General features: G+C 42.4%; 1 protein-coding gene across 4 annotated transcripts; it reads right to left on the bottom strand.

Annotated features, from left to right (window-relative positions):
* Positions 1–22,757: 22,757 nt before the first annotated feature.
* Positions 22,758–38,408, bottom strand: SERTM1 (serine rich and transmembrane domain containing 1). Of its 4 annotated transcripts, XR_008820282.1 has the most exons (4): positions 38,290–38,392; positions 37,916–38,121; positions 31,186–31,277; positions 22,758–23,927 (listed from the first exon to the last, which is right to left on the bottom strand). XR_008820282.1 is itself a non-coding variant. In XM_056329192.1 (3 exons), exon 3 carries the CDS (start codon positions 23,741–23,743, stop codon positions 23,420–23,422), a length of 324 nt encoding a protein of 107 aa, XP_056185167.1. In that variant the 5' UTR covers positions 23,744–23,927; positions 31,186–31,277; positions 38,337–38,408; the 3' UTR covers positions 23,288–23,419. The 4 variants fall into 4 exon arrangements, 2 of the variants coding, with proteins under 2 accessions (XP_056185167.1, XP_056185166.1); XR_008820283.1 differs by lacking the exon at positions 37,916–38,121 and having other exon boundaries at positions 38,290–38,398; XM_056329192.1 differs by lacking the exon at positions 37,916–38,121 and having other exon boundaries at positions 23,288–23,927; positions 38,337–38,408.
* Between the last annotated feature and the right edge of the window lie 33,681 nt (positions 38,409–72,089).

The following is a 72,089-nucleotide window of genomic DNA, read 5'->3' as shown; positions in this document are numbered from 1 at the left end:
TGGATACAATTTCCTCTAATATTCTCTCAAGTGCCTACCATTTTCAGGTCACAGGCCTCCTGAGCCAGATATTGTTTGTATTTATTTAGAAACTTTAAACATATAAACTTTCAGCATCCACATTTTTTGTCACCTACCCTTTGCGTGAGGGACCAGCTTCTCTACTTGTCTTTTGCCTGGCTCCTACTGGCTTCATTTGCTGCTCCCTCATCCTTGCATTGCAAAAAAAGAATTAACAATTTATCCTCATCCATTCTCTCCATGAACAAATAATTATATGCACTGTCTTTCATCCTAGAGAGTCTTACCTGCTTCGTATAAATGCCACTGCATACCTTTGAATGTCATACTGTCTTCTTCCTGCCCTGCTAAAACCTTTCAGTGGTGAGGGGAGCAGAGCTGCACACAGTTTGCATGATACAGGTAAACTGTGGGTTTATACGGTGGCATGAAGATGTCCACTGCTTTTTCCTGATTTCCTTGTTTGCTTGACAACAGCTGACAGCTGTGATGGGACTGTTGTTTTCATGGGACTAGCTATTATAACCCCAGGAGTTTACTCCTGAATGAAGATGAGCAGCTGAACACCCATCAATTCAAATGTCAGGTTTGGATAGATAATTTTTTTAAGTGCATCCCAGCAAATTTCATCTGTTATTATACCCTGCCCAGTCACTCATGCTTGTAGGATGTCTGTCTTCACTGTTGACTTCATCCTTACGGCCCTGAGTACCTTAGTTTCATCAGAAATATCACAAGAGCCTGTTACCAGCTCCCTCTTCCAGCTCATTCACAGATTATGTCAAATAGCAAAAAGATCCTACACAGATCCCTCCAGCCTGAAAAGTGAACAATTGCTCCTCAGCTTTGTTTCCTATCTCTTTATCATTTCTTTATCCACAAAAACACTGTTCTGCTTGCTCCATGGCTGCTCAGTTTCCTAAATGGTCTTTGGCAATGGACTTTCCAAAAGTCTTTTGGAAATCCAAGTAGACAGGATGATCTTGATCCCCTCTGTCCATATTCTTGTTCATAAGACAGGTTCTCTCTTCACAAAAGCCTTGCTGATTCTTCTCAAATAGACTGTTTTTATCCTAGTGTCCACTAATTCTAATCTTCATTATACTTTCAATTAATTTGCCTGGTAGAGGCATCAAGATTACAGACCTAGAGTTCCTCAGCACTCCCCCAGAGTCATTTTCACAGCATCACCAATTTGCCACCCTCCAGTTTTCTGGTATCAAGACAATCCAGGACAACTGGTTCCCAGACTACTGTGATTTATTTATTCACAGAAATATAACAAGCAGAGAGAGCAAGATTAAAACAAGCAGAGTCTTTATCCTATCCCTTCCTTGCCAGGCTATTTGATTAATTTTTTTCTAAATAATTTTTTCTAAAATTTAGGTTCCTCCAAGACTCGCCCAAGCAAAGCATCATATAACTTATTTTTTCAGTATCTCTTTTGGTCTTCCTGCAAGCAGTTGCTGGCAAGTCACATCTTTCTCTGTCTTCAGGAAAGTCTGTTCAGCTCTTTAGTGCTCTTGGATAGTAAGTTTTCAGTCTTGGTAACACCACTGTTGGGAGCTTTGATATTCCCATTTTGCAGATAATAGCTGACTGTTTTCTCTCAGTTTCTTCCACCCTCCTTGGGCTGTTTCTCATCTAGACTGCTGCTCTTCCTACTTACAATAGCTTGTTACCAAAACAAGCCAGTATTTGATCCCCTGTGCTATAGCTGTACTTTGTAAATAGCTAGGCAAAATATTCATAATACTGCCAGTGTGCTCTCCTTGGCCTCAGCCCTGTCCCAAGCTGAAGCTTTGCAAAGGAACTTCAGGTGTCTTGAGGAGTCAGCTTCCCCAGCATGAGCCATGACACCAATGGGGGAGGTCTGAGCAGCGGGCATGGGTGGGAAGCCAGCCAGCATAGAGCAAAAGCATCCATGAGATTTTGTTAGCTCCTGTAGTGGTACAAAGGAGCTCAAAACCAGGCTTAGGGCATCAGAAGATCAAGAGGTGGCAGAGTACAAGATTCCCATGATGCAGGCTAGTTCTGGTGTCCCATGTTCTTAATAGGAGGTATGACACACAAGTTTATTGAGGCCAGGTGCAGCTGCTCTTTCCCCTGAAGACAGAGCAGATCTCTCCACTACTATAAATGACCATTCAATCTGCTGACAAGGTTTACAGTAGGGTTTGACAGCCTGCACTGGCTTTGTGTTTAATGTACCATGGTACATCAACAGCAAGGGCAAGCATGGAAGCAAAGGATTCCTCAGCTTCCCACTCTTTGCTCAGTCTGCTAGGCTGCAGTGAAGCTGGTGGGTGATAGCATGGCCTTTGTACTGTATGTCTTACCAACAGTTTGTGCTGGGCATGGCCACAGTTGTTTTTCCTTGTATTTCCTTATCAGAAGCTACAATATGCAACCTTGAATGCAGTGGCAGTGCCACTAATTTTGCTCAAATGAGAAACAAGTGTGTAGGTGAGCGCATAGTTTCAAGCATCCACAAAGATACCAAACTAAGCCATAAACAACATTTAATAACAAAAACCGACAACCCACCACAAACAACCGGGGAAGAGATGAATATTCACAACACTTTTAAAAATAACTGTGGAGGTGTTCACACAGCCTACCCTTGGCAAATGGCCTGAATAACAACACCTGGTAACACAAGAGTGTGAGGTAAATAGCGTCTGTGTGTGTACTGAATACACAGAGCTGTCTGGAGGACATTTGCCCATGTTAACTGACCACGTTAAAGATGAAGGTGACCGTCACCCACCAGCTGATGGTGTTAAAGGGGAAAAGAGACCATCAATGCATTAAACAGTAGCCAGGGAACTTCAAAGAGAGCTTTGAAATGAAGGAGGAGTCAGGCTGAAAAGAAGTATGAAAGAAACGTGAAAATTGGTAGTGGGGGGAGACACCTTGAAGGGTAACCAGCAATAGCCAAACCTGATTTGACACTGCCAGAAGCTGCCCTGCCAGCATTGCAATTCCCACCAACATCAAACAGAGCATCATCTGTGTGGGATGCCCCATGGAGCCTGTGCTCAGCAGGTGGCATGACAGTATGGGGTGCAGCAAGTGGGGACCCACCATAAGTGGGCTTATGGAGAGACCTTCCTTCACCTGCAGGAGACGTGGTTTATCTGTATTATGGATACTGATCCCGAATGTACTGCAGGTGAGTTATGTGTCATTAACAAGTCAATAAACTGCTTCAGTCCTTATTTGGCTTAAATTATGAGAACTGAATTGTTTCCCCTTGCTACATTATTTGGTCAGTAACACAAGAGGAATGTTTCCATTGCAGAACACTGCTTTGTTGAAGAGGCTTGCTATTTTCACCTATCTAGTGGCTAAGTTTCAGTTTGTATTAAGTGAATGGAATTTGAGACATTAATGAAGAAGCTGTAGAGCGAATGGTTTTGAAAAAACAAACCTCAAACTTTGCCTGCACTAGTTTTCAGCTATTGTGCAAAAAGGCAAGTCTTTTATCCCTGTTTGGTGGGGCTTGGTATGTCCAGAAACAGGAGATGCAAGGCCAATGCATTACAGCTGGTCTGTGATAGTTTTGCAGGCAAGGCCTTCAGGGGGCAGAGGTGTGAGGCTCATCTGCCCCAGGGTAAACCTCTGCAGTGGCAACACCTGAGCTGGCTAGTCTAGACTCCCTCAGTGTCCAAAAAACAGTTCTAAATTATGAAACACCATATCAGGAAAGAGTTAACTGAAACAAGTCAGCTGCTTTGCATCTTGGAAATTTTTATTCCGTTAACCCTGTTTCCCTCCGTTAATTGTCTAGGTAGTCTGGGGTAGCTGCCTCAGGAGTGGATAACTACTTTGTATAAGATATGATTGTATAAATATACATATACAAAACATAAGATTGTATGCGTGTATATATATATATAAGATGGGATTCAGTTTGTAGGCAATGTATGTGTAAGTATGTGAAAATCATTTCAATGCCTTGGCACCCATTCTAGCTGATCAAAATCTGGTCAATACCATTGACGAAGCCTGTAGAGTTACTTAGCTGACCATATGCAAGAGCGATTAATGTTTAGATGAATAGGTCCCCTGTGTGTATTTACCTGTATGTCTATCCCCTCTGGTTTAGCTAGCAGTTAGCAACAACAAAAAAACCCTCAAAACCAAATGCAAAACCCAACCACAAAAAAAACCCCACCCTGAGATAGTGAAAAGTGAAATACTTCGAAGTCACTTGGATAGCGCAGAAGGACAACTTGAGCCTCTTTTATCACTGTAAGTATTGTCATGTTTTATCAGCTCGTGTAAAAGAGGTAGCCGCTTTGCAGTGAGCGAATGTAGATTTGTTTGCTGGGTTAGACAGAGGGCTGAGAGGCACAAAGCATGCCTGCTCTCTAACAGAGCATTCAAAGAAGGAGAGCGCCTTCCCAGTGAGACCCTGGCCAAGGATTCAAGATACTGACATCCAATTCCCAGATTTGCCACATGCCTCTAATATGACTTTGGAAAAGGCGTTTAACGCCGCACTTGAAAGACCTAATCAGGAGAATAATAGCTGGGGGTTTCCCCCCCTCATTGTGTTCAGACTGGGCATACTTTAGGGCAAGGATTGCCCTGTGCACTATTGAAATTTCATTTGGGGCTGCAAGTACAATAAGCTAAGTCTGAAAGTTTCAAGAGTAGTGCTGGTGTACAAAAAACAGAGGCAAGTATGTCTCCATTGAAACACATTGCAAATATGTCCTGGTCTACGGCGTTTTGTGGCCGGTCTGACTGTGACTCCATTGATTCCCATTGCCTAACACAGTGACTCAGCAGATGGTAAGTGATGGCTGCACAGCCTGACCGCGACAGGACGGACCTTCAACACTATGAAAAACTGTTACTTTCTGAAACAAATGAGCAGGCAAACAGAGACTGCACAAACAATGCTTTGGCAAAGCCTTTCGGTTCATGCTGTACACCCAATACTTTTCCAAGTTCAATGACCCTTCCGCATTTCTTTTTCAGTTATGTCAATATATTCATGCCTCAGATCCACACTGAAACCCAGGCAGGATTGTGGAATATTCCAGAATTCCTTTCAAGATTTTTGTTTTATTACTGTTTCATAGAATTTGCTTCAACTAAAAATTACCTGTTTCTTCTAAGAAATAGCTTTGCAAGTCATCAGAGAAGATACTACAGTTGACTACCGAGACTAAGAAGTGATGAGCCACATATTTGAAAATACAGCTTTGAGTCCTTTAAAATAAAACTGGGGCTTTCCTCCTGCCCCCAAATAATGCAGTCAGGCTTGAAGTGTAGTATCTGATGCCCTGTTAACTTTTCCTTTCGTGAGACTCAGACACTCCCTATTTTAGGTAGTCTTCTGTCAAAATCTTCATGCTTAAAACAAAGTAAACCGCAATACTGCTGTACTCAGCTACCTCACAGGGCATTGCATCTTGTGGTATGGCAATGCCTTTGAGATCACAAAATACTTGAGATATTTATTTTCTCTGACAATTTTGGAAGGACAGAATTTACTGTAGCAAGTCAGTCTAACATCTTGGAAGTGATGAGATCAGTTGAGTCCACGATTCTGCAGCAAACAAAGAAAGCAAAGTGATTTTCACACCTTTTCAGCCACTTAATAGCAATTTCAGCAAATACTCCCTCTGAATAAAAGCTGAGTTGTATTATGCTCTCATACTGTCATGCTCAGAGGTTGCATGCCACTAGCTGGCAAGCTAGGTGCTTTCAATGGCAAGGGGTAACATTATCTGTAGCACTGCTAAGCAATCCGTACCAGAAGGTGCTTCTCCTTCTATGAAGTGTTTAATTTTGTGCCTAAGGCTGAGATCTTGGGAATGCCTTCTGTTTTACTTCTTCCCCACCATCCTCATCTTCTCATCTAGACTAATGAGCCGCACAGAAAAACTGAGATTAAAGAAAATCTACGACAACAGAACAAAACAAAAAGAGGGAATTGGATAAGGCTTTTAAGGAAAAGGTATAAGTAGGAAAGCCAGTGGAAATGTAGTTGGAAGTGATCAAAAGCCAAGTGAAAAATATAACACATTTTCATATAGGCCACTTCCTGCCTGAAAAAGGCTGCCAGAAAGGAAAACTTCCAGGAATCAGTGAGGGAACTAAACTTGCACAAGAAGAGTTTTATCTGTCTCTTAAAGGGTTATGTCTGCCATGAGAAAAAAAAGAAGAGCATTTAGGAAGTAAAGGAGATCTAATAAAATTGCTGTTAATTGCTAAACCAGACATGGACTACCGGAAAATAGAAACATAAAAAAAGTCAGTGAATTCAGGTCATATGGGGACTGTGGTATTTATGCAGCAAATTTAGGTTTTAATTGGGAGCAGCCAGTTCCTGCAGAGCCTGAGATAGCTGAAATGGTACCTGGGAGAAGTCATCAATCCTGGGTAGCTTCAGTGATGCTCCTGGAGCTGGATTTGCTTCCCAGCCAAAGGCTGGCTGCTGCTGAGACAAGGCAGAGAAGGCACAGTTTGCAAGAGATTTTCAACAGGTGTTTAAAGTTTGAACCATGAAGAAGTAGATGAAGAGCAATGAAGCAAACTCTGTCACTCCATGTGTCCTGCTGGAAGGGGAAGTCTTTTACAGGGATTGTCAGCTGGTGGAGTTGACCTCAAGGAGCAGGGAGCTCCCTAGCAAGGCAGCTCATGCTCTAAGATGTATGTGAAAAAGAAGAGAAAATGGAATGTAGTCTCCTTTCTCTGGAGGAGAGGAATGATCCTGGCAGTCACATTTGGATGAGGATAAGCTCCCATCATTCATCATGCAATGGGGAAAATGCTGAGGGAGGAAAACCCCAGACAACTGTGAAAGGAAAGCAGGAGCCACAGAGGACAGTACTGTAGACTTTCCTCATCCAATGTAGCAGTCTGTCACTCTCCCAGCCGTATCTTCTCCACAGTATCTCATGGCTCGACGCATCCACTGCCCAAGCTCCCCTGTTGCTCCTAAGCCTTGGCTCGGCCTCAAACAGGCAAATTTGGGGGAAGAAAAGCAGGGAAGGTAACAACAGCAGATCTTCTACAGATGTAACATGCCTAATTCTGTTGATAGCTTGGACAATTTACACCAATATAATTACATTTTAGTAGTGTGCCGAAGAAGGTCCCCTGTGGAGAGTCGGCCAAGTCACGACAATCGCACCAATATGGCTACATGCCGTGCTCACTTTATTAAACAAACAGGTCATATTTATAACTTAAACTGACCTCTCACCCGACTTTACACACAGGTGATTGGATAAAAGTCTCTGGGCTACGTGGGGTCCGTGTTGCTGACTGGTGGGCATGCTGCAGGTGCCTTATCAGAGTGTGCTGATGAGAGTGTGTTGATTTCACGGCTCCCAGGGCTTGCTCTGCACCTGGCTTCTTGTTTGTGCATAGCTTGTTTTCTTTCTCCCACTGCTTGTTCCCAGGACAATTTAAAGCTGCTCTGCAGCTTCAGCTAACAGGCCTGGGTTGTCCAACCCAGACAATGGTAACATATGTCCTCGGTCCTTTAAAAATCCCTCTACGGTGTGCTAGATAGAGCCACTTACGAAATATCACTCTTGTAATTATCTTGATAGGTACTTTGATCGGGATGAAAACTCCCTGATATGTAAACAAAGGGTAATGGTCAACATTAATGTATCAAGTTGGCGCATGCAGACTTGTTTAATATCTTATTTAATGATCTGGTTGAAGAAGTAAACAGAGTATTAAAAGAAATCCTAAGGACAAACTAAACTGGGACAAGGTAAGCACATTGGAGGTGAAGAACTGATGAAGAGGTGCTAAGGGAAAGGATGGCTTTGGGGTTAATGGAGTGGACCAGGGTTCCGTTTCCTGACCATACCATGCACAGCTTTCCTCTGCCCAGGCTTCCAATGGTGCTATTTGATTTCAGACTCACCCAGATGCTTTGGAGGACAGGAGTGATGGTTTCCCTGTACCTCGTATATCCATGGGTTACACCACTGATAATTGCACTTATTCCTCCAATGCTATTTCATTTGAGAATCTTCAAATATTGAGTGTAACACAGGGGGGGTGCCCCAGGCAATATCTTTTGTGGCCTTACAGCACCACAGGCAAATAAATAACAATGATTTGTGAAAAACATGGGAAGAGCAAACCAAAATGAAGTTCGGACTGGAAAAAGGTAAGACACAGCATGTGGGGAAGCTCAGCTGAGGCAAAGATTCCTGGTAGGAGCATGAAACCAGGGCAACAGTATAACAAGGTTTAGTGTGATGAGGAGCAAAAAAAGATTAAATGTGAGCTTGCCACACTGTATGGCAAATTTGGGGTTGCTTGCATTATGCAGAGACATCTCCTTGCAAAGTGGGAATCCAGCAAATGCTCTCTGGGTCTGTGGGGTGACAGGAGCTACACTGTGTGGGATGCTGAGCATCTTCCCAGAAACAAGTGACAAATTCAGAGAAGAATGACAGAAACCACTGGGAGGATGGAGGAGTCTGGTGGCATACACATAAGCATACAAATATGTATATGTGTATATGAAAGTGAGAGAAAGTAAAACGAACTCATTTGGCACTGTCAACAAACATTTGGAGGATGTCAGACAAAGCTGTGTTTCATGCGTATGTTTTGAAAATCATGATTGGGAGGCTTCTTTTGGTCCATAGCTTTGAGAAATCATAGCCTTGACAAGCCCAAAAACATGCACTGAAAAAGTTTCTTCAATGTTTTCAATCCAGACTTTACTTCTGGATTTTGCAGGGGAGCAAAATAATCCCTAAATAATAAGGATGATTTGTTAATTAAAATATTGTAATTCAACCATCCAAAACCACAAATCTTTGGGGATTTCCAGAAAACCAGGATGCAGTGGTGCAGAGATCTAACTATTCAGATAGGGGTTTATGAAAACAAAATAGAAAGTATCTGAAGTAACTTAGAAAGTAATGTTTTCAGAATGCATATTATATTATAGAATGACACCAGTACTGTTTTAAGAGAAAGAAATAATGCTCCCTGAGGTGATCCTATCCCATAAAGCCTGGCTTCTAAGGATTCATTTGAATTATAAAGTGTGTTGAGGTGCATTCAAGAACATTTGACAATTATTTCAGAGAAGGAAAACCATACCATGAAACAAAATCCTTGCTACTGTATACTTATGACCTATTAAAATTCATGGACATCCTGTACTAAAGGAAATTGCTTTTGAAGTGATTACTTAAAGATTCTTTCATGGGACTTTAGCCCAGAGATATAAATCACTCAGAATTTTGCTTCCAGATTATGGACACAGATGTTTCATAGGAATCACTGACACAGTTTCTTTAGCTCTTGTATTACAACTGTGGCTGTAATACAAAAAAGAAAAGTCTCAAGAAATCTAATGCCCTCAATGAACCACAATGATTGCTTTCTGAAGTGTTAATTTATGTGTAATAATAAAGCATATTATATATATTTTAACTATGACCTGTTAATAATTTTATTGTAATGTAGTATATTAGGATTATGTTGTAAAACTTCTATGAAGATGCATATGATATAGCATCCCGTTATGGTTAACATAAGTAACAATGGTTTTCATTGCAAAATCATATTCACACTTACGGCTGTGTGGCCAGATTGTATTTCTTTAGGCTACGAGTTCCTTGCTAGGTGTCCAGTTGAGAAAAATTTTTTTCAGGGTTTCAGGAGGTAAAAAAATGAGAAGAGGAAAAAATACATTACTTTTTCTCAAGTTCCCTTCTCACTAAGATTTTTTTTTTTTTTGTGCCTTCATGTACTGAGCCATGAGTTTTGGATAGTCATTTTGAGATTGCCATGGAAATTTGTCCAGGTTTGGACAAGTTATATGGCCTAAACATTGAAATAGCACATCTGTTTTTATTGGACTTGCTAGAATTAGGCAAATTCACTCCTTGAAGTCTTTCTGTACTATGTAAGCCCCCATGTGCTGACATTAATGCCTATGGGGCATTCAGTAGAGCAACTCAGCACTCCACTGTGTGGCTAAAAGTGCTGAGCTATATTTGCCTGGAAGTTCCTTCTCCTGGCTGCCAGCTTTGCCATGACGCTGGACACCAGCCCTCATAGCACAACGAGCAACTTGTTGTCCTTTGAAAGAAAGGTTGGACCCGGTTTTGGTATCTAAGGGAAAAAGCCTCCAGATCTGAGCTCATAGGTGCCAACTGTGAGAGAAAGCAGCAGCATGCTTCCCTGCATGCTAGCACAGGTTGTCCAGCACTTAGGACAGGGATGGAAAGAATTCTCCATCCCCATTTCCTGGTCTAAGCAGTAATCTGAGAATCCCATCTTTAATCACACATCCTTCATGACGTCTGTATATAGGAAAAGGGCCCTGTATAAACTCAGGGTTGAGTATTTTTCTTTGCAGCAGCCACTCTGGGAAATCTATCTATATTTAATAATGATTACTATAGTATTGAAGAAATTAAGTAAACTGTTAAAAATCCAAAACCCAGAGTGCTGTACATTGATATCCAGATGAGAGGTATGTGGCTAAAAATACATCTTGTCAGCTGTGATTTTTGATATATGCCAGCTCTACTTAAAATTTGCTACAGACAGCTGGGATGAGCAGCATCTGCCTGCACCCCTACCCTTTTGATCTAAAGCAGATGTTACCTATTATCAGCAGAAGGCCTGTGCTGCATGCTAAACAAAGTTGGTAATATTCAGTAAGGGGCATTGGTAAATGTACACTTGAGAGGGGAGAGGCACATATTATTTACCACCGTTAATGTTATCCTGCTGTTTTGGTGGGAGGTGAAGGCACACCTAGTTACTGCACTGGAGGGTCTCAGATTGCTTAGCGTAAAGTGCCACATGCATAGGGCAAGCAGTACTTTCAGAAAAACTAAAGAAAACAGGAAAACCTAAAGAAAATAGGGAAGAAAGGGCTTTCTGAAGTACCTGCATACAAAGGGAGTCCACTAAAGTCATTGCCATGTTTCATCTGAAAAAAAACCCCAAAATAAAGTTCTTTGTGCCCGTGTTGATGATTTTGAGTCACTTCTTTTGCTGGTGTAGACTGAATTAATGAATAATGTGATTAGATCCATCCTGTGGACAACTCACAAATCACTGCCTTTAATGGAGATGATCTTCCTCCTTACAGCTCCAGAGGTCTCTGCACGATGATGCACATGGTTTAGTTATTAACACTCAGTTTCTCCAAACAGATGTTTTACACATTTTCAGGGATGTGGTTTTATGAATATAAATTAGTTGAAGTGGCAACAGAAATGGAAATTGGTGGTATTTGTAATTCTAATGAAAACATTCACATTTACCAATTGCTCTGTTTCTGGAGCTCTAATATAATATTAACCATTTTTCTTATCTGATTACATTCTCATTCCAGCGTACATTTCTTTTTCCTGTTAGAAGTCAGTAACTTGGGCTCTAAACAGCGGAAAAATTAAACACCAATTAAAGCAATTAGAAAAACACTAATTTTGTCTGCTGAGTCTGGTTCTGTGTTCCCTTCAGATGTATAACTTTCATGGAGGTCAACAAGAGGTTTATGTGCAAACATGCATTAGGATCAAGTCATGAAAGAAAATTAGATTAAGGTTTTATAAATAACTGATATTTTTAGGTTTTTTCTGGATGAATTAAATAATTGGAAAAATGAATCATGGGTCAATCTGAAATAATTTTTCTTCACAAAAATACGACCCTGTTTTTGAAAAAAAAAATTCTACTTTTAGGTCAAACAAAATTGTTTCATTTAATCTGTACAGACATACTTTGGATACTTCTTTTAAAAAATCAGACATAGCTGAATCACTTCTAAATAGAGTTCAAAGCAATATTTGAGAAGTGTGCTTGTTTCAAAAATGTCGTAATAAATGTTTCAGTTTATAATGTGCTTTATTTAATCCAAACACTTTTGACAGAAATGCATGAAGCTCATTACAGTAAACTGTAACCTGTATTTTTCAGTGAACAGAGAAGATGGAATAAGATAGGAAATATCTGTATAAGACTCTGCTGCAACTTTGGCTGCTTGCAGGTTAATTGCAGTAGAATCATTGCCCATTGCCTGCACATCATTTGTTTCAGAAGCATTACAAGTATCTAATTTTTTTCTGCTGGAACCAGTGCTTCTTGGCCTGCTTCCTGAGCTGCTGCATTATTTATAGCATAGAAATTTTAAGTTATCTTTAGCTGTGAGGGTGTAGTACAAGATAATAAGGTGAACAGTACTGAGTAATAACAGGACCTCCGATGGAAATAATGACTGAAAGGCACAGTGGCCATCGGTGGTTTTTAAATGGAGACATGAACATGACTTAAGTTAAAATCGTTTTGACCAAGGTAATGTGGAGATGGGCAGAGCCCATCACTGTGTTTCAGCATGCCCATCACAATGAGGCATCAGTCACCTTGAGTACTATTATAAGTTAAAAGGGATAATGAAATCAGTGAAAGTTAATAATTTAACTGGAAAAAATGTCATTGGGAGTCATGCTCGTAGTGTCACTATGAGTGAAGAAAGCACGTGTTTTCAGGGATAGATACAGGTAGTTATGAGCTTTTCCTGTTGATGCTCTGAGATAGATGGACAAGAGGAGGTCTGCGGGCTGCTCTAGAGGTTATATAGGCTTATAAACTGGGGATGGCACTACACTGATACAGGTGATGGCCCCTAAACCGGCACTGGCCAGGTCCAGGGAGCAGATGGAGCCTTGTGGCATCCTACACCTACCTGTGCAGACACAACCATGTGGGATAACACAGCTCTCGGGTGGGGTGAGGGAACAGCTGGGTTGCTTCTAGCATCATTTTAATTTTGAAAAAAAGAACAGATTAAATTAACTGTTAAATCCTGACATCCTCGGGAATGATGTATGGCAAAGTCTGTCCCTCACTTCTGTACTCTGCTTTGCTGTCATTCTGCCTTTGTTTCTGTGTTCCCTTTGCCAGAGTCCCTGTAGTGGCAGACAATTCCACTTTAACAGAAGTCAGTATCTTCAGATGCATGTAAGGTCTGCTTTTCCAAGTTACTTTTTAATGACTAAGCTTGATAGAAAACAACACCACCAAAACAGAAAAAGAAAAGGGTATAAAAACTTTTTTTCCAGGCAAGACAATAGGTCAGATATCTGCTTTAGGTGACGATGAATCTGTCCCGAGGCATTTACAGCTGGTCGGTGTGCAGACATCACAGTCACACTCTCTCACAGCAGCTCCTGCAGCACGGTGGCTGCTGGGGAGCGGGACAGTGGCTGGCACCCACCAGCCCTGGGCTCCTGAAGCCACCGGGACAGTCCCTGGGGCTGTCTGGAGGGGGTGTAGGTTGAAGCAGATGAGGAGCAGATCCTGGCTCACTCAAACCCCACTCAAAGTTCACAGATCCTGGGGTTGCTGAAGGCAGAGTCCACCTGCCCATCATTTCTTGTCTGCAGAGATGACTCTTTTTCTCCGTTCTCTCTGGCACATTTCCTGGAGCAGCTGAACACACGGGCAGAGCAATTACCATGCTCCCCAAACACTTTATCATACCCGTTTTCCTAATTACCCTTCCACTTATCTGTTTTGCATGGTGGGTTTCTAGTTTCAAATAAAAAGTAGTTGGTGGGTGGCTTGCCAGAAAAGCAGTATTTTTTTTTTTTTCTGGAAGATAGAATTTGAACTGAACTTGTACCTCTTCTGCCCCTCTTTCTACACATCTTCTCCAACTCCTTTTTCTTATTCTCTATGTGTTTATTTTTTTATTCTCTATGTATTTAATTTCTTATTCTCTAACTCTATTTGTGTATCTATTTATTTATATATCCAGTTCTATACTCATTAAAACTTCCTTGGCTTTTGTTTACTTTTCCCTCTGCTGGGATCTGCCTTTGGGGAAGCAAACCAAAAACCATCCTAGAAGACTATCCCAGGAGACCACCCAGCAGGGTTACTTTAAAAGGACATCTACTCAGACAGACTAGGGCACGGGAGAGAACAGCAGCAAAGCTCTGCCTTTTTGTTAGCCATTTTGAATAAATCCAGATGACAGAAGCTAGGAGGACCCAAGATGAGCAAAGGCATTGATCAGCCAGTCTGTCTGTCTGTCTTGCTGTTTTTTCCACTTTCTCTCTGTAACTACCCTGGTATTACAAAATTACAATTATTTTTTTGTAATGCAAAATCACACAAAGCTTTTTTTTTTTTTTTCCTGTCTTCTCTTCCATTTCAAATGAAGCACACTGACTCTAGTACCTAACTTGATTGCTTTTGATCTTGCCAAAGTTCAAGTTACTGTGTCTGCTGTTCTTCATCTCAGCAGCCTACATTCCCACTTAATGAATACTGATGAGTTAGACACTAGAAAGTGCCTTTGGTCAAACAGCTTGCCTTGTTCTGAATTCTCAGTAGATCCAAGCAATTATAAATCTGTCAGTCCAATCTTCTTTACCTTCAACATGAGCTACAATTTTTTCTAATCCAATGGAGTTTACCAATAATTTTTTTGCTGAAAGTTTTTCTGGGGAGTGTGCTTGATTATGTTACATACAGCTGCTGGGCCCCTTTTCAATGCATACATGTAACTGGAGCTACTGAGGCCTGCTAAAGTGTGCATAATTAAATTATGTTTGTATCTACCTACAGCAGTAGGTTGCGTATGTTATGATATGGAAACCAGAATTCTCTGCATCCTAGATGAAAAAACAGAGACTTTTTTTCTCTGGGAAAAAGAAAAAGGAGATGGCAGGGTCTTTTTGGTCAATAACATTTGACCCTATGTGTCAACAGCCACAGAAAACCACTTGAAGACAGCAGCTGGGCCAACAGAGTTGTGGTGCAGGTGCAGTTATGAGAAACATCAGAAGATGAGATGTTTTTCTTGTCACTGGATGTGTGTCTCCAGGACAACTTTGCTGGCCCCACATCGGTAACTGAGAACAGAGCTCGGGCAAAGGTGTGTAATACTTGCTAAAGGGGAAGTTCACTGGGTTTGCTCTTTTGAAACTTGTGGAGGTAGAAGACACACCTGTGGCACTGGGTGGAGTTTAGGAGGTTACTGGAGTCACAGAGTCCATCAAACGTGTGCCGTGTGGACTTGCCCAAGCCAGGATCTTGGGCACAGTCCTTCCAGACCATCTGTGCAAGGACCATGTCCATCCTGGACTACCAACCTGTGCAAAAGCAGAGGATGCAGAAGAACGTGTCAGTGCAGGAGGGAGAACATGTGCTAGACGCCCATGCTGGGTGAGGATGGGGTCACAGGAGCTCACCTCACCTCACCCACTGCAAAGTACATACTTGCCCCTTGCCCGGCATCAGCAGGGTTGGCAGTTTCTTCCACACCTCCAACAGCCACCATGAAATGGGAACCACTTGGGTCCAACAAAATTTTCTGGCAGACCTAATCCAGCCTTTAACCCACTATTGGGAATCAGACATTAGTGTTACCCCATTTTCTTCCACTAGCACTTGTTCCATACTGACAGCGGAAATTGCTAATCTGGCCATTTCTTCATGAATATAACACAGAGGTGTAGTCTGAAATCATGTATTTGCAGGTTCCTCAAATATAGAGTAGGTAATGAAGGGAAATTATTCCTGCAGACATACAATGACATGTTCACTTAGGAGTTATTTTCTGAACAAAACCAACCTCTTAAGACATGAATGGAAACTGAAAACAATGAATCAGCTTTTATTTTAAAGTAACTACTAAAAATGTATGTTACCGGTTCTTCAGACTTCTTACCATGGAGACTGGGCAATCTCCTATGGGTTTTCCAACAATGTTACTATAACATACAAAATCCCTGGGAGGCCAGAGGTATTTCTTATTGCGAAGCCCTCTCTGGATGCAGGAAGAACAGTTTTTGAAGAGCAGCTAGTTCCACATGTGCTGAAGTGTGCTGTATGTAGCATGAGAACTGGGGTGCTGGCAGGTGACCAGATGGGAAGCACTAACCTAGTGTCTCCAGATGAGGAGGCACCTGTCAGGTCACACCATTAGTGCCATCTGTGCTTGGCAAAGGATTTTTTGGTGACCTGTAAAGGTCACCGCTTGGCCCTAGGTACGCATGCCAGGCTCTCTCTGCCATCGGTCACAGCCACCCCCCTGCCGTGTTGGTGGCCCTGGGTGAGCAGGGGCTGAGGAGCTGTAGGCTGTGTCAGGGGGATGCCTCGAGGCAGCTACTCTGGCTCCTGCCCAGTAGCCTGGGCTGTGCAGGGAGGCACTATGACAGCTTGGGAGAACCTTTTGGTGGCATCCCAGATGAAGCAGAGTTTATTGAGCAATCCTCTGGATCTGTCAGATGCAAAGAGACAGCAAAAAAGCACCACAGTAAGGGAAGCAGTAGGACACTTGCGTGCCCTGAGCAGAAAATACTTCGCCAGCGGCAAAGGATTTGGGAGCAGAGCAGCGACAGCCAGAGCTGCAGCAGGAGGGGAGGTCCTGTGAGGTGTGCAGAGGGGGTGGAGGGGCCTGCCACGCATGGGCCAGAGACGTTACCTGCCCAGGCACTAGCCTCGGTTTCCCACTGACTGTTACCTGTCCCCATGTGGCCCCAGCACTGAGGACAGCAGAAAAAGGCACCACGTGCCTTGTGGGTGATGGCAGCCCTACTTACCTTTTTGCTGCAGTATTACCTCTTTGTGCCTAATTCACCACCCGCTCTCATCAGAAGATGCTTTTCTGTCACTGCTGCCTGTGTTTCTCCCACCACCAGTGGTCCTTTTCCAGTTTACTTCTGCCTCAGACACATTAATTTACATGCTTTTCAGGCTGCATCTCATTTCGCTCCCTGCCATGCTTCTACTCTCAGTGGGTGCCTTTGTATCATTCCTTTGTCCTGGCAGGTGCTTGCAGTTTGTCCTAGTTTAATATCATCTGCCAGCCTCCAGGTTTACTTCCATCTTCTGCATCCCAATGAAGCTGTTTGGGAAAAGGGGTGCAGCCAGGGAGTACTTCTGCAGACAGCCCCTGGCACACAGCTCCCTGTGCTGGAACAGCAGCATCCAGGGAGCTGGAGCAGGATTTGCCCTGAGCAAACCACACAGGGCACCTCTAACAGAAATATGTCCTTTGCATTTCTTATTTGTCAGCAACTGCTGAGTCCAGGCTCAAGATAAAGCCAAGCTAATGATTTGTAGGCTGTAACTAATATTCCAAGACAAAAGACAAACTGATTTGTGTGTTGAAGGGACAGTGATGGCACATTTCATTAACTAATAGCTTGGTCGCAATCTTATACTAATAATATTTTATGACAAGAACTATGTAAACATATTCTAGGACCTAGTCTGTATGACCAAATCAATATGCAGTATGACAAGTGCAGCTTCATAAGTAAATGTGTGGCAAAATTGCTGACAGACACTTATGCTCATTTCTTGAGGATAAGGCAGAGAAATAAATGGATAATTATATGCCCCTTTAAACAGTAGAATGTCTTACCCAGAAAAATCTGTGGGCAGAAATATTTGTCAGCACAGCTGGAATAAAATACTTATTTTTTAAAGAATCAACCAAATAGTTTTCCCCATTTTTCTTTAGAAATAGATATCAAAAATACAACTTTCCAAATAGAACTTTCAAAGTTTGTTTGTAAAAAATTATATGTTAGATTATACTTTGATAAACACTTTTTTTTTTTTGCTTCCAGTTTTTTAACTGAAGCTGCTCACAGAGCTTAATTGTTTTACAGCTACATCTTTTGGCACCAAAACAAATGCACCCCTCGTCCATAAAGAACAGAAGGTGAACTTAAGCAATGCAAAGGAGCCCAGTCCTATTTCCTAAAAGCTTGTGGAGATCCTAGGCACGCCATTAGCCTCCTGCTGGGATTTTTAGACTTAAAGTGGCCCATCAGCTCCCACTGATCTAAAACAAAGAAAGCAGAAGTGAAAAATAGCTCATCTCACCTGGTCCTGCTTCACTGTCACCTGCATGGTGGTTACCATGATTATACTAACACATTTACCTGGTTTGAAAACAAGTACACAGGAGGCTGATACTGCTTTTATCTCCAAAGCACAGTGCTGGGAGAAGCTGTGAAAACACCTTTGTGTGGCACCAGCAGTGTCCCTGATCAAGCTCCAGCCTGGGACAGCATCTTGGCTGGTTCAGGCCAGCCCACTTACGGGTGGTCTGACAGAGCCAGGACCTTTATGGAGCTATGGTGTGAGAGGGGGGCTGTGATTGCAGGTGGGTCCCGTTCGCACGTCACACTGGCTGGAATCACATTGCTCATTTAGAGTGAAGCAGCTTGAGGGCTGCTCTATGTTGTGCCAAAAATGTAGGCAAGCCCACGTTTCTTGGAGGAAAAAGAAAGGACTTTAGGCTATTTTTACACCCTGAATTTGGGGCATGTAATCCTCTGCTGCAGCCACAGAGTGGGGCCGTTGTCTTTGGGTGCCTATAAGGGGCTGCTGACATGAAAAGGTTATTCAGCTGGGGAAGCAGCTGGGCTCTAATTCACAATGTTTCCTTAGACAACCGTAACAGATGCCGTGAAAACGGTCCCACCAAAAAGAATGGGAGGTATATGGACTTCGTAAATAATGTTCCCACGCAGATGTCTTTCCCAGTGATCTCACAAAAAAAAAAAAAAAAAAAAAAAAAAAAAAAAAAAAAAGACAAACCAAAAAAACCACCCAAACCCCCAAAAAAACTACTTTGAAGAAAAAAAGCTCAAGTACAGCAGTGTGATGCTCCATGGGGATTCAACCTTGCTAGAGTACCACAGGGTTAGACAGTGAAAGAGAAGGGTGAACAAGCTGCACAGAAGAGGAGTAAGTATTGTTCTCAAGTTTACAGATATCTGTAGGAAATCCAGACAAGACTTTAAGCTTACAGAGAAAAACCTTTCAGGTGAGCTTGCAGAGGGAGAAGGGCTGAAAGCAGAAAATTGTTTCAATGGAATAAACTCTCTGCAGAGCTGAAGAGTTGCTAGGTGAAAAGCATAATACTGTTTCAGGATGGGAATAATTTGGTAACGTTGAAGTCAGACAAATATGATGTAGCTTGGCAGTAGGGCCAAGGTGGACAGCAGTGCAGAGGAGTCTTAGATATAGAGGTTGCTACAGCCTTCATGAGGTACTCTTTGATTAAATACACTCACATGGACCGTATTTGTTGAACTAAAGGAACTGATTTTTTCTGTGTGATCCAGAAACTCCTTCTGTTCTTTCCTTATCCATGCCTTATTTCTATTTTTCTTTCTATAGATTTCCAGGTACACTTTGCAACTACCTCAAGCCATGCAGTCTTGGAGTCATATATCACTGAAGCTAATGGCATTGTTGCAGTCAGAGGGCTTAGTGAAAACGAAAGGGGCTCAGGGTAAAAGCTGACGGTGAAATGTGAACCCACACCACAAAAAGACAGTGGAAAAGCTGGAAAAGTTGCTGGTAGTAGGAGGAACAGAGCAGCTCTTTAATAACAAGTTATTGAGTAAATCACCCCCTAGTAAATATATTGCTTACTCAACTCCAGAGATGAGAAAACACATCGGCAGGAGGCAGCGAGCTAGAGCTGTTGCATTTTTGCACTGACATGAATCACAGAATCACAGCATGGATAGGGGACCTCCGAGGATCATCTGGTCCAGCCCTCCCGCACAAAGCAAGGTCAGCTGCAGGAAGGTTGCCCAGCACATGGAGAGCCCACAGCCTCTCTGGGCCATCTGTGCCAGTGTTTGACTACCCTCATGGTAAAATGTTGGGGTTTTTTTGTGTTTAGATGGAATTTCGTGTTTCTGTTTGTGCCCATTGCCTCCTGTCCTGTCACTGGGAACCACTGAGCAGAGCCCGGCTCCCTCTTCTTCCTCCTGCCCACGAGGTATTTATATACATTGATGAGATCTTCTTGAGCCCTCTCTAGACTAAACAGTCCCAGCTGTCTCAGACTTTCCTCATATGAAAGATGTTCCAGTCCCTTAATCATCTTGGTAGCCCTGCACTGAGCTCACTGCAGTATCACCACATCTCTCTTCTACTGGGGAGCCCAGAACTAGACACAGCAACGCAGGGGTCCCACTGATGCTGAGCCAGGGGTAAGGATCACCTCCCATGACCTGCTGGCAGTGCTCCTTCTAATGCAGCTCAGGATGCTCCTGGCCTCCTTTGCAGCAAGAGTGCACTGATGAGCCATATCCCATTTAGGGTCCACCAGGACCCCCAGGTCCTTCCCTGCAGAGCTGTTTGCCAGCTAATCAGCTTGTGCTGGTGCCTGAGGTTATTTCTCCCCAAGTGCAGGACTATGCATTTTCCCTTGCCGCATTTCATGAGATTCCTCTCTGCCCATTTCTCCGGCCTGTCCAGGTCTGTTTGGTATGTGAGTGACAGGAAGAAGGGGAAATGGAGAGAGGGGGAGAGAGAAAATACAGAAATTTAATGAAAGTGAAGAATCTAGTCTGTTTTTCAGTTTACCATGGTGGAAAACCCCTGCAACTCTAGTTCAGACTAGACTAGACTAGACTAGTTCAGTTGGAAGGGACCTACAACAATCATCTATTCCACCTGCCTGACCACTTCAGGGCTGACCAAAAGTTAAAGCATTTTATTAAGGACATTGTCCAGATGCCTCTTAAACACTGACAGGCTTGGGGCATCAACCACCTCTCCAGGAAGCCTGTTCCAGTGCTGTCAAGTAAACTCAAGCTCTGGTTCTCATGTTGCTTTTTTTTCCCCCCTCTTTTTTTTTTTTTTTTTTTTTTTCTTTCCTTGAAGAACTAGTACTTAGTAATCCTCAAAAATGCCATGGTGCTTTTCGCCTGTGGCTTCTCCTGATGCTATTCTGTTTCTGCTTAAATCTCTCCTGAAGAGAACAGGTGCAAGTCAGCTGAAATCCTGATGACTGTATACAGTCCCATATGTCACTGCTGAGTGGGAAAAAATTAATAGCATCTAGCAAACTACAAAGCAAAATGCAATGTATGGTTTCAGTTACCTTTGCTACTTTGTGTGGTCTGAAAAATACTTTTTGCTCTTGTGAAGTTTGACAACAGCTCGTTGAACAAAGCCGATGGGTTTTCAACAGTCTGTATTTAATATTAAATGTCTCTATATCTGCAAGCATAAACTAGTAATGGGAAACATATCTCTGAAAACAAATATCCATCTCAACCTGGGGTCTCACCTCTGGTTGTGATTAAACTCCTGCATTTGCAGCAAAGGATGCAACAAATTTACAACTTTGTCAGTAAGAGAAGATAGTTGAACGATTGCTCTGTCTTGATTTACAGTTCATTTATTTTAATCTACCAGTCAACACACAAATACATTCTGTTACAGGTTTGGGCTTTGGAAGAGCTTTCAGAAAGGAAATGTTTCCTGATTCCTTTTAAATAGTTAAGTCTTTTCCCAAGGCCTATCATCAATTACAATGAAAAGTGACTTACAAGAAATTGTCTGGATGAATAAAATATTCCAGAGACTAAATATATTCATCAAACCAGTTTGGCTCAGAGAACCTGCAACCTTAAGTTCTTTAGTAGTCAGCAAGTTCTTTGACCTTTGTAAGGAGCTAATCACCACTGTGAGGCATTACCACTTACCATACTGTAGGTTCACATTTAAAAATTGAAAACACCGACTCCAGCGTCATCTGTATGTTGTTTGTCACCGAACAGCTGCATTTCTAATGATTATATTTACACCGGGCTATCCAAATTTCTCTTTTAAAGCCTGTGCTGTTAATGGCAGAACGTGTCTTGCTGATGAACACGCTAACAGCTTGGCAGGAGGATGTGTGTAACAAGTCTGCTCGGGAGGTCTTCTGCAGCCCCCTAAGCCGTCATCTGCTGGGTGGTAGTGCAGGGGAGCATTGCCCTGCGCTCCTGCTGAGACTGTCCCATCACCCAGAGCTATGCATGCTGTTATGCCAGCAACAGAAATGGCAGTGACATTTCCATACCCTTGCTCAAGTCTCTCCAGTGACTTGGATCCGGCCATGAAAGCCTAATTTGCATAGACTTGAGTGGCAGGACTGGGCTGTGCTCACGTAGCGCAGGACAGCAAGGAATTGCACCGCACTGTGTGGGGCTGCAGTCTTAGCAGATCACACTCAGCACATGGAATAATTTCTTTGATCATTTGGCTTGATTTAATTCCCAGCTGACCACAGGATCCTGTTCACAACGCTGCTAGTTATTTTACTGCAGAAACTGAGTGCTGGGTTACATTTTGAGCAGAGGGAAATCATAACCTAGGTATGGCATCACAAAGAGGAGTGAGGTTGTGAAACATCATCCATTTCTCACCCTACATCTCTGTCCTCTCCTTACGCTGATAGGGAAAAGGGGAAGACACACTGCCTTTTTCCTGCCCATCTCTTCCTACACTCTGCAGGTACCCCTTGCACCCCCTGAGGGCCAGAGCACAGGTCTGCCTGGCCATTATGCAGATCCTTGTGTCCCCTCTCCAGCCCAGCACGTGTTTGTGAAATTACAGGACAAAATCTGGCCCAGCAAGTCCTCACCAGTGCAAGCAATGTCTGGCCCTGCTGGCCCTGCTCACGTGAGTACAAGCATCTTGTGCAGTACAGGACAGTTTAAGAGCTACTCAGTTTGCTAGGTGTAGTTGCTGTATGCAGATCTTTTCAAAGAAACCACTGGTTTGTACTGGCATCCAGGAAGAATAAGCTACAGTATCAGTGAAGGATGCAAAGGAGTTGTGTTTATGATGTATTTATGATTCAGCAGCAAAAGCTGCCCCCTGGAGGAACAAGTCATTAGGCAAATGAGATGCAACAGGGTCCAAAAATACCTCCACACATTCAGCAGTGAGCATCGTTATTGTAGTCGTTTTACTAAGTTAACCAAAGAGACTCAGAAACTGAAATACAGAGACTTTATACAGAATGTGTTGGGAGTACAAATAAACAAAACAACATTCTTCAAGAAATGGATTTTAGTTGTTTTATAAACATCAATAAATACTGAAAAAGATGTGAAAATAAAAAAATACCAACAACTTTAATTTGTCCTATTATTTGTAACTTAAGCAGATTTTTTATACTTTTGCAATAGGGATTTCATCCAGAAGTCCTTATCTAATTAAAAAAGGAGAAAGAAAAGTACTCAGCGTATTATTGATGCGAAACCAGGGAAGGGGTCACAACTACAGCTGAAAAATGACACATCCAGTTAGAACTGTATTACAATTTGGCAGGAATACTCTTAATGAACACTGTATAGGTGTGAGAGAAAGACAGCATCACTATTACAGGCAAGAAATGATAATGAAGTGTCATTATCCAGTGTCCAAAATGAAAAAACATTAGTAAAAGAGAAATGAAGACTGGAAAAGGAAAGAAAAAAACCCTAAGGAAACTTTAAAAGCCACCTCTTCATAATAGTCTTCTAAGGTAAATGTTGCATGCACTACCTCCCCAAGAAACTAGACAAAGCACTTCCACTCCCCGTGTGTTTCCTTCCATTTAGTTTCATGAAGAAAGGTTTGAGAGAGCAGAGCGCTGGGAAGAAATACTACAAACCTCTAAATTAGTGAAAGAACTTCCAGCATCACTATTATATTCTGGGTAGGAGGAACTGGAAGAAATTATGTTTTTCAGCCTCTGAAGTGCAATGATCAATAGCAAAAGGAGAAAAGCTAAGAGACTAAGGAATATAGAAACATAGACATAGACGTTGGATAAACGGCCAGGTGATGAATCCACTGAAGTTGAAAGGGATGTGGGATACAGCTCCAGAAAAGTCCCATTTTCCATGTTTCCTACAAATCCAGATGAAGGGTCAGGTTCTGACATTTTTGGGTTTGTGTTTTATAAATCACAACAGATCTAGGATTCAAAGGCAGTTTTAGCAGCATAACAAAGGGTTTATTTTAGGCGACTGTTTTTCCATCACAATGAAGAGATGACAATCAGCCAGTGATCGAATTTATCTTTTACTGCTCAAGCCCAGGACAATGTAAGATTGTATCCTTTGGAACTGCAAGAGAAAAAAAAAAAAAAAAAAAAAAAAAAAAAAGCAAGATAAATTTACCAGCAGATAATGTGATTTAATATGAGTGCTAAGCTACATTCTTAAAGCATTAACTAACAATTATCTTTATATCTTTGTTTTCCAAAATGCAGGGATTAGGAGAAATCCTACACATCAGTCATTAAAATTGACCCTTTCCCACCACAAGTTGTTTAACTGAGGAATGGCACAATCAAAAATGTACTTTATATGGGACAGGCATCTTGGAATCTGACTTTGTCTTGTGGAAAAAGATCTAGTCAAGGAACAAAAAGTCCCTCGCAAGACTTCAGCTCCTCAACCTAGATGCACAAGGCTGCTCAACACCATGATGGTCAACGTTTTCATCCTCAGCCATTAGCCACTTATTCCATACTGTCTTACCAGAGGTACCCAGAATGAGAAAATATGCCAGACCTGTTTTCTTAGTACATATTTACAAAATGGTCAAATGGCAGCTTAGCGAATGCAAGGGGACTATCTGAGGGCAGCGAACGCTAATGGGGAAGAAATCCCATCTTTGCAAGAGCTTTGCCTCCAGCCACTTTGGGTTGGGACCTGGAAGCCCTGGTGCTGGCAACGGTCAGAGCAGCACAGAATGTGCTCAGCTGCTTCTCTTTAAACAAATGTAGTCAGTCCCTAGGGGCAGTCTGGAAGTGTAAAGAGAAGGCTTGCTGGTGGGGAATTGCTTATAAAAAGCTGATGTGCTGTAGCTGAATTACATGGTGTAACCCCTTGCCCTTGTTTTGATGCAAAACAGTTAATGCAAGGTGCAAGCGGGTAGGAAATGAAGCTCATTTTCTGCATATAATCATCTACATGCAATCTTTCTGTGCAACCATGCGTGGTCAGCCTCTCACTGCAGATACTCGGGCACCACAAGGAAAGGCAGCAAGCTTTCCTTCCATGAGGAAGACAATATTCACACAGAACTATGTTCCCAGCATGGTCCCTCTCATCCTGACCTTGCATTCGGCCTCATCCTGTGGTCCCAGTTCAATACAGTTATCTCTAACTCACAGGTAGAGGCTTTGAGGAAAATCCCACTGATTTTCATGGCAACAAAGAGAGCAAACGCTGGTGGCATCAGCCAGAGAGAATCAGGCCCGATGTGACCGTCTGGGGTCTCCCCTTCTGTGTGCAACACAACTGCCCAGGTATCTCCCTGTGTTTCCACAAGAACATCCCTGCACTGTTCCCAGCAATGGTCTGCCATACAATTTTTCCTTTAAACCTGCTAACTCTGCTAACTTAGTAAAGTACCTCTTTCTTCAAGGGGCTGACACTTTTTTGCACTAGGTGTACCACAAAAGCCCCAGCCTGAACTGACGGTGCTCGGGAAGGATGAGGCACTGTCCTGCTGGTGCTGTTTCTTCTCTAAGAACAGCAGGCTCGGAGACACCCACTGACGAATGCTAAGGAGTTCGCTTTGCAGCCACTGAAGTTACTTGCATAGTTACCCACTGTGCTTTTGCACTGTAAATTAAATTTAGGAGGTTATGCTATATGCTGTAAAAAGTCCTAAGTGCCTGAGTAAATAAGGACTACATTAAGCAGTAGGTAGAATCTAATTCTACGTTTTAAAACCCTATTTTATTTTCTATACCTCAGAACTACATCTATACCGCTACATAAAACAGGTCAAGGCTATTCTCTGGTCTAGGGGACAATTTGTGTGGCACACTGTGACGAGATGGCTAAACTCCCTTTTATGTCCGTGGGCTGGGTAGCCAAATCATATCTGCCTTTGGGAATGAACGATGGCCAGTCCTAACTCCAAATATGTCCAGGCATTGCTTGGAGGGTACCAGCTGGCCAAAACCATGCCAAGGAGATGGGTTTGCTAATTCAACAGGAGAGACGATGACAGGCCTATACCCTGGCCTGCACTAATTTAATAGTACGTACACATCCGTAATATTTTAATGGATAAAAGGTTACATTCCACATGTTGGTTTATTGTTTATTTACTGCATTGATTGTTTTATTGCAGAGCTCTTGGTGGTCTTAATCAAGCATCCCGATAGCCTAGAGGAGTTGCAGGAGTACAAAACTGCATCTGCAAATACCAGATAAAAATATTCTTACCCTTGTGGTATATAACTCATACTGATGCATAAAATATACTGAACCAAAAATATTTTATAATCCTAATAGTATTTAGCCCCACAAGAAACAGTATTTATTGTACCTTGTGAAATAAGTCACAACAAACTGAACAAAGAGAGATCCTGATGAGATTATACTCCTTTTGAACTGTCTTTAATTTAGGGATCCAAAATTAACTAATGGAACAATACGTGTTCATTTCATGTTCTGGAAGTAGTTAAGTACATTATAGCTAATTTATCCTTCTTAAAAGATAAGCTTTGATATAGAAGATGTTTATCCTTGATTACTTGTCATAATGAGAAGCAGATCCAATATTAATTGAATTGCTCTATAGTAACTTAAGGAATTAATTCACATAAATTCTCTAACATGACAGAAGTTAAAAGCCTTTAAATTCTTCACAAATTTGAAATCCACTACATTCCACTTCCACCATTAACAGTTTTGGCCCTGGTACAAGGAAGAACTTTGGTGTAGGACTTTCTTTGAAGTTAGTGGAAAATTTATGGTCTTAAATAGGACTAATCAGAACCTCACAGTTAAGCAGAGATGTGAGTACTTTGCTAGATCAGAGCCTTTATAGGTCTTATGATGTCAGCTGGGCTATTTTTAACTGACTATTTCGTAGTGAGATCAGAGACAATATAAACTCTGGTTCCAGATGATTGTGGCCCACATCCCAGTTGCCTCACACAGTGTGTAGTGATGTGATGTGTAAATGAAACTCTCCATCAAACATAGCTTCAGATGAAGTGGTTCTTTGGGTAATATTTTAGGAAAAAAATATCTGTGTTGTTTTAATCACACATTTGAAAATATGGACATAAAATGTAAAGTCCTACTCAGTCTAGAAGGATTTTTACCAACCACCTGTACGCTGTTGGAATAAACCAGCAAAATCATAGAGCCTGTGAACATATCTGGTCCTGACATCTGAGTAGTATTCACAGGAAAGGTACAAAACACATACAGAAATAAAATGGATCTGGTCCTGATCCCTCACAACATTCCCTGGTGCCATTCCAGCATTGCAATCCTGCTGGAGAGCAGCCAGGATGGCTCAGCCGGTGACATGGGGCTGGGGTGCAAACATCCTTCTGGACTGAAATGTGGCTACACAGCCCTAGGGCTGCATGAACCTCTGCCATGCCACAAAACAGATCTCCCTGCCTTTAAGAGGACAATCCACAAGTAGTTTTATTCACTGCACCACAGCTACTGCTTCAGGGCTCCTGCTTCTGCCTGGAGAAGGAGGTAAGTGTCATGAACCATTTGTCTCTCTTACCCTAATCCTCCTAAAGGAATAGCCTCCAGTAAAGCCAGACGTCAGCTTCACCTTCTTGTTTGGTAATTGGTTTGGTGCCTTTGTGAAAACTGAACAGAACAACATCATAGCCTGTAGTCCAAACCCGGTCCCCCAAAAATGATTGGGAATTTTGTCACTGACTTCAAAGTATAATGGCAAAACTCAAAGTGGCTAATGGCAATAAACCCGTTGCCTTTCTCAGAGCTGTAACTGATCAAGGAACTCAACTAAGGAGCCAAAGTTTTCAAGCTCTGTAGTAGTCTGTCCTTTGCCCTCATCTACTGTTGGAAAGCTGAGTTTGTTTCAGGCAAAGACTGAATTTAAAGTGCTGCTGCTGAAAATTGGAGATGCAGAGGAACTCTGATCCTGACAGGAGAAGGCTTCCCCCGCAACCAGTCCTGGAAACTTCTAGGACAGGAGAACTGGGACCTGGCTGGTGGAAGACTCAGTTTTTGTGGTGTTAGGTGGATCTGGATTACTTTCTCAGGGGCACTGCTGCAATGCCAGGGCAGGGATGCATGCCTTGAGGAGGCTGCCTGAGTCATCGAGTCCAGCCCCGCCACTGAAAGTCCCAGGTCATACTCTACCTTTCCGACACTGAGTTTTCCTGCTGCTATTACTCCACTGTTACACAGTCTTGCTGCTCTGATGGGCAAACTGCTTAGAAAGGTTCATGCATTTCAGTAAAACAACTCACTGTACTGAGAAGGCACAGTCTCTGCTCCACGCTCTGCTGATTTCCAACATACAAGAGAGCAAAACTTTGTTCTGCTACTTTAGCCCCTAGATATGAGGGCTGGTACACAGGAAAGGCTCTGCTAGACATGTGGTGTCATTTGTACATCCTTGCTTTTCAACCAGAACTACTATTTAGGCATTTTCCTCCAGTGATGCACTGTTCCTCTGTTCATGGCCTCGGCATAAATCACTTCTCACAAGCGAGAACAAGCACTCTTATTCAAAGGGTAGGGTTACCTGCAGATATGGTAGACAGGGCTCAGTTGAAGTTTTTCGTCTTTTCTTTTATCCCATGATAAGTGGAGGACAGGCACAATTCACCAAAACCAGAGCAAACTGGGTAGGTGAGGGATTAAGCAAACCATCACTATGCAAGAGGTAAATCCCAGGCACCATGCAGTATCGTGCCTGGGTAGCCATGCCAAAGCTATCAACTGCATCTTTGATGGCACCTGTCAGAAAACCTGTGTTTTCAGAAAATGGAAATGTGGTCAGTAGCAGAGGCCTCATCAATTAGCATATGCCCTTGGTACCAAATTATATGTAACGCATCTAATTTAAGCTTGAGCATTGCTGAGACAATAGTCATCTCCCAGTTCAGTCTAAGGTGAATGTTAAATGAGACTGCAGCGCTTTCCAGGATGGCATGCAGTAAACATACAGCTTTTTCACAGTCCCAGTGTCATAAATCCTTTACCATCCGGTTGCCTGCGTTGTATTTCTCTGCGTATCTTGATGCAACAACTCTGTCTTTCCAGGCTCAGTGAAATATACTTTAATGGAGCATACTCACAACTGCTGAAGCCCTAAAAATTGAGGAACAGGGAGCAAAGCGAAGTCTGGTAGATTCATTTTCTTGGGAGTTTATCAGCCATAGATAAGCACGTTGTTTTCTTGGTTCTTCCTGGCTTTTTGTGACTACAAGCTGAGAAATACCTTGGCTGTTTCAGAGGCTTCAAAATGTTTAAGCAGAAATACAAACTGGCATCACAGAAAATCAGTGTTTTTATGCTACATAAACTAACATTTTTGTCACAATCTCCCATCAACTCTTTCTTTACAGGTAGAAGGCATTCTAGATAAGCCCTTATTGCAAACGACTCCTAACAGGAGAGCTTAATTTGCCTTTACCACTGTTAGCACTGTGAGGTCCCTCATCCCATCAGACATCAATATGCTGTTAATTGTATCTGCCTGCCTTCCCTAAAAACTTAAAACCCTTTTGGGTATACAGAAAGGCAGAGGAGGAGTGCAACAGAAAGATTAGATTTCTACCATCTTCAAAACAGAGGGCTCTGTGAAGCAGGGCAGGAGTTGCTTGCTGACGCGGTGCAGGACAGCTGAAGAAGCTTGCCCATGTCAGGTGTCTGTGGATCCTGGCAGAAGGACCCTCTGGCCACCAGGCTTTCTTATCTTGCACACACTGTCCTCCTGTGGATCCAGTTCCCTTGCTTGCACACATGTGTGTCCCAGGGGACACGGAGATGAGAGTCAAAGAAGCACACACACACACTAGTGGAACGATGCATCCACAATGGATGACTTGGGACCATCCCCATGATGGGGAGGATCTGGTGGTTAGCAGATCCTAGATGAAGTTACTGGCCATTAATCTGGCTAGGAAATGGCTAGGAAAGGGAGATGAGTTGCAAGATGGTACTCTGGGTCCATGCAAAAATTGCTTGCTCCATATGAGGCAGATAGCACTTTGTATTGAGTAGGAGAGAGGAGGCAGAAGCCATTCATTAGATGACATTGATTATCTCTGTTAAAGAACTCACAAGCGTGTTCTCTGCTCTTTTTTGCCTTTTTGGAATGTTAAAGCCAGGAATGAGCAGATAGTGATATCATCCCCTCATGACCTGAAAACAGAACCACCTCTCCATCGTTGAGCATCAGGGCAGGAAGAGCAGGAGGACAGTTGTGCAAGTCCCAAGGCAATATGATTATGCCACTTCCAGGATGAAAATTCTTTAGCCCTAAAGGTGTGTTGCCCCCCCAAGTTCTGTTATCATAGTGATTAATTCCAAAAGCTGAAAGCAAGTTTTCACTAGATCTATTAAAAAGATAAAGATTTCTCATGACCTTTGCTAATTTGATACATATATGAAAGCCAGTGAGCTTTCCTATAATTCTTTCATCTTTCCCCTCACCACGTTCGTTTTCTACATTTATTTCCTTTAGCATATAGGACTGTATCACCACATACTGTCCTTCCAGCTGACATGTAACATAAAGCATTCAATGCCAATAAAAATATGTTTGCACGCTCATACTAAAGGACTAAATGAACTTTACATACATAGAACTCTTCAGCCTTGAAAGGCAATTTACTCTAGACTGCAAAAATGTAGCAATTCAGTATCATGCAACTAAATTAGTAGCTCTGGACAGAAAAGAAGTGAGCAACTTTTTATTCCATTGAAAATGTAGGTAGGAAAGGCAAAGAGTGATTGCTCATTTGGAGTTTAGAAAGAATATGATCCTTAATACTGCTTATTCTTGCATAAATGCCTTTGGCAAGTAAAAGACCATGAGTAAATAAGATGCTGCTTTTTCCTGTTACAGATGGACCAGGAGCAGAGAATCCCTTTACCACTCTGCCTGGGAAACAGGATCAGTCACCAACTGACTCAATAAAACAGTGCACACAAGGAAAAGGAAAAACTAGTTCCTGCCATAAGCAAAATCTTCCTTTTAATTTATGATCTAATTTCATTTTTTATTATGATTTAATACGTTTTAAATTTATGACTTTTAAAATCTAACAAGACAAGTGCCCAGATGGCTTGGTTTCAGGTTAAAATCAAGTTATATTTTGTTTGAGGTTTTGTGTGAGGCTGGGAAAATGAAAATCTCAGAGCCATAAGGATATTTAGATTAATTCAAGAGAGGATGAAATGCTTGTATCATTTACATTTCCCATGGATCTGCAGATTATAGGGTTAATAACCCTATCAATGTAAAGCAAAGACATCATGACCTAGGATCAGACCCAGGGCCTGGCAGTTGAATCTGCTCTTTAAAAGTAAGAGAAAAACAAGCAAGGAAAATGAATAAAATACTTACAAGCAGGAAGATACGGGGATGTAAGCCAAATGTCCAATGTGCAGAATGCGGTCAGTTATCACGCTAAAGGGAGTGCATGCTGAGAAAAGCCCCTATAAAAAAGCAAATCAAAGCTACATTAATAAAGAGACAGGGAAGAAAAGTGCTGAATTTTGACTGCTCTTGGTGCCAGAAATTTCAGAGAAAAACAAACCGACTGGAATCCTAGCTTTTGTTTTATTCCTGCTAGCCACTTCCTTCTGCTGTCCAGTTACAGCACTGCATGTATAATACCAAAATCATGATCTTGATCTCTGTTTTACCGTGCCTTGATAACATGTTTCTCTTCTTCTTTTGCAGAGTGCTCCAGGACCAAGACAGCCTGCTGTCCCCTGGCACCTCTTCAAGCACCGGAGCACTGCACTCCGTTTCACATTATCCCCTAAAGACTCCTGCCAGGAATCAGGTCTTTCTGGATTACATATTATTAGTTATTTATTCTCTTTATTTTAGACAATCTGCAGTTCACTCACATGAAATCCCCAAACTGAATACTGTATATGCACAAGGATAGCTAGCAGAATTTTGTGTGCTACATTCGTTCAATACCTAAAATTAAAATGTGGCCCCTGAACTGTTTTTAATTAAGCAAATTTGATGGATTGCATATGAAGAAATAATCCCAGATGATGCAGATTAAAGCAAAAGTAGCACTTTCAAAAACATTCTTCCCTCAGGGAAAGAAAAGACGCTTGCACAATCATTACACATCTCCGAGCTCTACCCTTTCAGCACATTTGGTTTGAACTGCATTAGAGAAGCAGATCTCTGGGGATAAATGTTAATGCACTGTTGTGTTGCTTTCATCCCTTCAATTTCTGAATCACTTATGGTTTAAGCCCATCCAAGTTCAATAAAGAAAATTATCTAGCGCAGCTGTTAAAAGTCAGCATTGTTGAAATCCAAATGTTTTGATAACACTGACTACACTAATGTTCCACCCAGAGGGAGTCGGACAGCTTCCTGAAAACCTCCCCATGCAGAAGGAGAGCTGGAGGGCTGCAGGTGAACCCCAAGGTTGGCTTCTCTAGGGACGGACCCAGCACACCCTCTGGACGCAAGGGCATGCACCCATCACCCTGCACAGAAGCACGCAGGCTGTGGCGGGTGGTGGTACTGGGATGGAGAGGGGGATGCAGCAGCCCCTGGATACCTTTTCTCTAGCAAAGCTGCCTCATGTAACAAAGAGCTCGGTGCTATGCGCCCCCCCCCCGCCCCCCCCCCCCCTCCGTTTAGTCTGCTCAAAGCACAGACCCTTTCCCTTTGTTTCTTTCAGAGCAGCTCTCCTGAGGGAAGAGAGGCACAGATCTATGCAACAGGGACTGCACCTTCAAACAAGACAAATGGTTCACATCCTTCTGCTTCTTTTCCAGCTCTCTTTTGTCTCTGCAGAATCTTCTTTAGTCCATCTACCCCCAGACACACAGAGCACTGCTCTTGCCCATTTAGCCCTTCATTCAATACAACACCCCAAGCCCCCGCAAGGTGAAGGGAACAGAGCCTCCCAAATATTGAGCTGATTAAACATGCCAGAGACACAGTACAAATCACAATACATCCTCAAGGCTCTTTAAATGCATGCATTCATATTCAAATGGCAAGTGTACACAGCGAGATGGAGAGGCCTGGGCTTTTAATTACCTTTGAAGAACACAGAAATATTTGGACCAGAACATCAAGAAGCTTATCTGCAGGAGACCCCTTTGCAGACACAGTCATACTCCACAGTCCTTCATCCTTCTCGCACTGTTTTAATGCCCTTTGGCAGACACAGTCATACTCCACAGTCCTTCACCCTTCTCGCACTGGTTTAATGCCCTTCACAGCTATTTTCACAGTCTCAGCTGCAGCACTAGCCCGCAGCTGAGGCTTGTGCTGACCATGTTCTGGCACAGCAGGATTTGGCCCAAACACTGTATTCACTGCCATCGCCGATAAGGTACATGGGGAGCAGGGACCTGTCTGCTCCTTGTATCTCTCAGGATGCAAATGGGGAAAGGAGTGTATCTGTTGTGCATCTGGGACCTCAGATGGGGAAACGAGGCCCTCCTGATCCTACCTCCCATAGGAGTGCAAGTCTGAATCTCACCCAAAGAACATGCAGTCGCCAGGGAAATCAGTCTCCTTCTTGTGCTGGTTTGCTAAAAATATTTAAACCCCGCTTTTGTTGAAATTTTCCTGTGAAAAATTACAGCTTGCTGAAAAAACACACCATTAAACTCAAAAGCCCACTCTTTACTGCCCATAGTGACAGGTCATATTTGATTTCTTGGTGTCCAGTCCCAGCTTTATTCCCTTTATTCCCACTCTGAATAATTTTGCTCCTGTGGGCCTCCCTCAGCCAAACTCAACCCCAGGCAGAAACCTCAAAGATGGTCAAGCTCCTAAATTTTAATGACAGCAGATGATCAGGAAGAGGAGACGTGAAGGTTCACACAGACGTTTGGGTCTCGCTAACAGTTTTAGGTCTCAGTAACTGACTTCTACAGTCAAACACAGCCACTAAGGTGTCACTGTCAAAGTAACAGCCGACCGGTGCTCAGCTGGAAAGGAGGTCCAGGGCAAGGTTAGCAGGGAAGAGGGAGGAACTGGCAGGTATCAGGATTCCTTAATCTCTGTGTTTTGTGGAATGACTTCTTGTTTGATTGCTTGTAAACCCAGATTCAAAAGTTTTGTTTGAACAGGAAATTCAGGGCAGGACAGAATGGCTGCTTAATTAGAAATGTACTTCTTCACAGCACAAAAAAAAAGGGAAGGTAAAAAAAAAATAATCAGTTAAAGCCCATTTTCCTCAGTGGAATAAGTATATGAAAATATTTCAACTGCTTCTGTCTTGCTGTCTCCTGTCATAGTTGAGTCATCCCACTCCTGCTACCCCTCCCTGCCAAGGCTGCAAGCACCTGTGTGGAGTCTCCCACCAACACCAGTAAGTAAGCCTCTCCAGAGAAGATGCCACCCAGCAGGTGTGGGGGGTGGTGGTGATGACACCGTTAATCTCAAAACAAACAAAAGCTGATTAAGCTTTGTTAGCTTGTGCCTGACTTTTACTATGGGCTCCTGATAGCCACCTTTTTTATCTGGCAAGCGGGCCAAGGCTGGGCTCCCCACCTGGGGCCAAATGGCTGGTGCAGTGGGGGGCTGTGTACCATGTTTGCCCTTCCTGAAGCTGCATGGACTTCTCATGGGGCAGTGCTTCAGCTCCTCCACGTCACTTAGAGCAAAACCCACCAGATAATATATCAAGCTCCAGGGCAAACAGTCCTAGTTATCAGAGCTTGCTTTCATTCTCCATCACACTCACCACCTGTGAAGCTAACAACTTGCAGAGCTCAGACCCGCAAGACCCCTCCAGGCAAGGGGGGAAAACCCCTCAGAAATATCAGCCACAGTCCCCTTCAGCTACCAGGAATACAGTTTTAGGGCACAATGTGGCTAAATCTGGAAATGAATAGATGTAAGGTCTCCATTGTCCCCCTTCAGTGCTGCAGCACAGCATCCTGCCTGGTGACATACGAGATGGCTGCACACACGAGAGTAGCTCAGAAGCTCCATCTCTCATACTCCATGGGGGCACGTCCTCCTCCGTCTCTGGAGCCCTCCCTGCAGACTCCAGGCCCTTAACTTTGCTAGTCAATGGGGTTATTAGTCCTTAATTAATGAAGTTGTGACCCAGTAAATGGAGTCCAGAGTAATGAGAAAACACTTTCTTATGGTAAAATTCAGCTGACACACTGGCTTAAATATATTTTATAAAAACAAAGTATATAGTCCATATCAAACCCCAAAATGCCAAGCAGATTTGATTTTAACCTCCTTAGAAATCCTGACACAATATAAAACTAGGACAGAATTTTGTACATTTAATTCAATGTTAATGCATCATTTTGTTTCTGATATTTTCTCCCTAAAAAAGAAGATTCAGTACCAACTATGTGCTGTGAACTTAAATGTCTATTGAGCTTTAGGCACAGATGTGCTGTCACAGTAACTCTGTTTGCTGTAACTCTGCTTCCCGACTCAGGTGTCCCAGCCTGCTTTACCCAGAGATGAAAGAAAACAGCCTTCTCCTTCAATTCTCTGTTTCCCCTCAATGGTGTAACAGAAAAGATCTCCATCCTCACGCCACTCCTTATTTTACCAATGCAGGCTGCATGCATTCCCTTGACAAAGAGACTGTGGCTTTATCATGTCTGTATTTGTGTGCGTAATATTTACATATCGTCACTGTTTGCAAAACAGCCTGCAATAACTTATGCAAAGATACACCACTATTGCAAAGGGAGTTGCATTAACGAGAAAGCATAAGGGGGCAGGGTTGCACCTCAAATGCCAAAAAGAGAAAACAAGGGTGACCTAGACTATGGAAGGAGAGCTTCTGCTGGTGCTAGATAGAGTGATTTGTGTGACATTGCCTCTCAGGTGCCCCAGCTTTAGAGGACACTGTTTTGCTCAAATTGAGAGCCAGACTAATTCCAGTGACAGAGGTGGTGGCAGCACAGGTGAGGGCTTGTCTCAGCGTCTCATGAGACAGCTGCTGAAGGCATCGCAGCAAAAGCAAACGTGCTGGGACATATCAGGAAAATTCATGAAATGAGGGACAAGGTGCCTATACGAAGCTACAAGCAAGTGCAAGGTGAAGCTTGGAGAAATACGAAGGTGATAGCTTGAGGGAGGTGGATGCTGAGAGCATGGGCTGATCAAAGCCCGGGGGGTATGTCTTGGTAAAGCAGGAGAGGTGGTACATCATGTACAGGGAGAATATTGAGGACACTTGAAAGTGAAGCCTGCCACTGACGTGTCCAATGCAGGGGAGAAAAGGGAGCAGCAGGAGGACTGACAGAGGGGAGATGCAGCCGAAGCAGCAGGCTAAGAGGTGGGTTTTTGCAGCAGTGCCGTGGATCGACTATGCCGTAACAGGATTTCCTCTGCGCAAGCCAGGAAAAGGAGGTAACCGCAGTCATGAAGACACAAGGGGAGGAGTGCTTGCAAGAGAGTGTAGGAGGTAGAGGTGAAAATGTCTTGACTTTATAGCATTTAAATTCCAAGCCTCAAACCTATCAGAAACACCAGATTTTTCGGTAACTTCTGGATGCACTCTATCGTTGAGTTAATTCCTCTTGTGCTTCTGCGTAGATGGGGCACCAGGAGGAAAACTGTGCTGCTTCCTGCCTCTGATGGGGAATTTACAGAATACAATTTATAATTTGTGCTGCACCAGTGAGACCCAATTATGAACCAAGACACTTGGCAGACACAAGCCATCCCAGTCAGCCTTTTATGTCTGAAAAGGTTAACAAAATGCAAACAGCAATAACTTCCTAAGCCAAATACATTCATGTATATACACTCACCAGCTTGGTGGTAATACTAGGGTAGACTTGGATGCTGAAAAAGCCAAGGACCCCTTCCCCACCAGTTCACGGTCCTACAGCATTTCTCCTGTTGACAGCAATGCACCTGTACTGAAAGCAAGTAGCAGTCTGCAGGGAGGCAAGCCTGCATGCCAGAGCAGAAGACAGCCAGGGAAACATGAGGAAGGCAGGGGTGACATGCCTGCCACTCCTTACCCCACCTTGGGTCGTATGGACGACCCAGTCTGAGGAAGAGAGGGGAAAGGAAGGTAGCCAGTACCCAGCTACAACCAGAAGCAGCCATCCCTAAGAGGGACAAGCCCTTCTAGGCATTATAGCAGAGAGGAGGCTGGTGGTTTCAGGTTGCGCTTCATTTCAACCTGTTCAGGCACAGAAAAGCCAGAGCAGGGTCAAAATGACTGTAAAAAGCAAAACCATAAGGAAACACACATCAACCCTCCAGACGGATGCCTTATCAGAATAAAACTGCCAGCACTATGTACATCCTATATGGTCCAGATGTTGCACGTTTCTTCTATTCATCTTTCTCCCATTCTGCCATAATCACCTGAGAATTAAATTTGGTAATACTCAGGATTATTATTATTAGGATATTATTAGGATAATTGTCTTTGCTTATCTCAGTGCTGATCAACATGGCAAACACTCAGCCCTTTACCACTACTTTCCCAATTTCTCTCTGTTTAGCGTTTGCCAGGGTAGCAACAGTTTGCTTCCCTTGCTTTCTGTCCCAAACTTTTATTACCTCCACTTGAGTTGGTATTTGAACAGCCTGCAGCTTTTAGCTAGATGTAAAGTGATTGGAAAGGGCACATTTTTGTGCATCCACCCTGTTTTCTTTTTCCACGTTGTGCTGCCTATGCTCAGCTCTTCTACCAGTACACTGGACAGGCATTTTACAATTTATTTGCAGAGGGAGCAATTCCTTTCCCGTCATCTTCCTGCAAACAATGTGAAAGAGCACACGGGTGGCAATCTATGCTTATACCCACAGAGCCAAAAATGTGCTTGCACAGTGGTGACCCGACGCTCCACACGATTAAATCCCTGGTCTGCAGCATCTCTCAGAAACGGAAACCAACCTGTGCCGCCCTTCCTCCCTCGGCATCCCTCCTCCCAGAAGCAGCGCACCCCCAGGTGCTGTCCCCACGCTCTCCCAGCGCGCTGCCCTCTCTCCCTCCAGCAAAAGCAATTTCTCCAAAACGAAGCAGCATTCGTTCCATTCAAGCACTTTGACAACCCACCGAGTCAGTAAGGACAAAAATACGTTCCTCCCAAGACACATTCGGGAACAATCACACAAAGGCCTCACACCATACCTAGGTTAAACGCGTGTAAAAACCAAATGTCCTTGATTACGGCACACGGAAGGCAAGACCTTGGGAAGCCTCCCCCGGCGCAGGGCGGGCGGTGCGGGGCGCAGGGCGGGCGCTGCTCCCTGCGCGCACGGCGCCTTCCAGGACCTGCTGGGAGACCCGCTCCGCACCGCACCGCACCGGACAGCGAGGGGACACGGTGCCCGGCGCTGCGGAAAGGTGAGCAACAGTTCTCAGCGGACCGGCTCAGCCGTACCCAGCCGAGGCTCAGCAAAACCCGAGGGCACCGGGATTTAGGCAGGGGGCACAAAACCAGCCCAGCCCCGAAGCGCCGAGCTCCCCGAGGGGAGACGGCCAGAGCCCGACGAAACACGCACCGGCACCGCCTGCCCGCAGCCGCCCCGCCGGGGCCAGCCCCGCTCACCGCGCCCGGCTCCAGCTCCGGCTCCGCTCCCCGCGCCCGGCTCGGCCCCCGCCGCCGTCCCGCACGGCCGCGGAGGGAGCACCGCCCCCGGCCCGCCCCTCGCCCGGCCCCGCCGCGCTGCCCGCCCACCGCCCCCAGCCCCGGGGCTGCCCGCCCCAGCCCCGCCGCCGCCGCCCGCCCACCGCCCCCAGCCCCCAGTCCTGCCGCCCCCCGCCCCGGGGCGCTATGCGGCTGCGGGGACCGGGAGGCGGGGGCAGCCGCTGCCCCTTCGCTCGGTGCCGGGGCGGTCTGTGCTGCGGCGGGGGGCCGCGCTGCCCGCTCGGCGTGCCCTCCCCGTGTGAGCCCGGGCAAGGCGCTTCACTCACGGAGCGGGCTGGCGGGGGGCGAACCCCCCCGCGCCTCACTGCTGTGCGGAGAGTGAAAGTCACCGGGTTTATCGGGCATCACACAGAGCCGCGGTGACAGCTGGCCCGTGCCGTCCCGCGGCTGTCCCGCAGCACTTACCGCCGGAGCGCCGCTCCCCAGCTCCCGAGGCTGATCCTTGCCCACCGGGACACCGCGTGAATCCTGCACCCCAGCGGGCACCGCAGCCCGCGGCAGCTGCGGGCTCCTTCGGGCAGAGGCTCTGCGGGGGGTCGGACGGCGGCACCGCAGCCGGGAGCTGGGCACGCCGGAGGAGGGGGCCAGCAAAGCAGGCTCCCCGGGGAGCGGAAACCTGCAGGTGGCTTTCCAAAAACTCTTCCAAGTTTCAGGACAGCTGCTGAGGCCCTCAGGGATAGTTTGGTATCATTTAAACGGGAGTCAATTAATAGTGGTACCGAGACCATCTCAGATGATGCCCATAAAGTAGCGTAAATGAGAACAAAATCTGGCTTTGCTAGTTTGGTCCGAGAGTGACTTACCTGCAGATATCACATCCTTTGGAATCACAGACTGGGAAAATGCTGGCTGGCTGGAACACATCTCCTTCTGTGGACACTGTGGAAGGAAAGGCTCAGCTGGCTGCCGCTGTGCCTGCCTCATCCAGTATGATTTTTTTGGCCAAATGACTTTACTGTGGGTTAGAAATTAGTGACGGGCACTGTGAAGAGCAGATGGGGTGTTTAATGCACCCTCTGCAGCTCAGTCTTGTGTCTGGCTAATGTCCATGCGCAGTTCGGAAAAGGATGTTGGATAGGGTTGTTCTTCATTTTAATTGCTCTTGGGGGGGTGCACAGGTCGCAGTGTGCTGTGGAAGAGCTTCGTTGAGATTTGCTTTCTTTGATACAGTCTATACGGTTTCACTAGAAAAGGAACTTGGGATGTCAGGAAACAAAGTCGGTTTTGGAGGAATAAGCCGTATGAACAAGTAAATAAAAGACAAATCTTAAAGGGAAAATCATTCCCAAGGAATGAACTGTATTATTCCTTGATAATAACCTGTGAATGCAGTGGGATACAAAAGAGAGGGGTTTGGCTTTCAAGTGGCAAAAATGCCCTTTGAATATTTCACCTATTAAAGAGGAAGTAAATGTTTTTATGGGTTTTGGGTGTTTTTTGTTTAGGTTTGGCTTTTTGGGGTGGAAAGTCACGTGTATGGTATATGAACAGAAAAAGAATTGGGTGTAAGTTAGTGCTATCATCTCCATCACCTGAAAGCAGAGCACTGGCTCAGTTCAACTTGCAGCCACTGCAGAAAAGGACACATTTGACAGTGGACTGGCTGATTACATGAGCTGTTGTGGCAATAACACACAAAGCCTGTTGAAACTGTAAGGGAAGAAATATTGTAGGCACCTACTACTGGCAATGATTAGATTAGAGGTGAAGAATCTTGCTGAAACCATTTAAAAAACCTGAGAATTTGCTGTAAACTTTCCTATTTGTATACTCAGACTAGAGGGCTCTTTGGTACAATGTCACTGGATATAAACAGATGGTGGATTAAAGTTCTCAGCTTTGATTTTGTCATATAGATAAGCGCTGAAGTACAGAATTCTAATGATATGGGAGAAGCAAAAGTGGTAAAGCAAAATGTTTGAATCTTGAAAAAAGAAAGAAGCCAAGAGAAATGCTTCTCTTACAGCTCAGTTATTCCAGGAGTGGAATTGCAAGCTAGGACAGGCAGCAGGAATTCTCCCTAGGGTCAAGCTGGAAGAAGAAGAGGAACGAAAGAAATGCAACAGAACTGAAGTGTCTGCTAAGCCAGGCATGCTGTTGCTAGCATGGCCAAAAAACACCTGGTGCTTTCTAAAGAAAACAAATTGTGATCCCTTGGACTTTTCTCACTTTAGTGGATTTTAGATTAAAACCTAGCTCATTGAGGAATGAGGAAATCCTTAAGTGCTTCCTGCTGATGAATGTACTTACCCCAGAGCCATCAGGCACAGCCACTAGTCATCCTTGGCTCTGTGGCTTGGGGAGAAGCTCAGAAGTCAGCTCCAGATCTATCCAGTATGTCTCACAATCTCAACCTATGTAATGAAGGTTAGGTCGTATTGTCCTAGCTTGTATGGCTACAAAAAGGTACCAGTACTTAGGCAATGAGTGGGAATTAATTTTGCAGCTGTGCTCTAATTTGTCACTTTTCCTGGATAAAGCACCTCTCGAGGGGGGTGAGCAGCTCTGCTAGAAGAGGCTATGCATTTGTTCAGTAGAGGAGAACAGGGCAGAAAGGCTTTTGTGCTTTTCGGAGGTCACTGATATTTCCTGATGCTTTCTTAGTTTGGGTCACATCACTGATGTCCTGCTGCTCTTTGTGGCTTGTTCATTTGCTGTGAGCTGCTCAGTGACAGTGGTTAAAGCAGCACCAGAGGAGTTGTCAGCAAGATCATGCCTCTTGCAGTCAACTCTGGTAGCTGTGTCAGGACCTCATGCAGAGGCTGTGGTAGCAGGAAGCATCACAGCTCCAAAGTAATTAAGTTGTTCTTTTATTGCTCTTCCTCCTTCTCACTTTCTGTGCAAACAGCACAGTATGAGCTGGCCCTTCCTCAGGACAGTGTCTTTCATGCAAAATGCATCTCAAAATGTTTTGCAAAGACAAAATGTTCCGCTAGAGCGTTAAACAGAGAAACAGGAAGACGGATCTTTTCAGAGAAGGCCTGAAAAAAACATGAAACTAAGTAGAAAAATGCATGGAGAGTCTTCAGATGGTGAGAACACAAAAAAGTCCCTACAAAGCTACTTCAAATTTTTTAAAATGTACCTACAGCCAGCTGAGTACTGATTTTGCCTTTGGAGTCAGAGCAGCAGGCTGAAGGTCTGGAGAGTGCTCTGAATAAGTATGGCTGCTTCTGAGGGTCTGGCCTGGAAAGGGCATGTCCAGAAGACATGACTTAACTGATACTTAGTCCAGCTGGGCCTCCAGAGCTCAGCGTCATACCTGCTGCTACTAGACTGTCTATGAGACAGTACAGCTTCAGTGGATTTAATGGCTTTTCTGCCTTAGAACACAAAAAAGTATGAGAAATTCCATTTTACTATTATTGCTGCTTTGAATATTCCTGATGTGATTCCCTGTACTGCTCAGAGTTGTTACGTGACAGAGTAAGCAAGCAGCTTCTTGATTCCCCGACTCTGCTGGAATGCCTGTCAACAGAGTTGCTATACCCATGCTGTCTGCTTGGCTTTGCTATGTCCTTTCTACTTTAGTATTACTTCCAGGTGTACCACAGCTTGGGGAATTTTGACTGAAGAAGCTGATACAATCCCATCCTTCTGTGGGCTTCTATAATGTGAAATGCAGAACTTCTTCTGCTGTTATGAAATCAGTTAACAAAGAAACGCTTTACCCAACTTTCTCCCTTTATCTTTGTGGTTAAAATCTGTTCCTGGCTTTTTTTGTCCTCACCAAGCCACTCAAATTTATTTATTGAAGTGCATGTTTGGATGCAGCTCACCCAAATTATGCATCAAACAGAGCCATGTTTTAAGGCTGTGCAGCTGAGTCTTTCCGAAATGCTTAAATTCACTTTGTTGTCAATGGAAAGTGGTAGGTGACTGTGAAAACCTCCAGAGGGAGTTCTTATTCATCTAAGTTTGAGCACGAATTAGGTCTACTCGACCTTTTCTGATGGCCTTACAGACATTCATCTTTCTCCTTTTGAGCATCTAGGGAACTTAGGGACTTCCTCAGAAAGGGCTGCTTCATGACACTCCGAAGTTATAAGCACAGAGAAGTTGAAAGAACTAAATTTCACCCTAGAAAATCAGATCCTCATCTGTCCAGCTGAGATCTTCACTTTCAGTATTTACATAGAGAGAATGCAGGTCTACTAAGAGCTAGGATGAGAATAAACCCCTCTGCTCTTTGCACAGAGACTTTTCCTCAGTAATGCTGGCTCTCCTCTCGCTCTTTGCGGAAGTCCCAGGGGAAGCCAGTGAGTAGCGACACCTCCCAGAACCTGACCACGTCCTTTTAGCACCTGGACTTGTACTCAGGTTGTAGCACTGCCTTCAGCACATATTTTGTCTTGTACTTTTTTGTGAACACAGTGCCTGAAAGCTAATGAGTTTTCAGGGTAATGTTTTCCAATACTGAAAAGGCTTCTGCACTATAATTTGCATAAACATGACTATTTAATAATGGCCAACACTGCAAATAGGAAAAGTCTTTAAAGACTTATTGAGCCAATATTTAACTTCTAATTCCTCCATCACATAAAAGCTATAATGCAAGGACCAGCTAAAGGATTTCTAAAGCTCAATTGACTCTTTAGTTAGATGTTTTTTAAATACTGTTAGACCACTATTAGACCTAGAATTCTCCAGATGCCTCTAGTCTTTTTAATTACCTGCAATCATTATTAAGAGCAGTCACTGCAAAGTTCGTGTGTTCTCTCCATGCTTCCTACTAATCCACTTGGGAACTTTACCATCGAGCAACTTCAGGAGAGGTTGACTTTAATGAGGGCCCTATGGAATAACAGGCTATTAATTTCCCTAAATGTCACTTGTATAATATTAATATATTCACATGTTAATAAAAGTACAAGCGCCTTATGCACTGCTGATCTGTGATCTGAAACACTGGCATGGATCAGTTCTGCCTGTTAATAGTTAACACTAACCACAGAAACTTAATGTTTATGTCAGCTCTTTTTTTAGGACACATCTGCAGTGAGGTACATTAAGTACACAGATAATGTCCAAGGTCAGCCAGTGATGTCTTTTTGTGTCCAGGGACTGCTACTTCTTTCTGGGAATCAAGGTGCATGAATAGCCAACAGCAAATCCTGTAATAGAGTCAGATGAGAAAGTTACACTTGATTTTAAAGGCGATGAAATTCATACACAACTTATGATGAATACGTAGTTCTGCAAGCACTGGAAATGCAAAAACTTGTTTTCTTAGAGATTTGTGTCTTGTGGCTAATGACCTCTGGTCTTTACAAAGATGCAAGCTCCACCTGAAGCTTTTCTAGGCAGATCAGTTAGAAGGTGGCATGCATATGCATGTACTTTTGTGTGGCTTTTCTGATGCCTAATAGGACTTTTCTCTCTGTGAGGAGGACCATGGTGTTTCTTGCCCTGAGTTCGCATGGTCTAATTCCCCTATTTCAGTGAAGTGATTTCTAGTTTACATAAAAATTGGTAATATCAGATTAAACCCATAAACTGTGGCATCTTGGGCTTGATCCAGTTGCCCATAGAGAGCCATCCATGACATTTTAGATGTCATAGGGTACCTGAGACATTGTAAAGTGCTGGTAGATATGAAAAGGGCCTATAGGGTACCTGCAGGTTTCTTACTTCGTAACTGGGAAGCAAGCAGGATGCCTAAGGGCATCTTAGCACTGAGCAGAGCCATAGCTCTCCACTGTCTATACTGGGATCTTAGGCACCCAGATCACACAAGACACCTCCAAATATACACTACAATTAGGTGTTTTAATGACGAGCCAACTCCTACCCCTCCCCCCTGCCTTTTTTTTTTAAATTCATTTTGTTACTTAAGTCAGGGATATTGAACTGCAATCTGAAAAGAGTTTTGTGCCTGCAGGGATCTCACTGTGGGGCCAGAAAAACTTTAAGTGCTAAACCATGATTTCCAAATTCAAGCCTTGCTCTGTACCTTTAAACTCCCTGCAACCCTCAACTTCTAAAAGCATATCACTGCATGGGCCAGTACAACCCCTGCTCTTCACTGATACCCATGTCCTTTGCTGATATAATCACTTGGTTATTTTGCTCAGATTATATGTATGTGCATTTTTCTGTGTTCAAGAGCTTGAGCATGTCCTTCAGATTGTAAAATCTGGTCTCAGCTATATAGTGCATTTCCTCACTTTCATTGCTGTGTTCACATAATTAATGAGCCAACACTATTCTCTATAATAGTTACTGATAAATTCCCAGATCAGAGTTTCTCACATTATACTACACATTCAAAGTGCCATTCCAGACATAATTTTGTATTAGATCTTTTCACAGACATACTCTTGGCTGCTGTTGCACCTGTATCAGATGATCTACTTACGAGTACTGGATATAGCTGAGGCAGAGCTACTCTGGTATCCTTACCTGTGATGTCTTAATGTTGATGTCATTTTCAAAAGATGGGTATATAGCTGTTAGTTAATCAAAACATTACAAATCTGATGCCTGTGTACTCTATAAGCATTTGATACCATCTGTCAGAGCAGAAGTGCTTTAAAGTGAATACAAATGTGATCTGAGCTGATTTTAAAGCACCATTACACTGCCAGAGCACTCCAAAGTGGCCTAAGTATAAATGAAAATCAGGAACTCCATCACAAAGATAAATGATCCCCTAAAAAGATCAATTTCATCCCCACAAAACCGCAGAAGCAACAATAGCAGAGACAGATCTCACCGGGGCCCTCCTGTCTGAACCCTACAGAGCCAGCTGCCGAGCTGACAGCGAGCAGGGAAAACAAACCCACAGCACAAGACGTATCTCACATGGAGATGCTTTTTACCCAGGGAATGTAGCAGAGCCACTGCAGCCCATCTATTTATGTGCGTCAGATGAAATATTCCCAAAGGAGGTCTCCATCTCTTCAGAAGGCACTTTTTTTTTTTTTTTGTAATACAGTAATAGATTCAAGCTGAGGATAACCTAAAGTGGTGTAAGAAAAGAAATTTCATTATAATTCAGAGAAGTGGGAGGGTTTTTTTGATCATTTTAGCATCTCAGAGGTCAATGGTTGCTGCTTCTTTTTGTCCCTAAGAGGTAATACTGCTTTTGCCAGCAGTGTCCCCATTTCATCAGGATCAGAGGAAATCTATGAACTGTGTGATAACCTTAGCTAATTCTTCAGAGAGTGGTAACATAAAACACTATGTCATCAGCACTGAGATACATTATCAGAATTATTCTGTCAGCTCCTGAGTGCATCTACACATGCCAGCCTAAGAACACATGATCTGAGATCAGCTTTCCATCTCAACCCTAAAAACGTGGTTTCTGTCACCAACCAAGAGTGAAGAAATAGCAGCTGTTCCTGCATCTTCCTGTGATCTATTCACATTCAAAATACTAGGAAAAAATAGAAGTGGATTCCCTACCAGTTCAGAGTCTGATAATATCAAAGGCAAATGATCATGGGTTAGCTTTGGCCAGAGGCACCAAAGATACACAGAAGTGACAAAAGCTCTTTTTCTTCCCAAAACTCAGCTACACTAATGGCAAGTGCAATTTTCACAGTCTTTTTGATTGAGACAGTGTTTAAATAAATTGGATCTGATTCTGGGAAGTACTGTGAGGAGAATCCTTCACTGACATTGACATCAGATCCTTTGTCTTTGGCATCCCTTGACTGCAGTCAAGGATGCTAAAGCTTAAGACTGATAGGCAAATGACTCTTCACTAGAAGTCCTTATCTCATTGTGGAAAGTGGAGCAGCTTTGCAGTTTTCTGCACTCTTACCCTAAAGCAAGCATATAATATATGCTATGTTATGCAGCCATGCTTCAGACCACTTGTAAGCTAGAATTGCCTTATTCCTGCCTCTGTAGGTTCTCCTTTACAGTCTCTTCTCAAATTTTAAACAGAGAGCCCAGGATAGGGGTGGTTATGCTTTCTTATCCAATTTTATGTCTGTCTATCCAAATGCAATTCTTTTTTGCTATTTCTATTTGCTTCCATCACCCAAGGCGTATGGAGGGCCAGTGCTGCAGTAGGAGAGACAGGTGGCACTTGGAGGACATGACCTGTTTTGTTGTCTCTGATGAGACCTCTTCATCTCATTTCCCAATATCCTTCCTTGTGTGCTAGGCTATTTGAGAACTCTTCCAATGAAACATGCTATAAAAAAGTTTTATTTCCTAAAGATTTGTCATTAACCAATAAAATGGAGCAATATGAAACTCAGCACCGTTGAGAAGACTCGAGGGATGTCTGAGAAAGACAGTTTAGCAGTTTCAGGATGGTGGGTTAATAGCTGCATGCTGGAAATGATTCACTTCTCTTATAACTTTATGCATGTGCAGTTCCATGGGCACCAGTGATTCACATGAGGGACAAGGAAGAGAGAGTACTATAAGGAGCAGTCAGCCACAAGCTGACTGATTTACCCCCATTGCTTAGTCTGGAAGATAGTTTTATTGAGCCAGGTTCCCAATATCAGAATCTGTGAAATTATTCTGTTTGGCAGCTATTTCTTATTGTTAGCAGAAGAGCTATGGAAAATGAATTTATGATTTGGTTTATAATCTCTGTTCCAAGTTGTCCTTCATAAGTAATTGAAGGAGTTCAGCTGGAGCCCGTTTTTCACCGTGCCACAACAACAAACCCGTCACTGCTTAGAGTCTGATTTTTCATGGAATTACTACTCCACCAGCTTTTCACGGTACAGCTGTTTGTTGCTTTCTCATAATTTACACGCATACATATATGCATACATAGTGGTAAGATGCTGGGTTTCTTGGTCTGTAGTCCTGACTATCAGTACAAGGTAAATTCATGTCCCTTGTTATGGTCATATGAACTGTGAAGGACTTGACATTTGGAAGCCAAGAAAACATCAGAGAGTGCTATTTTTGGTCAACCTTTTCAGCTTTGAATGTGCTGTAGTGTAATGGATGCAAAGTCCTCAGCAAATAACATCACAGATGAAGGAAGGATTTGGTTTAATATTTCTGTTGCCTTTAAGCTGAAGTAACTGGTTTTAATCTGTATAAATTTGTTAACAATAACAAATAAGTTATTATTATGCATCAATAATGAATTCCCAGAAAGGAAGTTGAATATATGAGTATTATTATTTTTCCCCCTAGCAAATAGAAGAGTATTGGAATTCGTTCTAAAAATTCAGACTTTCAATGTGAGATGCATACTGGAGCCTTTCCCCCAGAGTAACTTATTCCTATCAAGCCCAGCTCAGTAATGACCAGTCTTCAGTTTTACCACTTTCTAGTTACTTGCTAGACTATCTGAAAGAAGACCGGCTGTCTCAGTCCATCAGCCACGCCAAGTTAAATGGATTAACATAGCACTTATCAGTTCACTTCACAAAGGTAACGGCATTAAATCCACATGGTAGCTGTAAGCTGTACCAGTGGGTTTTGGTAGGCTACAGCAATAACCCCAGGCAGACAGGCACGCTGTGAGCTTGCTTCATTGCTTTGACATATTCTTTGGACAAATGCCAGAGACACTGCTTTACAAAAAGGAATATCAAAACTCAAAGTTATCATTTGAATTAAAGCCAAGGTATCACACTGTTCCATAAAAGGAATTCTTATCAAACTATTGTCCCCATTTTCAATCATGCAAGTTGTGATATTGTGCCTTCTGGCTTCCGGTTCACTAAAGTGCACTGAAGTTATTAGCTGATATCAGAATAATATTTTTTTTTAAATAGTAACATTTCTGTCAATTCTGTATGTTGATATATATCTGAAATAATACTTCTGTGCTTGGTGAAAAGGCAGAAGTCTAAAACCAGAACAAGCAATACAGGGTCCAGGTACAAAAAAATTAACTATGCTAGTGATACACACATTTCAAACTAATTCTAACACTGCTTTATGGCAGAGTCTTATTTTCCTCTATTTCTTATCCTTGCACGGGCAGCAAAGATACAGGTGGGCATAAAGTGACTGCAGCAGAGAAAGCCTGCGCATTGCCAGAGGCCTGCAAGGTCTCAATAGTTGTAAATGTTGCTTCCTTTCTGTTTTTTTCACACTATATCCATGGTAGGATTATAAGGCCAGAATTCATCCATTAAACCTGACAAAGGTATTTGAGTTTCTGTAGTATAGCTCTGTTCTTAACTTGGGAAATAATTATAGTATTTAAAGCTGCCATCTGCAGCTAAGACAGTAACCAGCCCAGAGCCCAAGTGTGCTTGCTTTATAGGAAGTCAACAGTCATATATGAACACACCTCATCTTTTCATTTATCTCTCCCAGCTGTGCATATATATATATGCATATATATAATATATAAAAATATTCTTTCATTCATTTAATCATATTCTGGAAAACACTGAAGCATTTCTAAGAGGGCACTTAATTTCATTAGCTTTTCTGAAAACAAAAGCACAGCATGAACACTTAAGTAGAAAAATTAGCTGGATGCGAGTCAGAGGAGGTAAATGCCTGATACCAGCTTTACAGATGACAGTCTCTTTACAAACTCATCACTGTGGTAACTAAAATTATAGTCACAGCCCCAGTGACCAAAACTTCGTGCTAAGAGGAGCTCGACAGGGTGACTTACTGCTGTGGTGCTTTATGTGTGTCAGGAGAACAGGGCTCTGCCTGAAATTAAACGAGCTATCAAAGCAGTCTGATATGGTGCTGTTCTATTAATCACATAGTTTCACTATGATATTGAACATTGTTCCTCTCTGAGGTGTATTTTGTCTCCTTTTAGCTAGAATAGTCTTGGAAGCCGTGGCTACCCACATATTTTCCTCTCCAGTAGCTGAAAACCCTGGGATTGATTTATTTGCTTCTGAATGTAACAGAAACAATCAAATGCTATTTTTGCTCTGAATAATGCTAATAATCAGCTAGATACATGCAAATTTCAGGAAATCTTACATAAATTTTATAAATTGAGATTTTATACATATTTTAAAGATGTATTGTTTTGCTTTAGCCAGTGGGAATTCATCATCAAGGCCTTGCAATTTAAAGAAAAATAATTTATTTTTTAATCCACTCAGCAATAGTAGTATATATCTACAATAGCTCAGCAGAAATCAAATTAATTCCTCTGACATTACCTCAGTTAGAAGAAATAAAACCCGTACTCAATAAACTTTACAAATCAAAGCTCTCATAGATATTTATTCCTCTACTTTCAACACTATTGCTTAAATTTCACCCACAAAATGCTGACATTCATCAGTTGCTCAAGCAAAATGTGTTTACACGAGTAGGTTGCTGCATGGGTACGGTAAGATTTGCATGTAAATACAGGATATCACTGGTAAACTGTCCTGTGATTACTGCAGGAGACTAGGAGTAAAGTAACCTGGTTTGTAGTTCTGCTGCTATCATTGCCAATCCTGTAAAGTGCTGGTTGCTCTCTACACATCCCAAAGCCAAAGCTGTGGTCATTCACCCTATTGGATGTAATGCAAGAAGTAATGGTGGATGTCGCAATTAAAACATTGGATATCAATGCTAATGAGAAAGTGGCAATCATAGCCCCGATGAGCGCTGAGAAAGCAGCAACATGCAGCCTGGAAACAGTCCTCAGTAGCTTCATACAGGAGTTTCAGAGTGGAGCAAAGCTACAGCCAGGGCTGAGCGTGGCCAAAGGCGTAGCAGCCACTGCTGCCACGGGTGCTGGTGGTGTGGCACGCCTGCCAGCCTGCACAATGTGAGAGGAGACTGTGTGACCTCCAAACGCTATCACTATATGGACAAAAGCAAATAATAGTATTTTTCACTCAAGTGATAATGTAGGCAGAAAGGGACATAAGACGTAGAAAAATAATCAACATTATATATTGGCTCTAGGCTTTTGTCAATATTGCCATTTGGAGACGGTATAAAGCCTGATTGTAGGGTCATTCAATGTTATTTCACTTAAATGCTAAGTAGGATGGTTGATGATGGTAAAATTACTAGTCATATGTGCATTCACTCAGTCATGAATTCAAAGGGATTTGAATGGATAAAATCCCATCCATTCAGAATAAGTCAAAGGAAGGATATTTGATTCTTCTTGAACGGTCCAAGCTCCGTATTTTGGTGAAAAAATTCACACAAAATACTGTTGGAACTTTGGCCTGCTTTTGGGCTTTGGGGCTGGAGGTATTGTTGCTTTTGATTATAAAAAGTGCTAATAATGGAAGAGTCATCAGCAATGACAGTGGGACAGTAGTGGTTAAATACAGGCTGATGAAAGAATTTCATCTCTTATAATATGAAGTCTAATTAGTGATGGTATATTTTTTGAGCTAAATTACTCCCAGTATTTTGCATACATAAGTACAGGAAAATATCATTTAATATCTTCACAGATCAAAGTGCTCTGTGTAAGATGTGGGTACCTGCTACATGCAGAAACGGCAGCTCTGGTTGGGGTTCGTGGTCCCTCTTCCAAACAGTGTGTGGGAGGTGAGCAGAGGTGGGGGGACGGGGAGGGTGGTAGGGGGACCTAAGGATGCAGAGGTGAACCCTGGATGCCTTACAGAGCTGCACTTTTTAAAGAGCAGAGATGTCTGAGCACACACATTTCATAAATTATTTCTACTTTTGACAGAAACAAGGGAGCCAAAAAGACTATGCTTGAGGTTGGCTTTAGAGACACTTTGCTCAGGATATATGATAAAAATAAAGGATATGCTGTGATCGTTTTAGAATCATAGAATGGTTTGGGTTGGAAGGGACCTTAAAGATCATCTAGTTCCAACCCCCTGCCATGGGCAGGGACACCTTCCACTAGACCAGGCTGCTCAAAGCCCCATCCAGCCTGGCCTTGAGCACTGCCAGGGATGGGGCAGCCACAGCTTCTCTGGGCAACCTGTGCCAGTGCCTCACCACCCTCACAGTGAAGAATTTCTTCCTAATATCTACCCTTTTCCAGTTTAAAGCCATTCCTCCTCATCCTGTTACTACATGCCCTTGTAAAAAGTCCCCCTCCAGCTTTCCTGTAGGGCCCCTTTAGGTGCTGGACGGCTGCTGTGAGGTGTCCCTGGAGCCTTCTCTTCTCCAGGCTGAACAACCCCAGCTCTCTTGTCTTCATAGGAGAGATTCAGAAAGCCCTTTGAACATCTTCATGGCCATCCTCAAAGGCCCTCTTTTGTGGGTCATCTTCTTATTATCCCTATTCTATATGCACTCTAGATGTCAGAAAACAATAATCTCACATTTGTTGCAATGACTTTAATGTACACCACATAATTAATTAATATAATATAATGCTTGTAAAGTGTTTTGAAAACAGAGTGCAAGTGGTAAGGGCTTTTATTGTAATGGATGTCTTAATTTTTTCTTAAAAGACATATACGAGACAGTTATAAAGCAATATTGTGAAAGACAAAGAGCAGTTATTAATTTGATAGTGACAAATAAATAATGGATAGCCATTGTTGGAAGCTTTTGCTTCTTTGGGTAGTGTTATTCATTCCTTAATTTATTACTGCTTTATCCCAAGACATATATGGCTCTTTGCAGGCCTGAGTGAGATGGATTACAGCAGAGGGATATGGGGAGGAGCTCGAAAAGGAGGCTGAAGAGCAACAACACCAGTATGAATATTTGGTTAGTCAAAGAAGAACATGTTAGCCCTTTACATTAATTTTTAGGGTTTTCCTTGTCCTGTTTGGTCCCCATACCGGGAAGGACATAACAGTACCAGACCAGCACCAATGCAGCACAATACCCCATCAGTGGAGATGGTGTCTCAGGAGGGAAAGGGCAGGAGAGTTGTCAGGTGTGGGTGGGCATGAGTTTCTCATAAATCCTTTTAGGATGCATTGGTGGGAAGAAGTGGGGCGTACACTATTTAGGAGTCTGAGATTCCTATGTAAAATACAGGTGACCCAGACTGGAAACCATCATTTCTGTGCTGCAGAGTTCTTTAGGCACAAAGGGACAAACTCTTCCTTCATTAGATTAGCTGGGCAAATTTCAAGACTCTTTAAACTACATCTTTCTTTTCAGTCTCCTATTAGTGAAACTTTTTTGTTTTGGTGGTTTTTTGTGGGGGTTTGTTTTGGGTTTTTTGTGTGTGTGTGTGTGCTTTTTTGCCTTGATTATTTCAGCAGGAATTCATCCTGGCACAAAGTTAGTCCTTAACCCTTCTTGCTCTTTAGTCATGAACCCATCTGCATGGCTTGGCCGTGAAGTCACTCTGCTGTAATCCGAGGTGGGTTTACTCCATATCTCTTAGCTGGGAAGCCACATTCTCTAAAGATTCATTTTAGTTCTGATAAAACCCCAAAGACCTGCTCTGCACTCTTTAATCAATAACACACCCTCCAATTCACCAGGCTTTGTAAGCCTAGCTGTGGGGTGAGCTGCTGCTGCTATTTCAGCTTAGGCATCGGTCAGTCTGCCTCAGACCTAGCAGTTCTCAGCTCACCCCAGACATGCTTTGGGAGAGATCAGTTGGTTTTCCCACTTTTTGCATCATGTTTTCTGCTGTTGCTGCTGCTGTTGCCTACTTTTGAAGTGCTGTGCTCCAGTACAAGGTGACAAAAAGGGATTTTTTTTGGTGCCTAGGGCTGCTTGCCTGCCTGAGCCCAAGGCTGTGGTGGGCTGTTGGGCATCGTTCACAGTGCTCTGCATTGCTGTGATGGATGCCAAGCATCTGGGCCATGGCCGCGCTTGGAAACTGCTGTGAAAGTGGCCCTAAGCGACATTCCCTGGGAGCTGGAGGAGATGCATGTTGTTTTAATGTAAACTGGCATATGGATGTGTACAGGTATATTTGGCATCAAACTAAAAATATGTGCTGGCAGTGAGCAGGACAGTAGCTTTCAATCCTGGAGAAGAGGGAGCACTGCCAGAGGGTCTCCTTTCTGGGAAAACTGTTCTTGGTGTGACCTCAAGACACAAGGAAATGCCCACAGAAACCAGAGGGCATCTCTCAGGCCATTAACACTGTGCTTAACGTCTGGGGGTCAGTCAGAATTGCTGACAAAATCAGGTAGCAGGTGACTAAAAGTCAAGCTAAAATCTGTTAAGGGGAAATATAAAAGAATTTCTTCCAATTGTTTGGGACCTAATGTGGTTGAACTGAGTTTTAAATCCTTCTAGAGCATGGCCCTCCTCTTCCGAAGTGAACTTTTCACTTTCTTCCCAATGGTGTTCTTGTTCTGCTCTGAAAACCAAAGTATTTTTATTTGAGGGGAGTAGGGACCTTTAGAGTAACCCAGTTGAGTCAGATGTTCATGCTTAAAATTTTTTCAAATGCTCCTGTTCTTATAACTGATAAATTATTAATTATCTGATAGAAGAAAATCTGTCATTAAATAATCTTCAGGCACAAGTTTACAATGCTTTTAAATTCAAAGTAAAGCTATTTCTTCTGTCATTTTCCAGGGCTTGTAATCTATGTTCCACTAATTAACACACTGTTTGAATTATACATTAGCTCTTATTCTTGCTGCTATATAGCACATTGATTGATCTGCACTTTAGCTTTTTCCCTTTTAGCTGTCAGCCCCTGGGAATCAGGCTGAAGGTTTTTACGTGGTACCACTATGCTCCAGCTGGGGTGATAGCCCCTCTGTCGTAACTGTTTTCAGCTCCATTTGAACAACTGGAGCAAAAGCAATATTTTTGTGCATGGGAATTTTTATCTTTTTTTCCCTCAGTTTTCTGTTTTTTGTTTTCTCTTAGGCTAAAAAACAGCCTGTTAGTGAGAGAGCTCTTGAGGTAGGATGGTTTGTGCCATGCTCTGGATGTAATTAAGGGAAACTTCAGAGTGGAAAAGAGCCTGATAAATCTGATAAACATAGATCTGAGAAGGGAATTAGCAAAGAAGAGGGGTGTCTGTGCCCATCCTGCAACGATGCAGATGCCAGCTAACACAGCACAATTTCTTCTAGAGTTTTAATGGTCTCATCACCTTTTTGTGGGTGCCACATATTCCATGTCTTTTGCAGGTAACACTGCCTACCCCCAGCAGCCCCCTCCAGGGGGAAATAAAACCAGGGCAGCGACAGATTGTGTGTCAAAGATATGTGGTAGCATTTATCCCCACAGACAGGTGTCAAAAACCCTGACAAATTAACCAAGCCTTCAGAATAGCTTAAAGCTCTTTGATCTTCTGCTCTTTTGCAGTCTGGCTTATATTTGGACCGTTAGCATGTTTCCTCTTCATAAAAAAAAAAATAATTACAAATACTTGCATTTTTGGGTTCAAGTGTACATATATCACGTACACTTTCATGTTTGCACGTGTAGTGCTTGAATAGCACTACATATATAAATGTGAATATATATGCATATGTGAATATACCATTCCAGCTTGTACTAACATGTTTTGGTGCTTTTTTTTTTTTAATTCGGAAACCATTTATTTGTAACCAGAAAAAGCTTGCATATGGAGACTTTCTTCCATGGTTACATTTGTATGTACATGCATACACATAGCAACTAAATATTTGTGAAGTGGTTAAGAATTCTTAATTTCAAATTATGTGAAACAGACTAATTTTTACTTTTATTAATTTGTTAAAATATGTATTCTTTCATATTTTCTGCTATCAGGGTTTTTAAATTGCTTTTAAAGCTAAAAATGGACTCTGCTAGGGTTTTCAGTCCACTGAAAATGTAAAAGATACATCGCATTTGATGAAATCCAGAACACTTTCATAATGTATCTCATACATCTTACTGGTGACAGAAGAAATTGAGCCAACAATTTCAACTACTTTAAGATTTTCTCCAGTCCTTCAGTGACTTTTGTTCTTTGAATTCCTTGTAGCCCCAGTGCAGAGCAGCAGGCAAGTGCTCTGCTTGCTTTTTTGCATGTGTTCTGGCAAATCTTCTCATTCAAAGCTCTCTTCTGAGCAAAACTCTTCTATAATGTTCTCCCTTCTCTTGAATGTAACAATTTCAGATTATTTTTTTTCCCAGACACATTTTATTCCCTCTTCAAAACCTTATCAACAGCATGGCATGGATTGTTTAATTTTAAAGGTCATTATAAGTGATATTAAAAAGACTAGACTTGACATGGTTAAGTGCAAAATTTCAGTATGTATTTGTGTTGCAAAGGTGTAGCCTACATAAAACGTGTGAGTACATCATATTATTTTCCAGTCTAGGGTCTAAAGTGTCAGTAATTTGGCATCACAACAGGACATATATCGAATTGGTGGCTGCCTCTTTCTTAAAGTTTTAGGTCGGGTCTACACCAGAAAACTAAACAGTCATCTTCATCTACGTGGCTTTTTGCTCTGTGGATTCTCCAATGTCTGATAATGAGACTAAGCTCATCCAGCAGGCTTTACCTCAGTCCCTTAACTAATTCACATTGGTTCCCTCTACCACATTGCCAATTTGCATAAAATTAATGGGATTTAGTAGTTTGAGATTTTTTTCACTGAAATTGGCCAACGTTGAAAATATATAAAGAGGCAGGAAATTATACACAGATGAGACAGATGAGATTGTCAGCTCCACTTCCATAGGAAATCAGGCATGTAATCTGTAAAATTTGCTTTCTTATAATATAAGAGCCATTGCTGCTATAACTCCTAATAAGAAAATGCAATCCCTTTTTCTCATCCTACTTGTCGCCACTCATCAGGGGGTCAATGGAGTTTCTGTCATGGCCAAGGAGTCTAAATAAGTATACTTCTGCAGGGCTGAGGTCTTGTCCTTGAAATGAAAACACATATAGGATTTATTTCTTCACTTTCCTTAGGAAGCAGACTTTTATTGATCACAGCAATAATACAGGGCCAAATGCTACCGTCACTGTAAACATGAGCGTCCCTTACTCTTGTGAATATTGTGTTGCACAGTCAGGCTTTATTTTTTTCTCATGTGCTTGTGAAGCCATTTCATACCCCAAAATATCAGTCCGATTTCTGAATCAGCCACATCTTTCTTCCAAAATGCTATTTTGAAGAAAACTGCTTCTGGCCACCAGCTTTTCCTTTTATGATGTGATGAGGGGCTGTGATGTTTCACAAAAAATGTTCTGCATTTGTTGGGAAAAAAAAAAAGCAGCACACAGTAGGCAAGGTTGTCACTGTGTGTCAATATCTGAAGTCACCTAAACCTCCAACACATCAGTGTGAACCACAATTACCGGTATGCAACAGGATCTTCTTGGTGGAAAACACAGCTTTAAGAGGCCATATGTACAACAGAACATTTGTCTTTTTTGTCTAGAACAGGACCACATCCTTGCCAAATAACGGGGCAAAATTCTAGTTAGGGTTATAACTACATCCAAACAAAAAATTGCCTGCTGCAAAAAAACTCCAGTTCAGCAACCAAAAGCAAAAAATGATCAATAATTCATCATATAACTGATATAAATCAGTTAGTGGTTTTCAGTAGCAACAAAATAGTCCCTATATTACCAACAGAAGGAAAACTTTAGATTTATTATAAATTAATCCAGTTCTTAAATGATCAGTTTTATTTGTTTTCATCAGATATTTCTTCATAGTCTCACAAATCTCACCCACCTTTTTGTCATCTTGGGTTGTTCTTAACAGCTTAGATTTTGGCAAACTTTCAAAGGCCCTTGGGCTAACTCCACCTACTAAGGCATTCCTGCTTCACAGGCACCTGCATTTTGTGTCTGCTGGATCTGGACCTGCAAAGACCTGGGATTCCAAAGTTAAACTATTAATTAGTTTCAGCCGTAAGGCTTAGCATAAAAGCAAGGAATCAATGAAATATAGCTCTGGTTTTGCACTGTTGTTTATGTAGATTCTGATCTGGGATTAAATGGCAGAAACACAAGTTAATTATTATTATCTATATTAAAAGTGGAATATCCTTATTTAAGGACTAACTAATATGTCTCATTGTTTTTATTCACTAGGAAAAAAATTTCTGCTATTTCTGCTGCTCTTTCTGTTGGTGTGACCACAATAAATTGTGCATATCACACTTCGTACTTCAATTTACTCTAGCACCTAAAGGCTTCCAATCAAAAAACTCAGTCATATATCTGAAAAACACGTGCTTGCGCTAACTCCATGGTGCAATAATGGAAACTTTCACTAGTGGTGTTACAGCTTCAGTGTTTTGGTGTGCAAGGTACTAGTGTGAGTTCAGAACATTACAGTTAATTTTTATACACATATTACAGAGATGTGCTCCTAAATCAACATCATATAGAAAATAATTTCAAGGTTTTTTCTACTTTATGTGTATAATTGCTTATTTTACTATAACAGCCATCATTGTAATTAAATAATACTCAGTTTAAAGGCTAGTAGGTTGGTATATTATGTCAAAAGCTGACTTATTTATATGTCATATCAACTTTATTCCCTTTAGAATGGGGTTCCCTTTAGAAAATTAATTCCCTTCAGAGATTGGAAAAGGCATAATTATACCTCATCCCATGCTGTCTCATATAGGGAGAGTGAAAATGAAACCTGGAGTAGGGACATTATAGGCAAGAAGACACATATCTTCTAAGACAACAGTTACCAAGCAATATTACTCTAACCTGTTGTAAAACACTAATTCCTGGAAGTATCTTCCTGTTGAGGGTCAAAGAATAAATTCTATTTAATTACAGTCCCCTGATAATTACTTGTTATTTATTTGTTACTATCAGAATTTTCATTTTCTCTCTAACAGCAAGCAGATTTTTGTGTGGTGATTCCCTATCAGCTGGAGCCAATTTAGACAATTTTATAGATGCATCTCCTGACATCTACTCCTGTTCAGTGAAACCTGCATCTACCTTTCTGTTTTCGATAATCAAAAATCCTGTTCCCAAATAACTAATTAAAGGAGGTGCTGTATGAAGAGGATTTCCTGACCAGGTACTTGCTGATGGTTCCATTTGACGTCAAACAGTCCCTGGCCTGGGTCATAACACTGTCTCACACTACAAAAAAACTTCTCCAGTTCTTTGAATGTTACTATTACTTTTGAGTGCCTCATTTCCAAAAAATATGAGTGAACTCAATTTGCCTAAAACAGAAAATGAGGATTACAGCCCTTTTATGACACAAATTATCCTCACAATGCAGAGCACCACAGCAAGAGCTTATCTCCTATTTCAAATTATTCTGCATAAAATATAAATATTTTGTTACAAACATACACTTTTTCATAAAGAAACTGTCACATGTGTCTCTTTAGCATGTGGTTCCCCTAGCAGGCGACCAAACATTTTTCTTTCTTCACCCCTGTATCACTTTGATGAAGATGCTGTTTGTCACATTCACAGGGGTTCAGACGGCTTCAGGGACTTGCACAGTTCCAGCCCTTCACATTTACAATGAGAAATCTTTTCAACAAAAATCTGACGGTAGAATTCTACCTGCTGTGATGATTGAGGACAGAAAAGGATATGAAAATTGCTCTACTTCATGTATTAACTGTCAGTTTTCCTGTAAAATTTGTTCCCTGGTCCAATTTCACTTTGACAGATGGACCCCCATGGACCTGTTTTACTGATACATGACCCATGTGAGGCAACTTCTTTTTGTATGGAAAAATGAGTCTGCCACAACTGACACAATGCTAGCTTACATTTTTGGGGAAAAATAAGTCTGTCTGCAGTAGGTAAGGTTTTCTGAGTCCAGACTTTTCTCACACTTCAGCAGGGAAGGTATCATCTGTGGCATATTTTAGCTTATCATCACCCAAATTAGCTCTCTCAGTCACAGTGGTTAACCATGAAGGGCAGGTGAATCCTATAGAGTTGATGGAAATTCTAATAAAAACTAGTACTGTGGATTATAAGTGTTCTGAATTTCTGTGTATATTCCTGAATTTAAATTTCCTAATTTAAATTATCCAAATAATTATGACTGTGCTTTCTGTTATGAGGGATTTCCTTTAACCAGAACTAAGCTTGGTTGCAAATGGTTTGAAGTCGTATTAAACCAACGGGCAGAGCAGACTCTGCTCTATTATTTGATGAGGTGCAAAAAAAGAGTACTCTCCTAGCTGCTTCTAGGATTAATTAGTACATACATTACATTATTTTCACATTATTTTTTCTCATCCAAGTTTGATTAACCACCTTCTATTTGCAAGAAGCTCTCTTGCTCTCTCCAGCTTTGATTAGCCAGAGTATTCACACTGCACACATTTTTATTTACACCTGGATGTAAGACAGGTGCTTCTTATTTGCCTTGTCCTGTTTTTGCAGCTTAAATATTTGCCTTCATCATAGTTGCATATAAGCTGAGAAAATTCCTTTTCCTTTTCTTCTTTCATTTTTCTAAAAATTGTGCAAAAATGTGTCTTGACCTGGACTACACTTTCTGCTCATTGCTCTTATTCATGGTTTGCTTATTCTCTTCATTTAAGCTTCCTTGCAGCTTCCATGTCTATGTTCTTTGTTTGGGTTCTTTGGATATTGGGAGTCACAAAAGACATACCTGTGCCACACGCTGCCTTCTCTTCTGTTTCTGATTTCCCCTTGCCTTAGTGCAGTGTTTGGGAAGACCAAATGGCTTACAAGGGCTCATTTTTGTTAATTGTGCCCAGTTCTGACTGCTGGTGTCCTGCAGTCAGGTTAGATTATGAAGAGCCAGCGTATATCCTTCTGTCTTCCTGTTGCCTGGTGTGTTGGATGGCATGGTACCAGTATTTCATACCAATATGGCACAGCACTATATTAAGTCTGTGCCAATTAGTTATTTAAGCATTTTGCTATAGCTAACATTATTTTTTTTTCCTTAGTTGTTCAGTGTATGTGGCAGCAAAGTTAAGTTAGGTATGTGGTACAGGCGGGCTTGCACCAGGAGCCCTCTTCTTTTGGGGTTAGGCTACAATCCCGGTTAATCAGATACAAGCTAATGAGAGCGCTCAAAGGTGATACTCACGTTTTGTGGTTTACCAACCCCTGCAGATCAAAAATGCGTGGATTTATGTCTCAAATAACGAAGTCAAGTCAATTAGTACCATTAATATTCAACATCAACATTAAAAATCCATACATTACCAAAAGGTGGATTTGCTTGCAGCACTCACATCCTCACTTTTTCCGCAATTATGATCCCAGAATTGCTCATATTTGTAGGGTACTTTATGGCACTTGAAACGTTTAATTGCACTGCTGCAAATCTCTCCCACCCCCTGCCGTGATTTGATGGTTATAAGTCAGATGCTGATAAGCTTTCAAGGACAGTTGTACTAACTGTGCCTAGCACATCGGCTGTGCCATGAGCCTCAGCAGAACATGCGTCTCATGCATACAAACCCAGAATTACAGTAGTTAGTTGGTAGCTGCTTTCCATACCACAGCCTAGTATGAATACAAACCACTCTGGGAGCAGGTTCATGATTAGGTAACTTACCCTGCGTACCGTGCAGTCTGGACATGTATTGTACTAGATTGACTGAGAAATGGAATTTGGCCCATGCTTGCTGTGTTCTTCCCTACCCCTCAAGTCAAGTGGATTCCACCTAATCATACTTAAACAAATCTCACTCTTGCCATCCTTTCCATGGCCTAGGAATGCATTAGAATCTTTTTTATTTCACGTACTTTTAAGAAATTTAAACAAACATCTCTCAAGTATGGTCCAAGGATGCATGGCTCCCAGTACAGTGGTTTGATAGCTCTTCTGCTTGACGTTTCTATAATTCTACCAAAATCCTAAGTCTGGAAATAAACACCAAAACCTGCATTTAAATGAACCTGCCATCTCTCACTCCTCAAGGTAGGTTTCTGCAGATTTTTATTGCCATGATTAACAATAGGAGAAAAGCACATAAAATAAATTAATTCCCTCATCTTTCCCTGTTATCCATTAAGATATAGGATCTAATTCTTCTCCATTAGGATTCCAGTAATTTTAGTAATGTAACACAAAAGGGACTTAATTTCTGAAATGGGGTTTTGATAGCTGCAATAGAAGAGATTGGAACGTCTACAATTTTACCTTCAGGATTAAAAAATAAATAAATAAAAAATAAAAGGAGCTTCTTTTTGTTCATTAGATAACAGAATTACAAACCCTCAGATGTGATGATGTGTTAAAACCAGGACATGTTTAGATGAAGGTGCTGAAATAACTTCATTTCTGACAGCTGGTAAGATAATTAAGAGTCCAGTTGTTTTGACTCCTAGTTCCTGACATCTGCTGGAAGACCAAGAGAGGTGACATTATGCCCCATAATGGTGATGTGATGTAAACATAAACTGAATAGTGGTTAGCTAACAGAATAAGATATCCTGATGTGTACCACAGGACTCCTATCATATGAGATGTTAACTGCTGCATGGATTAAGTAACTCAGGGGTTGCTCTGTGATACGTTGCAGCCAAGAAGATGGTGCTATGTATTGTTTGATTTCTGATTTGGTGGTAAAGGAAGTTACTGTGCTGAAAAAGAAGTATCTCCCTCAAGGTTTAAGTTTAAAACCACAACTACTACACACCTGCTGTAAATTTTTACTAGTTGGGGCATAACCTTTTTTTCAGTTGTACTGGAAAAATAAACTGCCGCCAGAAAGTTGTTTTCCCAGACACAATTTATTTATTTCACTTACCACCTAATTGTCAGTATCAATCTTTTCCCAAAACAAGATTTCTAGCCAAGAAGGTGTGCTCAGGTAACTTTCTACTTTTGTGATACCATAAAATGATCAAATACCAATATATAGTACAAGCTTTTGTGTAAGCTATTATATTTATCTTTTTAAAATTACTTTACAACCAGGCCATGACAAAACAGTTACCCTGACAAAGTCAGGTGCTGTTCTCAAAGAATGAGCATAGTCCTCTATTTATCTTTAGCATTTTTATGTCAATCAGTATAAATAAATGAAAGCACTTTATACCCTTCTGGTTGAAAAAAGCAGGGTAGAAGCTAATCTTTTTTCATAGTATAGTCGTTGGAAGATGAAGTGATCAATTGGTAAACAAGAATTCAGAACAAATTCACTGGAAGTCATGTTCTATGGAGGAACATAACTCACTGGCAGGTAGAAGCCAAATTATGATGATCTATGAGAAAAAAATAGATTAAGTAGATCCTGAGTCATATCCTGAACTACGACACAGCTGTTGGAGTTTAGCCAGATAACAGTTCTCGCATCCCAACACAAAGTCCACAAGACCATATTGAAGACAAGTAAACTGTCATTCTCCTTTATATTACTAGGGTACACGTGTGTATCCAGACCTATGTGTTTTATTTACATGTGAAGTTAAAGGACAGGCAACTAGGCTGTCTGGGTTCACCCTACATTGTATATAGAATATAAATAAAAGGTACTCAGGGAAAATCTAGTTGGAAGAGCTCACCACATAAACAAGTCATTCCATGGCCAGTAGGCTGGATTTAATTTATTTCATTTTAAAATATCCATATCCATAGTTAAATCCATCTTTTATCAAAGCAAGTGATAGATCACAGATGCTCAGTTATCTATAGAAACCTGAAAGCCAACAATTGTTACTGAAGAGCAACATAGCGTATAGTAATATGTCTAAGAGCATAGTAATATGAAGAGTATAGTAATATGTCTAAGAGCAAAGAGAGACAGCGGTGGCCATCCTGGCCCTAGGGTGCTGGTTGGCAGATATAAAAGTGCAAGAAGAAAGGATCAGGATTCCTGACGCTGGGTGGGTTAGAATACACTACATAACAGAAATAGGAGAAAGGCTTCTTTAACAAAGGAGACCTCTGTTCTCTTTGCTTGCTAATTTAGTCTGCTAATCAAGTGAGAGAGTGATCAAATCATAATTGTTAGGTTAGGATATGCTTAGCCCGAATGATGTGGTCTGATAAACCGTTTGGGAACTGGGGTGGTGCATTACATACTTGTGAGTTCACTGGGCCCCCAATAATTTTTTACTGTGGATATGCTGCAATAAAAATAAGTTTATGTCTAACCAGTGGAATGAGGTTCCCCAAATGCATTGTGGAATATATGACCACAGAGAACTAAATATTAAAATGACATCATCTATGTTATAAAAGGATAGGTGACTGGAGTGATGATACCTTGGCGCTTTCCCGAAGATGATACTTTTAAAATTTGATAGATATATTTCCTTGCTAGGTCAAGAAAGTTGCAAATTAGTTTTGTTTTATAAAAGTATTTTTTTAAAGGTCAGTGATCAAGAATGCTACCTTTATCTCCTGACTTTCTGTCATAAATTCAGAGCTAATGGACAAAACTTGATCCCTTGCAAAACAGAAGTGATAATTGGCTTCCATAGTTGCAGTGTAGTCTGAGGGAGACAGGCAAAGTGGTCTGGGCTTTAATTATTTGAAAATCCTAACATGCTTTTTTCACTACCTGTTTCATGGCTTTTTTTTCTTAGATAAATACCTGTAAAACTCCCTGAGTATGAATAGCAATTATGGTTATTTTTGTAGCAATCACACAGGTCTTTAATCTCTAGCACAAGACAAAGGATGCTGTGCTGAGATCAGGGTACAATAAATGCACCTAATCAGTTGCCAATTTTCTAATTAGCAAATGTAAAAATGGATGGAAATTTAGGGAATCTAAATTTGTTGGCAGTTACCTATGAGCATTTATTTGCGGAAGGATGTCATTTTGCATGTGTTCTTTGGCATTGTCCTTGTGCACTCTCAGATTAAATGATTAGTTTCAGAGAAGAACAAAGCAAAGATGGACAGGAAGGAGCTGGTGTATCACCATGAGCAGGGATCTCCCTTACCTGAAAACCATGGAACTGCCTCAGTGGTACTGCTGGAGAAAGGCAATGCTCAGCAGCACTTCAGGTCCTCCCACCCTCAGCCAAACAGACAAACCAGCTTTTAGTGACACTCAAGTCTCTTCTCTGACTTGAGGAAGCCCAGACAGCAATCTTTGAGTAGAAACAACCTTTTGGAGAGTTCACTTAAATGGGGAAAAAGCCCACTCATACCTTTTGACAATTCAAGGCGTCTGAGGGAAATGCTGTTATAAATATGTTTATATAAATATATCTATAGCTCCTTCTTTACAAGACACAGTTGTGTAACTATTTGCTACTTTCCTGATCTTTATCTACCTATATCTGACATATGTTGAAAACTAGCATTTTGCACCTCTGCGTATGTAACCAGAAAGCCATTAAGCATTGCTTGGTCAATAGTGAGCCTGCTGATGGGCAGCCGCTCAGAGACAGCTGAATTGGCACAGCCAAAAGCCTTAGAGCTTCCTTCACAGTGCGGGTGGACTCCAGTGTTCCTACTGTAACTGGCAAGAACAACAACAACAAAAATGGAAATCAGCTGAAAACCTTGACTATACACCAATCTAGATTGTTTCTTACATGGAAAGATCTCAGCAAAACCAATGAGGTTGAAAGGAATTTTGAGACATCTCAGAAGGACTATGGAAATCATCCTAAAAGCCTGGAGAGTTTATTATTAATGTTAAACTATTATAGCATTAAATCGGTATTTAATATCCATGCATTGATGTTTTAAAGTAGCATGCATAGAGGATTTCTTTTCTTTCCTGAGTGTTCATTTTACACTCTAGCAGAACTTAAAGGCTCTGAACAGGACAGGACTCATTATATGGGTATTTACAAGCTATTTAAAAAGGTGTAGAAAGACTGTAAATTTTCTAGGACTTTTTTTTTCTGTGTGTTTTATCTTAAAAGTATTTTGTCTCGCTTTAGCAGAAAGTGGCTGGAAGCACATTTATAATCAGATTTCCTGTTCAGTTGCTAAATCCCTTGAAATAGCTTCCTTTTTTTCGCTCATTGTGCTCCCCTGGTTTCCAGAAACACAGCACCAGAATAAATGAAATGCCAGAATTATTAGGTGAGCGTTTCAGAGTTCCCACATTTGGTTTCCTTTTTATATCAGGTTTTCACATTTGGAGGGAGAGGTGGAAATATGTGTTTATGTTTCTGCATGTTGTATTTCATTATTTGCTTCTGGGATTATTTGAAGATGTGAGGTTTTTTTCCTATGATTTTGCAATAGAGTGTATATTTACAGCTCTTTACCTGTTTTGAAATTGCAGTGGAAGTAAAAAAAAAAGATAGTAAACTTCCCACAAAATTAAGAAAAATAAGGAAAATGTCACCCACTCCCTGAAAAAAAGAATACTTATGAGATGAGGAAGCCAAGAAAAGAAAATAATTGCGGTGCTCAGTACTGCCAGTGTGTTGCTGTGGGAAGGTGCTGCTTCTTTAGTAAACAGGCTCAGGAATGCTTTGACAGTGGGCAGTGGTGAGGATGCTGCCCTCCTTGTATCTGAAGAAATGAGTAGTCGGTGTGCCTGCCTCCCCTCAGGACCTTTGTCTTTTTTAAAGTCGCCCTTCTGGGGCCTGGCTGAAGTCGGGAGATGTTTGTGCTAGAAAATCCTGGACTGCATTGTTTGACTAAGTTTTCCTCTTAAGAAGTGACTTTTATAACTTTTTCCTTTTTGTTCCTCCTCAAACCAAACAGGTTTGCTATTTGCCAGCTATGTTGACCTACAGGTGCTGTTTTCCAGCTCCAAGAGAAACAAAACTGCTTGGTTTCTGTGGCACATGACATGGGAGGCTATGCAATTTTTATTTTTATTTCCTGGCATGATCTGTCTCAGGAGCCCTTTTCCATGAATGGGGCTCTGCGTCCTCCTTGCTGATACAAGCATGCACCTACCCTCATTCTGCTCTTTGTCAGTATACACATGCCCACAGGAAAGCCACAAAGAGAAGCAACAGGATATTTCACAGGCACAAATTACATTGGTAGATGTCACAGCACTCTCCAAACCATCCAGCTGCAACAAGGTCTTTTGCCATATCATACCAACATACTCTTCGTGCCAGTCCCTCTGCTGCCTTCTCCTCATCCAGGGCATGTGGTCTCTGCTTCTTCCTCCTCTCCCTTCCTCGGCTGCTCTCCCTTCCTTGGCTGCCCAACCCCTTAACAGAACCAGCCACAGCTGCACCTTATCCACATCAGCCAACCCACCGCCCCTGAAGCCAGCCCACAACTGTATATTATCATTGCTAATTAACCAAGCTTCATTCCTCTACAGGTAGAGGATATTTTCCTGAATTTTTCCTCTGCCTACTGTTAAAATCAACAATCTCTTCATTATTATTCCAAAACAGTGGCTACCCCAGGAGGGAGTGTGCTAAGACTTCCATGCTCGTAATTCTGATTGAAAGCAAGAGCCTATTTCTTAGAGCTTTGCAAGCCAAACCACTAATACAGAAAAAGGAATGAAAATGAAAGGAAAGAAAACCTCTTCTAGTTCTCCAAGTCAAGTTTTTGTTACCACTGTGTCTGAACTCTAGGCTTTTTCTAGTTTGCAGGTGCAAAAATGCAAAGTTTTAGTTACTTCTTACATCCCCAAAAGGAACAACCATCAGTTCCACAGCAGCAACTGGAGGTAACAAGGGGGCTCTGGCTGCACTGGCTGGGAAGAACCGTGTTGCAGCTGCTGGGAGGTGACAGGCTTTTCCAGCTGAAATTCACGCTCATCAGAAGGCTGTCACATCACCAGCTTTTAAGATTTATGCAGAACATATTTCTTTGAACAGGGTTTCCTAATATAACCTCAACAGCTGGCTGACCATCTCCTGTGCTTTCAGAAAATCTTATGCAACACATATACTGTGTCTTGCAGAAGAACCACTCTTCTTTGGTCATTAAATATAAAAACACTGCTTGGATGTGATGGTGATAAAAGCCTTTATAAAAACCAACACATTCTCCCTGGTGACTTTTGAGGGTGATTTTTCTGTTATTTATACTGTTCTAGTCCCTATCCAAATCACACTGTCTGGCTTCTTCCAAGGTATTTCACCAGAAATCAGCATGAAAAAATTATGATAAATGCTGCAATCAGTTGTTCTGGGACAACCAGCAAATTTTAAGAAAAGTTGAAAATTTTACACACGAAAAAAGCATGAAATTCAACTCCTTGTCCTTTGAACAAATATAAAGACACCATAAAGAATATTTTAATACCACCATAAGTAAAAATGCATCCATTAATTATATATGAGAAAAGAAAATTCTTAAGTGTAAGCCCAAAATAAGAAAAGTCACACCTCATGTTGAGGTCAAATGAGATAGTGGGTTTGAGGAAGAAAGAAGTAGTTGTGAAAACTCATCTTTTGTGTTACTTGTGGGAGGTAAAATTGTACCACCTTTCTAGATGCACATGGCAATTGCATCTGCTACTGAACGTCTCTCTTTACAACCGTAGGGCTAGTCTCTGAAAGTTACTGGCACCTTTCCTTCTCTTTTATTCAAAAAAGGAAAGACATAAGCAGCTATGTTTGCAAGTCTCACTAGTGAGAATCTCCATGTGCAGAGGTTTCAGGGCAGGGCAGCCACTGTGCACCAAGACCCTTAGAGACCCTTGCAGCAGAGATCACCCCATGTTGCTTTCTCCCAAGCTAATATCAGCAGTTTGGGATAACACTTTTCCTGCTTGAAATGGTTGTATATGTGTGTGGACAGAGCGGTGGGATCAGCACAGCCAGCCTGGGCTGGGCAAGGCTGGAGTGGAGCTGACCACCGAGGCTGTCCCTCTGCAGGGCTCCACTTAACCCTGAACATTGCAGGGGGCACAGCCACTGCCACCAAGCCCCACAGAAAGGAAAACGAGCCTGTGAAGCTGTAGAACACCTGGGGAAAATGTGCCCTGGAGGCATCCAACTGGAAGCAATTAGAGAGAGCCAGAGGACAGGGATGGGAAAAAATCATTGGTGCGTTTTTTAAACAATGTGGGAGACAGTTAAGACGCACAGCAATGCATTAATACCACTCAAGCCCTGCAGCTGCTTTCTGTTTCTCATACTTCCTTACTCTCAGCTTGAGTTTTGCTTATTTTGGGGCTAGATTTGCTTTTGTTCCCCTTGCTTTGCATTTCACATTAACCTGCTTGAATTAAAACCTGCCTGTCATGTTGGAGACAGGTAGAAAGGAATCATTCTTTCTTTCAGACTGGTCTTTTCCACAGGCTATTTGTCCCCCACCCCCACGCTTTCTTTCACCAGGTGTCTGCTTGGGGCGCATCCCTCTGCCGTGGGGGGAGCCCCGTGCCCCAGCTCTTTGCCCTGCTGCAATGGCCCCCTGGGACTGTGCCTTGAAGCCTCCCCGAGTGCTCGGCATCTTGCAAGATTACGCACTCTCAACTCACATTTCTTTTGGGAAGCTCAGTCTTGCTTTTTTTCTTCCTCTAATTAATGTCAGAAATATTCTATTGTCATGCTCTCTTTATCCCAGCATTCCTCTAATTAGCTCGGCAAGTTATTCGGTGTGCGTTTAAGGCTGTTCAGTGCTAATGAGCCTGTCAGTCACAGTCTTCAAAGACTCGTAGCTTCAGAAAAGCCAGAGATGGAAAGGACCTATTAGAGATGGTTAGTTCCTGTCTCAGAAAGCAAGAGTCCTCCAGGCTTAGTTTAACCACTTGTAAAATTGGCAATGTTTCTTTCAGGCTTTGAGGGTGGCATATAGGATTTTTTTTAGCTCAGCAGTTTGACCAAGGCAAACTTTGCATACTAAAATGAAGTTACCACCATGTGTCCAAGGCACATGGAAAGATTATGCCTGATTTGCAAATACTCTGCTCTGCATGCTGGTCTTCACAGCATACCTATGCTGAAACTGCATTTTATGTAAATAAAAATCTTTTTTGAGATTGCTAAGGTAGGGACAGTACAGAAGCCAATGAATCCTCTAAAACGCACATGGGTTTTTTGAAAAACAGCCACACTGGACCTAGGATGTCACACCTGGCCTCTTTCCAGGTTCTGAGCTTCCCTTTCAGTTTAGAACTACTTCATGCATATCTCCTGAGCTGGACTCATCCTGCAAGCTGCTGCTGCAGACTTTCACTGATCCACAGCTCCTCAGAGCTACCTTTCACTTACCTAACAAACCTTTCTACTGAATTTACTTTCAGACACTTTAGCCATTTGAATGGCAGCCGGGTGGTTTCTGTGCGCTGATGTGTCTGCTGTAGAAAGGGTCTCATTCTGTCGCTGCTCTGTCCATCTGCAGGGCGGAGACCCAGCCTTTCATGCGGGGAACTGGTCTCACTGCCTGCTGAGTATGTGGCTCCACTGGCTGAGCTGATTTGGCAAGGCTGAACTACAATAATCAGAGATAAAATTTGGCACTGGTATATCGTGACAAGGACCTATTTCCATGGGGACCCATGTGTAGCAATTGATTTGACTGCATAGCTATTTCCCACAAATTGCAAGTATCCCATGCTTTTCTCATCTCCTTCTGTCCCTGCATCAGCACTGTTTTCATGACAAATGTGAAAAGCAGTTGCGAGGTCTTTACAGAGATTTATGTAAGTGGGCTTTTTATTTGAGAGCTGCTCAGAGTCACTGCTGTGATTGGGGCAAAATCTGCAGAGCTCTGGGAAGTGCAGCGAGGTCTCAGCTCCAACACCCCCTACCACGTGGATGAGATGCAGGGAGTGAGGTCCCTGCCTTGCCCTGGAGGGCTGGTTGCTGATGCTGCATTGCCTCAATGCCATCAGTGCCCACCAAAGCTTCCAAGGAGCTGTACCAGAAAAGTCTGTAAGACTTTTTCAGCTTGCCACTGAAGTCATTAAACACAGGCTGTCTCAAGCAGTTGCAATGCCACCAGCAAGCCCTGCTCTTGAAATGTTGATTGTTCTCGTCCAGCCCACCCAGAGCCACCCACACTGTTCCCATGGGGCTGTTTGGCTGTCAGGTCCTTGAGACTGGCTCTTACAGAGACTCGGAGGATGCAGAACTGAAAGGCACCTCAGGGGGCAGGATCCTCCCAGCCTGAATGGCTCCTGACAGCTCTCAGCTTCCCAGCAGCAGCACAAACCTGCAACTTTCCACCTGTCCCATGGCAGGCAGAGATCAGCTTCTCTCTCTCTTCCTTTTGGCAGCCACCTCTCCTCCATCTCACACCTACACACTAGCCTCCCCTTTGCAGGCTAAACAAGCCCAATCCATTCAATCTTTCCTCAAAAGCCGTATCTTTCCCCTTCCTGCAGCCATTTTATTTGCTCTCTTCAACACCAAAAATTGGTCACAGAAATCCCGAGCCAGCCTTCCTACAGCTGAGAGAAGCAGACAGACAGCTCCTTGCCTTGTGTGCAGACTATCTTCCTGTTGAGGGATGGTGTTTGCCTGCTCTCCTTTTCAAAACCATGCAGTTCCTGCCCCATATTCAGCTGGTGACTGTAACCCATCTTCTACCAAATCTTCTACCAAACTGTCTTTTTTGGAGTGGGATGTTGATTCCTAAGTAATCTCAGTAGACCCATGAGAGTTCATACATCTGGCTTTCTTCTAAGTGCTTCCAAAAAGCTTATTTGTTGCAGGATCTTTCTGGGACCTGGAGACTGGGAATTGCCTGGCTCTTCCCTGCCCTCTCACACAGGCATCAGCAGCATCCATGTCTTTCCCAGCCTCCCAGGAGCTCACATCTTCCACAGCTTCCCACAGCTCTGTGCTTGCTGCAGCTGCAGTACAGCCTGAGGTGCATCTTGCCCCTTTGTCACGGGTATGAAACGATTAGTCAATTGATTGCAGTTAACCTTTTTACTAAGGAAGGCAAAGAAACCATTTAACACAGGTGCAAGCAAAAGGCATTAAGCATAATCAGTTAATAGTTTTCCTCCTCTACTAGTAATGGATTTCACGTTTCCTGTTTGTCTCCTTATTGCTGGTGTTCGTACAGAAGCTAATAAGAAATTGTGCCATGACCAGAGATAGAAGATATCTCACTCTATGTCTTTCTTTTTCCTGATTTCCCTATGTTTTAGAGTTGCACTCAGCAATCTTTTCTCACTGATGTTTCTATGTGCCCCCTTGAACCTGGCTCAGTGAAAAACTCAGTAATTAGCTAATTTCTTTCTAAACTTCTTATTCCTCCTTCTCCTCTCTGGGACAGTTGGCAGTTGTGCTCTTGAGAGCATTTCCTTACAGAAACCACCATCTATTCCATTTCCAATTTGATTGCCTTCCATGAGATCTTACTACCAGTTGCCTGAGTCTGTCAAGATTTGCTCCCTCAAAGCCCATCTTATCTTGCTGCCCTCCCTCATGAAATGAAGCAATTCCATCATGGCATGGCCCTTGCATGCTGTCCTCTCCTTGGCCAAAAACAAAGATGAAGAGAATCTCGCCTTTCATACCTACCTTTTGTATTAAAAACAGGTCCTGCATAATCTACCTGTTTCCTGGAGACAGTCTGTGCTTTTCTCAATCTTTTTGGGATTGGCTATGTTCTCGCTTTTCATAGCTTAAAGCTCATAGCTTTTTATCCTTCTATACTGGTTTTAGCTGAGATAGAGTTAATTTTCTTCATAGGTACTATGTTTTGGATTTGTGATGAAAACAGTGTTGATAATACAGCGATGTTTTAGCCATTGCTGAGCAGTGGTGTGACAGCAAAGGCCTTTACGCTGTGTAAGCACTGGTGCACAAAACATTGGGAGGGGACACAGCTGGGACAGCTGATGCCAGCTGACCAAAGGGATTTCCTATACCATACGGCAACATGCTCAACAATAAAACTGGGTGGGGTAGGGGGAAGGAAGAGGTTTGCCAGGGCTGCCATTGCTTGGGAACTAGCTGGGCAGCAGTTGATGGGTGGTGAGCAACTGGGGTTTTTTTGTATCAGTTGCTTTTCTTGGGTTTTTACTCTGCCTTTTTTTTTTCTTTCTTTTTTTTTTTTTTTTAAATGAAACTCTATCTCAACCTATGAGTTTTCACACTCTTACCCTTCTAATTCAATTCTCCAC

The sequence above is a fragment of the Falco biarmicus genome, chromosome 2, assembly GCF_023638135.1.
Source record: "Falco biarmicus isolate bFalBia1 chromosome 2, bFalBia1.pri, whole genome shotgun sequence".
In the NCBI taxonomy this organism is placed as follows: Eukaryota; Metazoa; Chordata; class Aves; order Falconiformes; family Falconidae; genus Falco; species Falco biarmicus.
The sequence above is the reverse complement of the archived record's forward strand: the minus strand, read 5'-3'. Positions and strand labels throughout refer to the sequence as shown.

What these genes read in the sequence shown, in the direction of transcription:
- SERTM1 (XM_056329192.1), bottom strand. Translation starts at nt 23,743, where the DNA reads ATGTCAGAACCTGACCCTTCATCTGGATTTGTAGGAAACATGGAAAAT.